Source organism: Rhinopithecus roxellana, chromosome 12, assembly GCF_007565055.1.
Source record: "Rhinopithecus roxellana isolate Shanxi Qingling chromosome 12, ASM756505v1, whole genome shotgun sequence".
NCBI lineage: Eukaryota > Metazoa > Chordata > Mammalia > Primates > Cercopithecidae > Rhinopithecus > Rhinopithecus roxellana.
Genome location: NC_044560.1, coordinates 48,934,294 through 48,993,332, shown reverse-complemented (window position 1 = coordinate 48,993,332; position 59,039 = coordinate 48,934,294). Strand labels below are relative to the sequence as shown.

General features: G+C 39.3%; 1 protein-coding gene across 1 annotated transcript; it reads right to left on the bottom strand.

Moving 5' to 3' along the window:
* Positions 1 to 592: 592 nt before the first annotated feature.
* On the bottom strand, positions 593 to 33,053 carry LOC104668045 (cytochrome P450 2J2). The gene is made up of 9 exons (XM_010370663.2): positions 32,792 to 33,053; positions 22,289 to 22,451; positions 19,561 to 19,710; positions 18,996 to 19,156; positions 17,199 to 17,375; positions 15,202 to 15,343; positions 12,552 to 12,739; positions 8,105 to 8,243; positions 593 to 841 (listed from the first exon to the last, which is right to left on the bottom strand). The coding sequence occupies exons 1-9, from the start codon at positions 32,999 to 33,001 to the stop codon at positions 663 to 665; spliced, it is 1,509 nt and encodes a 502-aa protein (XP_010368965.2). The 5' UTR covers positions 33,002 to 33,053; the 3' UTR covers positions 593 to 662.
* Between the last annotated feature and the right edge of the window lie 25,986 nt (positions 33,054 to 59,039).

The window sequence follows — 59,039 nt, the reverse complement described above, 5'->3', positions numbered from 1 at the left end:
TCTACAGCCATCTGATCTTTGACAAACCTGACAAAAACAAGAAATGGGGAAAGGATTCCCTATTTAATAAATGGTGCTGGGAAAACTGGCTAGCCATATGTAGAAAGCTGAAACTGGATCCCTTCCTTACAACTTATACAAAAATTAATTAAAGATAGATTAGAGACTTAAATGTTAGACCGAAAACTATAAAAACTCTAGAAGAAAACCTAGGCAATGCCATTCAGAACATTGGCATGGGCAAGGACTTCATGTCTAAAACACCAAAAGCAACGGCAACAAAAGCCAAAATTGACAATGGGATCCAATTAAACTAAAGAGCTTCTGCACAGCAAAAGAAACTACCATCAGAGTGAACAGGCAACCTACAGAATGGGAGAAAATTTTTGCAATCTACTCATCTGACAAAGGGCTACTATCCAGATCCTACAAAGAGCTCAAACAAATTTGCAAGAAAAAAGCAAATGACCCCATCAAAATGTGGGCAAAGCGTATGAACAGACACTTCTCAAAAGAAGACATTTATGCAGCCAGTAGACACATGAAAAAAATGCTCATTATCACTTGCCATCAGAGAAATGCAAATCAAAACCACAATGAGATACCATCTCACACCAGTTAGAATGGCAATCATTAAAAAGCCCCTTTCTTTCTTAGCAAAATCACACCCGAGGAACAGCGCAGAGATGGTGACTGACTGGGGAAACAGTGATGCCCATTCTAAACTTCAGGCTCAGCTTCTCATTGTTTGGGGGCCTGAAGGTAAATTTTTGCACAAGGGAAGTGAAGAAAATAAACAGCTCAGTCCTGGCCAACTGTTCTCCGAGGCATGCCCGCTTTCCTGTAAGACAAAATCAAAAGATGGGTTATCTTCTCAGGTGGCATTTGTGCCTAGCAGAGATAGATGTTCTCAATCATATCCCAAAAACCTGGAGCAGAGGAAGGGTCTGTAGGCCCCAGGGTGTTATGGCCAGCAGCTTATTTAAGTCTGACAACCACTTGGGTTCATCAATGCATAGAAAGCAGAAGTCCAGGAACACAAAGTCAAATGCCGTCAAGGGTCTGGCATGTGAGCTTCCAGGGTGAAGTTGCAGGGTGTAGGACCATAGAAGTGGAAGGCGTGGGCTGACCTAGAAAGGGGGTGTTTAGCCTAAGAGCTTTAAAAAAAGAATTTAACAAACATGACAAAAAAAAAAAAGACAACAAAAACAACCAAATATGTTAACTTTTTCAACCCCTAAAAAAATTGTTGAAAATATAAGGAATTAAATGTCAGAGCAGAGTTCCTAAGGTATAAGTCATCTTTTCCCTGTGCCACTTTTCGTCCTTAATCATGGGGACCTACTGGCACGGGTGGCCCTCTATATTGTGACTGCTTTGGTCTTCGTCCTTCCATGGTTCTTTTTATGCACAGTGGCCCTTTCCCTTTGCAGGCATTTCTTCTACAGTGTGGCCCAAGGCTGAGTCCTGGTCTCCACAGCTGATACCTAACACCGTCCTGAAAATATAAGTTATGTGTGGATGAACTGGAGGCAGAAGGACAGAGATTCAATTCGGCTTCTCCTACCTCTTAGCCACGTGACTGGGGCAAATTAACCTCTCTAGGCATCAGTGAAAATGTACGTGTGCATATTAGTGAAAATGAATACGTGTTTAAGATGAGAACTTTATATACTGTGTGAGCTACATGCTGAATCCAAATAGGCCAAATAATTTAATAATGTATACCTCAAAACAAAGTATTTTAACATGTCACCTAGGTAATAATAAACATAGCTGTACAATTGCTTGTTGTTAACTAGATCAGGTTAATTCTCAACAAACAGAAGAATACAATTTAAAAGATGACCTTTAAAGAAAATCTTTTGGGTGGTAGCATTACTCAAACAGCTTTCTGTATATTACAATTCTTTACTGTGATACTTTCCATAATGTACCTTTTATTCTGAAATAATTTCAAATGTACAAAAAACGTGGAGAGATAAGACAAAGAACCTGGCTCTCCTGAATTGTTTGGGAGTACATTGCCTACATTACCCATGAAATCTTCAGTATGTATTTTCTAAAAAGAAGGACATTCTCCAACATAATCAAAATGCAACCATCCAAGCCAGGAAATTAACACTGATGAATGACCAACATCTTCTCCTGAGGTCCCATTCAGGGTTACCAGCTGTCCCAATGTCCTTCATTAGAAAAGGGTCCAGTACAGCCAGTACAGGATCACGGTCTACATTTAGCTGTCATGTCACCTTAGTCCTTCAGTCTGGAATAAGTCCTCACTCTTTATACAACTTTCATGGCACTGGCCTTTTTAAAGATTACAGACCAGTAGTTGTTTTGTAAATGCCTCTTATGCTGTCTCATGATTGGATTCAGGCTGTGAAGTTTTGCAGTTTTGGTAGGAATATCACCAAAGTGATACTGTGTTCTTCTCATTTTATCCTAGCAAGTGCTGTACAATTTTGATGTGTGACATTATTGGTAATCACTTGATTAAGGTGGTGTCTGCCAAGTTCTCTGGTAAAATTATTCTTTTTCTCTGTAACTAATAAGTACTTTGAAACTATGTCAACAAACCATTCTCATTAAACTGTGATCCACTCTTTTCCATTGCTATTTCTCGACCATATTATTAATTGCTGATAGCTACCAAATTGCGATTTTTAAAATTCTGTCATTTCTTCCACATTTATTAGTTAGCACTCTACTAAAGGAAATGCTTGTTCCCCTCCCCATTTATTTATTCACTCATTTATTGATATCAGTTGGATTCAAGGGATTCCTGTTTTTATTCAAAGGGTTATAATCTGTTACTATCATGACTTGTTCTGATGCTCAAAATATTCCAGATTTGACCATTAGACGCCCATTCAAGCTGTCATTTCCTGACTTTTGGCACAGCAATCTATTCCAGGTTGATCTTATACTTTCCCTTCCCCAGCCCTGGAATCAGCCATTTTTTCCAAAAGTCCTGGTTTCTTTTAGTGGATAATAACATGTAGAAATCAAGATCTGGGCATTAGGCACGCTCATTGCGCTCCAGATGTTGTTGCCCCTCGCTCATATCAGTGGCCAGAGCTAAGGAATATATGTATGTATATAATGTGGGTATGTGTCCAAAACTGTGTGTGTATACATTATATATATGTGTGTGTGTATATATATACACACACACACACCCATATTTACATCTACATTTCTATATTTATTGACTCATCTATTGAAAATCTGAGTTCATTATAGATTACATCAGATTCCAATCCAACACCACAAAGTTTGATTTTCTCCCTTTCTTTATTTGCAACTTCCTCTCATTATCCTCAATATATTTATTTATTGGATCAGTATCCCTTGTATATAACTTACCCCTCATCACTGCCACAGCCACCCTGTGCAGATTCCACCTCATATCATTTGTGCTCTGAGACCAGCTCTCAGCTTCCACCACCCCCTCCCCTGTGTGAATGTCCTCCTTGCCCCACTTGGGCTACATTACCCCACACAAGTCACTACCGCCATCTCTATTGTGTGCATTTTTAATAGCTTACTTTCTCCCTAAGTAATACATATTCACAGCAATAATTTAAAAAAGCATGACAAAGAAAAGTATAAAGACAAAACCACAAAATGTTTGTAATCCCATAATCTAGACAAAACCATTGTCAACATTTTAACATATTTCCTCATTGTCCTTGTGGAGATTCTTTGTACATCATAACAAATATGATTCCCTGTAGTCAATTCTATATGCTGCTTTTACTGCTTTATATTTTCCCATGTAATTTAATATTCTTGGAAATGTATGCATGCCTAAGTTTTGTCCTCTGTCTGTAACAGGTTGTTAAGGAAATAAAGTTAGATCATATATGCAAAAGTGCTTAGTAAAGGCAAACGTGCTTCATGGTTATGTCATTATTATATTATTTGTGCCTGTGTTTCCCACCAATGTGTGTCTAACTCTGTTCCCCTCACCTTTATCTCTTTATCCATCACAACTAGTACAATTAGCAACAGGTTAAAATGATACCAAATCAGTTTGTTGTAAATATACCCAAGATTCTCGTAAAAGAATCCATATATCATGGCAAACTGGACCTAGCAAGTCAGGAACCAGGATTAAAGAACTGGCTTCATCAGTAACCAACTGTGTGACTATTAGTAAACCATTCATTCTCGCAAAGCTAAACTTATCTCATTTGTCAAATACATGAAATAAATTCTCTCCTAACTATGTTGCACGGCTAGGCAAGGATCCCAATGTAATGGCAAGTATGAATTTGCTTTTAAAAGCATGAAAACTAGGACTGTTAGGTGTCAAACTTTGGCCTGGAAGAAAGGAAACTTGGCTCCCATCCCTGCTGCTTCCACAAACTATCACTAACCAAACAGGCCAGTTACCTCAGTAGTAAAATGAGAGAATTGACCTACATTTTTGGCAAAGTTCTTTCCAGCCCTATCTCCTAGAATCTAAAGATTTTAACTGGAAAGAGAGGAACTGGGTTCATGTATTTCATGAAGTTGCTTCCTGCTTTGATGGATCAAACAGGAAGCATTTAAAAGAGGAAAAGTAAATATAAATTTGCAGTAAAACTTTGAAACCTGTCCTGATTATGCACACTTCAGAAGCTGTTACATCTTGTAAAGTGAGGACTTCGGAAGGGTCCTCTAGAGGACTCTTTACCAAGAGTAAAGGAACAGCAAGGAAAAGCAACTGTGTGCCAAGAGTGGGCATGTGATTAAAACAGACAGTTGTGTTGATGTTTTGTTAACCCTTTGGATTCTTCAGATTTATATCTCCTGATCCATTTAACTGGTCCTCATCCTATCACATCTTCTGTGGGACACCCCAGATACATTGCTTGCCTTCTATGAATTTCAGTCTTCTCAGAAAAAGAGAAGGTAAGAACAAAGCAGCCTCAATTTCCCCCTCTCCTTGGATCCACATCATTTGTAATGTGATGTCATAGCTCTTCCCATCAAAAATTGTAGTAATATCCCCTCCCCTTAAACTGGGGCTGGCCTTATGACTGGCATTGGCCAACATAATGCAGTGGAAGTGATGGTGTGTCAGTTCCCAGTCCGGACCTTAAGAGGCCTGTGTACTTCCATTCTCCCTCTTTTGACCTTATCACCACCATGTGACTAAGCCAGGGCAGCTTGCTGGAGGATGAGGGATAATGTAAAGGGCCTCAGTGTCTGAACTGAAGATATCCTGGATCAACCATCAGCCTGCTGACCTCTAGTCAAGATCAGAGAGACCAAGGGGGCCGAGCCAAGATTGGCAGAGCCACATATCTGACTTACAGACTTGTGAGCAATAATTCATGTTTACTGTTTTAAGCTGCAGAGTTTTGGACTGTTTGTTATGTAGCAATATGCTAACTGATGCATGTGTTATGAAATTAGTGAATCTTAAAGTAGAGAGGCCTTTAAATGGGGAAGTAAGCTACATTCTAGTCTTACTAGAGAGAATACTAGACTAGAAGTATAAAAACTTGAGTTTTGGCCAGGCGCGGTGGCTCAAGCCTGTAATCCCAGCACTTTGGGAGGCCGAGACGGGCGGATCACGAGGTCAGGAGATCGAGACCATCCTGGCTAACATGGTGAAACCCCGTCTCTACTAAAAATACAAAAAACTAGCTGGGCGAGGTGGTGGGCGCCTGTAGTCCCAGCTACTCGGGAGGCTGAGGCAGGAGAATGGCGTGAACCCAGGAGGCGGAGCTTGCAGTGAGCCGAGATTGCGCCACTGCACTCCAGTCTGGGCGACAGAGCGAGACTCCGCCTCAAAAAAAAAAAAAAAAAAAAAAAAAAAACTTGAGTTTTAGGTCCTATTCTGCAAATTCCTCAAGATCTTGGATAAGAAACAACTTATCCAAGATCTTGGATAAGAAACAACTCTCTCTTATTTTTAGTTATCTTAAATTAAAAAGAGATCCCAATCCATTTCCTGCCTATTGATAACTGGGCTATTGTAAGGATTAAATTAGACAATTTTCTTGCAAATGAAGTCTCTAAGAGGGTGCAATACAACTCTCAATAGCAAAGCAGCAGTGAGTCACTGCGTATAGTTTTTAAAAAGACTAATGCTAATTCAGATAAGATAACGTTTTAAAGACAGGAGACATGAAGCAACTCTGAGAAAGAGGCTTCTGTGATACGAAGAAAAGGTATCCAGGCATCGCTTAGCCCAGAGCATCCTTTTTCCTTTTAAAGCCATGGCCTTCTAATAAGATTCCTCTCATCACAGTTGCAGATGGCATTAGGTGAAGCATTTTTGTGGAATGCAGAGAAGGTCACATTTCTAGCATTTCCACATGGATGTTGTGCAAGAGTCAAAGAACAGGAATAATTAATTATAATAATTGGAACATAATAGCTGAAACTTTGTGCTATAATACAAAATTTGAAACTATCATAGACAGGAAGACTGGAAGATATTCCTACATCTTATATCAGCTTTCACATTCAAAGTGAATTGTCCAATGTGAGCGGAGGTGACAGGATCAGATGAAGAAAGACAAAGACAGCATTGATCATCAGAATCAGCCCAGAGACACCTAAGGCAAGACAACACAGGGGGAGAGCATGGGCTTCAGAGTCATACCAACATGGGTCATTCTGTTTCTGTCCTTTCTGAGCCTTAGGGTCATCCTCAGCAAAATGATCTTGTCTCAGAACATCAATACGTATTTTAAATAAACAATAAGAAAACTATCATGCGTTCCACAGAGTAAGTCTGTGTAGCATTTAGTTATTTTCAGTAGATAGTGTTAAGAAGAACACACATTTTAGTTTTTGATAAATCTGGTCTACACTGATCCTAGCTCTGCCACATGAGTTTTATGACTTCAGTTTCTATACTGGGTTAAGCCTCAGCTTCCTCATCACTGAAGTGGTTATAGTAATATAAACTTTATATGATTACACTAGAACATATGCACCATGGGAACAGTTTTGTTTTGTTTTCTGTTTCACTCATTCACTGTCATATCACCAGAGCTGAATGCTTGACACATAAAAGATGCTCAATAAATACTGATGGAACTAAAGAATTGTGAAATTATTTGAAATAAACTATGCAACATATCTAACTCAAAACCTGGAATATACTAAGAATTTTTGTTATTGATTTTTCAATGTCATGAGTTAAAAATATATTTTTGGACCTGGTTATCTTAAAAACAGGAGAAAAGAGAGAGTTTTCACTGCCTCTTCTTTCTTAATTTTCAAGTTACATATTATATAAATGTATTAATTAGATTTTAAAAAATGAATTAAAATTACAAAGGCCAAAGAACCATTTCAAGGGCATACTTAGAGAGTAGAATCCAATCTAGTGAAGCCACTGACTGATGCCCATGTGGCAAGTAAGTTTCTCCTTCCCCTTGTCCCCCTCTATCTCCTTATTATAGATCAGGGCAGTCCTTAAAAAGAACTGAGGACATCTTAAAATTTAGTAAAGATGGCAGCACTCCGCCAGGTGCAGTGGCTCACGCCTGTAATCCCACAACTTTGGGAGGCCGAGGTGGGTGGATCACCTGAGGTCAGGACTTCGAGACCAGCCTGGCCAACATGGTGAAACCTTGTCTCTACTACAAATACAAAAAATTAGCCTGGCATGGTGGCGCATGCCTGTAATCCCAGCTACTTGGGAGGCTGAGGCAGGAGAATCACTTGAACCTGAGAGACACAGTTGTAGTGAGCTGAGATCACGCCATTGCATTCCAGCCTTGAGCAACAAGAGTGAAACTACGTCTCAAAAAAACAAAAAACAAAAAGCAAACAAACAAAAAGCAGCACCCAATCCTCTTTGTGAGCTGGAAGTGGAGTCTGGGTCTCTGTCCCCAGTGTTTCAGAGGACAGAACACAGGAAAGCTGAAATCTCCAGCAGAGGCAATGGAGGGCTTAGGAAGTAAGGGCAGGCTGAAGCAACACCCAGCCCTGGAAATCCCAGGGCTGCCCCCTACAGGAAGATGGAGTGAGTTGCACTGGCCAGGCTGTCTGGAGACATTCCAATGAAAGCAAAGGAATACAGGGAGAGAGCAGGGGAGCATTGGGAGAGGGGCCCTGGACTCCCACATGCCTGTTTACTACAACTTACCTATTGAGAAAGGTATAAAGGCTTCCCTTTTCTTAAACTGTCCATTCTCCAGAAAATGCTCTGGATTGAACGTGTCAGGGGTGGCCCACTCTGTGGGGTCCCTGTGCAGCGCCGTCAAATTGGTCAGGATCATGGTCCCCTAGAGAAAGCAGCAGAGACTCAGGCAAGGCTTGACCCATGAAAAAGCACACCTATGCAGAGGGTGGTCATCCTCGGGCTTCCATGCCGGAGGCTGAACATACTCTGAACTACCCCACCCTCCCCAACTGCAGTACACAGTCTCCTGTGTCCCCCAACCCAGGACCCTCCTCTTTGTCTGGGACAGCCTACAAATTAGATTGGATTTCCCTGCTGGGAATTTTAACAGGGATGTTTGGCTACTCTTGAGTGCAGGATGGATCTTCCTTACAGGGACAGGTCAGTTTAGGTGCGTCTTGGAGGGAGGGGACATGAATACACTGATGAGAGAATAATAAAGCAGTCAGTCTGCAGTGTACCAAAACCAACCCAGCTGCTCAGTGAAGCTATAACGACGGCAGCTCTACAAAGGTAAAAGACATCTCATTCGTCTTGGCTTTGCCATTCTCTTTCCTCCAATGTCTAGTACACGGCACCCCACTCCCCACAGTAGGTTTAGTAATAGAATCAGGTAGACCCATGAAAGGAGCCCCTGTCCACCCAGGTATATACTAAGAAACACAGGAGTTCCCAGAGGGAGCTTTTCCTTTACTCTGCCTTTATCCAACCCATCAGCGAGACTGGTCAATGTACTTTCACCTCCATTCCATGTCCACCATGCCCACTTAGTCCAGACTTCTTCCTGGCTTGCCTGGACCCCTGTTACAGTTTCCTAACTATACCCCAAATCCTGTCGCCCCTTTCAATCTGCTTCACACTCTGGAAGAGAGTGAGCTTCTAGCATGATTTAGTCATGTCACTCCCCACCCCCACAGCCCCCACTGCTCATACCTAGGACTTGACACACTTCAGTAGTTACCCATTGCTCTCAGGGCAAAGACTCATCACCTGGTCCTAGTCTGGGCCACTCTCCCCCTCTGCCTGCACTCCCACTACAGAGCTCTTCTTTCAGTTTCTCAAACATGCCATGTTCCTACTTAGTTCAACACTCTTTTTAAATTCTACTTGCCTTGCCAGGAATGTTCTTCTCCCCACTTTGTCATCAAGCTAACTCTTAATGATCCATTAATCCTCAGCTCAAACATCACTTCCTTTTGGAAGCCTTCCCTGACCACTCTTGCTAGTCTGTGTTTTTAAAGACCACAGTGCGTTTTTTCCTTTGGGCAGTTATCATGTTTCTAAATATGTACTTGCACGATTAATTTTCTCAGGGTTGTTTTGCCAGACCTGAGCATTTCAGGTATGTAGTGTTTGTTGAATTCATTCAAATATTAACGTATTAATATAATATTAATTCAAGGAATTTACATCATTAATTTTCAATATTAGTATAACATTTCTTTCTTTCCTTCTTTCTTTCTTTCCTTCTTTCCTTCTTTCCTTCTTTCCTTCTTTCCTTCTTTCCTTCTTTCCTTCTTTCCTTCTTTCCTTCTTTCCTTCTTTCCTTCTTTCCTTCTTTCCTTCTTTCCTTCTTTCCTTCTTTCCTTCTTTCCTTCTTTCCTTCCTTCCTTCCTTCCTTCCTTCCTTCCTTCCTTCCTTCCTTCCTTCCTTCCTTCCTTTCTTTCGACGGAGTCTAGCTCTGTCACCGAGGCTGGAGTGCCGTGGCGCAATCTCGGCTCACTCACTGCAAGCTCCATCTCCCGGGTTCAGGTCATTCTCTGCCTCAGCCTCCTGAGTAGCTGGGACTACAGGCATCTACCACCACACCCAGCTATTTTGTTTGTATTTTTAGTAGAGATGGGGTTTCACTGTGTTAGCCAGGATAGTCTCGGTCTCCTGACCTCGTGATCCGCCTGCCTCAGATTACAGGCATGAGCCACCGCGCCCAGCCTTTTTTTTTTGAGACAGAATCTCACTCTGTCACCGAGGCTGGAGTACAGTGGCACTGTGTCGGCTCACTGCAACCTCCATCTCCTGGGTTCAAGCAATTCTCCTGCCTCAGCCTCCCAAGTAGCTGGGATTACAGGCACCCACCACCACACCTGGCTAGTTTTTATATTTTTAGTAGAGATAAGTTTCACCATGTTGGCCAGGCTGGTCTTGAACTCCTGACCTCAGGTGATTTACCCGCCTCAGCCTCCCAAAGTGCTGGGATTATAGGCGTGAGCCACCACGCCCAGCCAATAACTGCTATTTTAAGTACTTTCTGTACTAAGTACTAGGTTAAATGCCCTACATGCATGATCTTATTTTACCTCCACGTGGATCTTGTAAAGTAGGTTTAAATGCATTTTTTTCGGATGAAGAAATTGAAGCTATGAGAGGTAAAATAACGGGCCCAGAGTCAGACAGTGGGAGGAGGCAGAGCCATGATTTGACCTAGGTCTATTTGACGTCAAAGTCATAGCTTGTAGACTGTGTAACACATGTTTATTTCAATTTGTCAGTTCCCAAGATTATTATTAAAGCTGACAAAAATCAGTGGCAGAAGTCTGTTGAGCCAAGCTGCTTTCCTTGAGTTAAATAAATTGCTAGAAAAATGCAAACAGCACCTGTGGAATTTAGACCTCAGCCTTTATCCACTAGATGGTCAATCAGTAACGAAATAGTAAATGTAACAGCTGCTTTTCCTGGCTCTGCAGGGATAGTAACCAAGCAATGTCCAATGGGTAAGCTCTTCTGCTTCTACTTCTTGAGATTTTCCACAGGTATGACACACTCAGAGGTACTTAGACAAACTGGAATAGATCCATAGAGGCTGACCAAAGTGGTTAGAAAGCAAGGAAAGGAACTGAAAACGTGCAATGTGGGGAGACGGCACTAGAGGGCACATGATAGCTGTCTGCAGAGATCCTAAGCGTGGTGAGTGGAGTGACATCAGAATTCTGTTTGTTGCAGAAGCAGAAAATGAAATACTGCATGTTCTTACTTATAAGGGGAGCTAAACATTGGATAGACATGGACATAAAGAGTAACAATAGACACTGGAGATTACTGGAGGAGAGACCGGGGCAAGGGTTGAAAAACTACCAATTGGATACTATGCCATTCACCTGGGTAATGGTTCAATCATACTCCAAACTTCAGCATCATGCAATGTATCCTTGTAACAAACCTACACATATACTGCCTGAATCTAATACAAAAGTTGAAAGAAAAAGAAAGAAAGATTTCCACTTGTGAGTACAGGGAATCTAACCAAGAACAACTGAAAAAATAGCAGGGAGATGATTTAAAGTGGAAGTAAAGCACTTCCTGTGAAGGGAGAATGGTGTCATACAAAAAAAACAAAACAAATTTGCTTCCAGATCCCAACTCTTCATAGTTGAGAGATCTCATGCAAACCTAATTTTTCTGAGCCTCTACTTCTCAAGCCATAACATGGAAATAACAAGCTTCTTCTGAATAAACTTACTCTGAGAATTGAGTAAGGCATTTTGAAAGAGGCCACATTGTTCACAACACATAATCATTGCTTAATACATGTTCGCTCCTTTCTTTCCCTTTCCAGTAATGAATATTGCACATGCTTAGAGTGGCTTCCTTATAAGATAATAAATTATACATCTGCTGGACGTGGTGGCTAACACCTGTAGTCCCAGCACTTTGGGAGGCCGAGGCAGGTGGATCATGAGGTCAAGAGATCGAGACCATCCTAACCAACCAACATGGTGAAACTCTGTCACTACTAAAAATATAAAAATTTGCTGGGCATAGTGGTGCATGCCTCTAGTCCCAGCTACTTGGGAGCAACAGAGCGAGACTTCATGTCAAATAAATAAATAAATAAATAAATAAATAAATAAATAAATAAATAATACATCACAGGACTATAAGAAAAAGCTGGAAAAATGCCTGTGGGGATATTATGCTAAAAACACCAGCATTAATGTGGTGTTGTCCCAGGTTGTTTTAAACATCCTTTCACATTTCAGCTCTCTAGAACCCCAGGATCATGAAGCAGAATTTCTCAGAGTTTGGCAGATCCCTAGTCTGATGAGATATTCTACCAAAACAAAGAAAACTGTTCTGTGATAAAGTCTGACCTAGAACTGCTGCCTGTCGCGTGCCCGCAGACTCACAATGCACATTAGCATAGTAAAAACACTGAGAATACCCACAGGAAAGAAACGCCAGTCTTTATCTAAACATATTTAACGTAGGAATCCTTCCTGCTCCCCTCCCCACAATACCTATTTTTATCTAGTTGACACATGGAGAAAATCTAGTATCATATCAGGTATAAGATATCTTTCTCTTCCATTGAAATGACTCCTTAGGACAAGAATAAATGTCACTTCTCAAGTTCAGGTTTTCACCCCATCTAAAAGATGGGCTTGAAGGTGTGGGGCTAAGCATGCTTAGTTACCTTGGGCAGGTGGTACCCAGCCAAAGTGGTATCAACTGTCACTTCCCTGGGAACGTTCAGGGGGATGATGTTGCCCATTCTCTGCACCTCATGGATGACGGCATTGGTGTAGGGCATGGACTCCCGGGCGGCTGTGCTCGGCTGCTGCCCCTGGCCGATCACTCTGTCAATCTCAGCTTGTACTTTTTCTGGTAGAGAGGGAAGGGTTCTATTATTTTTTAAGCTTTTATGCTTTATTATACAGAGGTACGAGTGGTCTCCAAGATCTCATCTGTTGTATTTAAATTACTGACCAGGTTGCAAGAAATAAAATGGTTCTTAACTTTTTGAAAGGCTTATTCAGAAAACTACCAACTCTGTAAATCTCCTTGAGCCTGGTTAGGCTATGGGATGGAATGACCAGGATTAACATGGCTAAACTCTATCATATCAGACCCCAGCAGACTTGGTATCTGGTAGAGACCCACTTTCTGGTATACAAATGGCACTTTCTCACTGTGTCCTTACATAGTAGAAGGAGTGAGGCAGCTCTCTGGAGTCTCTTTTATAACAGTATTACTCCCATTCCTGAAGGCTAATCACCTCCCAAAGGCCCCACCTCCTAATATCATCACACTGCAAATGAGCTTTCAACATACACATTAGGGCTGGGGTGGGCCCAAATATTCAACCCATAGCAGATCTACAGACTCTAATTTCTCAGGTAGACACGTAAGAGTGGAAAGTGGGCCCTGAGGTAAGACCCATCGGATTGCAAACTTGCTCTACAACATTGATGCCTCAAGTTACTTACATTCTTTAAATCTCAGTTTCCTTATTTGATTAGGGAGGATAAATCTACCTTCATCTTAAGGATGTTTTGAGATTTACATAAACTGATGTTTTGAGATTTGTGTGACCAGATAGGACTGCTACCAGTTTCTTTCACTGGTTGAGTGCTCACCTAGCCAGTGAGAGAAACGGTAGCAGTCTTACCTCTTTTCTCTTTTTCTAGAGTAAAAGAGATTTTAGCTGGAGACCTGACTGCCCAGCTAAATAATATATTTTCCAGGTCCTATTGTAACTGAGTGTGACCATATTACTAAATTCTGGCTAATAGAATGTAAGCAGAAGTGATGTTTAATCCTTGGAACAAGTTCTTAAAGAAATGATATGCGTTTCCTTCCCCCCTTTCGCTTCCTACTGGTGGAAAGCCTATTGGTAAGCTATCTTACAGAGTGCTAACAAGAGCATCATTCTAATCACAACAAAGCAACAAGTTGGAAGGAGTTGGGAACCCTAATGACTTTGCAAAGCCTAGTTTGGATTTTTTTTTTTTTTTTTTTTTTTTTTTTTTTACCTGAAAGCAAAATAATTATAATTTTTGAAAAACATTTTATTCGGGGGTAAAATACACATAACATAAAATTTACTATGTTGGCATTTTTAAATGAACAGTTCAGTAGTATTAAATATATTCACATTGTCGAGCAATCACTCTCCAGAACTTTTTCATCATGCAGAACTAAAGCTCTATATCCCCTCCCTCAGCCTCTGACCACCACCATTCTACTTTGTGTCTCTAGGCATTTCACTATTCTTGATAACTCATGTAAGTGGAATCATACAGTGCTTGTGTGTTGGTTACTAGCCTTTTTAACTGAGCATGACCCTGGATGCATATACCTAAATATACACATATAAAATATACACATTATGCAGATACAGATGAAAAAATAAAGTTCTGTAAACAAACTTACCTTAGTACATGGGAAGCACTCTGATCTTTTCTATTCGTATCTTAAGAAAAAAAGTTGGTCTTGATCCACTAAATTAATTTTATGACTCATTAATAAATGGTTACCCACAATTGGAAAAACTGTATTGTTAAGCGTGTCCATCCCCCATATGTTCAAACTGTTCTGGAAGCTGGAGGAAGAAAAGTGATGTGAACATCATTCTTGAGCGGACTATAGTCTGTGGGGAAGCTATAGAAATAATACATGATAAGCCTAGTAATAAAGGCACATTACATCATCTCTGGAGAAAATGTTAATAATTTCCTAGGGGAGTGCAGAAACATCTTAGAGAGGTAGTATTTGAACAGATTCTTCAAGAAGAGCTAGGAGTTTACTATGTAGGAAAACTGGGCAAGTAGAGGGAAAAGCATATATCACGACATAGAGCCATAAATACAGACTACAAAGAAAATGACGTGTCACTTAGTGAGGCCACCATGGAGGGTAGGTGGGGCCAAGGCTAGACATGCAGAAGGCATATCGGAGGGTGACATATACCAGACTAAGGTGTTTGAACATTATCCAGGAGGAAATGGGAAGGCATCACTTAAAAGAAGGGAAAGACACAACTAGACTTTCACATCAGAAAGTAACTGTTTCCTGGAACTATCTCAATGTCGATTGACTTCATTGATTTCCCTCTTGCCTCTGAGCTTCTTGAGGACAGGGATTCTCTCTCACGTTTGTATTACCTGGGCCCATCACAGTTCAGACAGAAAATGTGAAGAATGTGCAGTTTCCAAGACCTCATCACTCATGACTGTTCTGCCTCTTTACATCCTACAATGAGATCTTCTGGCTCTGACTGCAGGCAGCACATCCCAGGAGGCACTATTCTGTCCTGGTCCAGGCTCACTCACTGACATGCTCACCTTGGATTTCTGGGTAGAGGGCCATATAAAGCAGAGCCCATCGCAGAGTCGTAGAAGTTGTCTCGGTTCCGGCAAAGAAGAGGTCCAGAGTGCTGCAGATGAGGTTTTCTTCATGGAAACTTGAAGTAGAATTGCCTGTGTGCTAGAAAAGACAATGTTTAATGTTATTTATTGGTTTATTCAGAGGATTCCTGATTGCTGTAACACACAGGGGCTTCATCCTAGGAGGAAATTTGGACGAAAAGGTCCCCAAAAGACACAATTTTCCCTTTGGCCTCTTCAGAAGGCAGACTTTTATTGCAGCAATATCATTAGCACTGTCCTGCCCCAAGTGCTGGACACCTTTGTATGGATGAAAATCAAGACAATTGTTTTCTTTTGCCTGTAATTTGGAGGAAGCTTTTAGTACAGTGAAAGGAGAATGGGATGTGAATAAGACAGATTTGGCTTCCAATATTAACCACTTCAATTAGCAGATGTATGACCTAGGGCAAGTTACTTAACCTCTCTGTTCTTCAGTTTCCCGTTTAATACACTGGAAATAGGAGTGCACACCCCTTAAGAGGGCATTATGATTTATATGAATGCAAGGACACATAGCAAATACTTGACAAATGTTTGTACTGATAACAGAAAAGACAAATGGAATTCCTCTTATGAACAACAATTCTCGTATGTCCTCATTCATCTTTTCCTTTCCAATTTGAACCTCACTGATTCTAACAAGCATTCCTCATGATACTGTCATCTTTAACATCAGTTTCTGGAAACTTCAATTTGTCCAATGTTGCTCTTGATGTTAATGGTCCCTTCCTTACCTGCACAACATATAGCGAGTCTCCTCCTCTGAGGAGAAAACAATACTTCTATAAATGTCATGTCAATAAGGTTAAATAAGAGGGAAAGAAATCCACCATTCTTTCCAATCCAGAAGGAGGACCCAATTCCTGATGTGTAAAGATGACAGTATTGACACAGAGATACATGTTAACCAGAGGGGTAACTGTGTTAAAGGTCATGCATCCATTTTGGTTTCCTCTTTACTTCTGGCCTGTAATGTTGGAAAGTGAAAGGTACAAGACAGAAGGGAAGGCAAAAGCCCAACTCAGGCCTTAATAAAGTTGGCCTTTAAACTCTGGCATCCAACTCAGCTTTACTTGTGTTCTCTATGGGGGCTGAGAAAAGGGTATAGGTTATTGGGTCCAGGCCCAACTAATGATAGAACAGAGCTTTGAGGATTAACTGCTATGTTCCCCCTTTGTGTATACCTCCATATAACAGTAGAGAGTAGGGGATGGGGGATGAAAGGGCAGTATTTGGGCATTCACAGGACCTCAAACCAAATGCCATTAACCCCCATCTTTATCTCTAATTGCATCATCAATCCTGCATTAATGTTACCCTACATTTTCTGAAATATTGCCCTTATTTTTACTCCTGTAGCAGGCTGAATAATGACCCACAAAGATGCCCATCTATAGCCTAATGTCTGGAATCTAGGGATGCTACTTTATAGGGAAAAAGGAACTTTGTAGATGTGGTTAAGGATTTTGAGATGGGCAGATTATCCTGGAACATCCCAGTGGGCCCAGTGTTATCATAATAGTCTTTACTAGAGGGAAATAAGAGGGTCAAAGTCAGAGAAAGGATATCAGGATTGAAGCAGATACCAGAGAGAAGAGAAGATGCTGTGCTTCTGGCTTTGAAGATGAAGGAGGTGGCCACAAGCAAAGGGATATAGGCGGCTCCTAGAAGCTGGGAAAGTAATAGAAACAGATTCTCCTCCAGCACCTCCAAAGAGAGCTAGCCTAGCCAAAACCTTACCTGTAACTCAGTGAAGCTGATTTCATACTTCTGACATCTAAAACTGTGAGAGAATGAATCTGTGCTATTTTAGGCACCAAGTTTGTGATCCTTTGTTACAGCAGCAGCTGGAAACTAATACACCCCTATTTGTGCTGTAAGAAAAAAATACAAAATGACTTTGGTTTCCTCACCTTTGACATTTCTTTGAGGTAAGCATCAATAAAGTCTCTTGTTTCTGCAGGATTCCAATCCTTCCTGTGTTTTTCAATCATATGAGAAACAAACAATTTCAGTTTTTCCCAGTTGCTGAAAAGAGTTTGGTGGGGTCCAGGCAGGAATTTCATTAGCCATGGAAAGACATTGTAGAGCTAATTGAGAAAAACAAAACAATCATGCAGATAACATGGTGCCTTTTTTCACTTTTTAAGACAACAGAAACCATCTTCTCTTTCTATCACTTTTATTTGCTCACACTTAAATCTTGGTTATCCTTGACCCCTCTTTTCTCTCTCACCCCTCTGGTGAAACAGTTCAGCTCTCTGTCAGAAATATATCCAGCCTAAGACCACTTGTCACCACTCCAACAGCTTGCCACCAAAAAAATACTTATGAGACATCTGGGGACATCTGAGCACTGGCTGAGTGTTTGAAGGCATTAAATAACTATTCATATTTTTCAGGCACGATGGTATTTTATTTTTGTTAAAATGGATCTTTTTAGAAATATATGCTGAAATATTTATGTATCAAATAATTGAGGTCTATAATTTCCTCCAAAATAATTCAGGGACAGTGGGAACGTGTTAGTAGGGCACAGATGCAGACACAGTGAAAATGGCCATGTGTTGATAATTGTTAGAGCTCATTGAGGAGTACACAGTGATTCATGATTGTATTCTTTTATGCACATTTGTAATTTTCAAAAATAGAGTCATTTTTTTAAACAAAGGAAATTTTAAAAAATTTTGATAACGGCAGACTGTATAATTCAAGGGCACTCTTTCTACTGAGAACACCAAGAAAAGATACATGTGTATGCATTTAAGCACACATATATACAAACCAAGATAGTGAGGAAGTTTCCAGGATAAGGCTTAGGGGAAGAAGAAAGCCCAGGGTATGAATTCAATACTTGGGGTCAACTTCTTCCCCCGCCCCCCAGCTCCCAGAAATGTCTTCCAAATTCAGAAAAGCGACTGAGGAACCAAGAAACTGAGCAGAGTTTTTGACAAAGACTCAAAGGCTTAGATGGACAAAAATTGGGGTGCAGGGCCCACCAAGGGAGGAGTGAGTTTGAACCCCAAACAGCTACATTCTATGGAATTAGAAGATTGATGATATGAAGTGCTGATGGGCAGACAAATAATGCAATGAGCTTGGCAATCTTTAAACATCTTTTATTTCCAGATACATATATAAAAAATGAGTGGATGTAACCACAAGAACACTTGTACAAGAATGTTCATGGCAGGCTTTTTCATAGCATCCAAAACTTGGAAACAACTTAAATGTCCGTCAGTACAGAACAGATTGACAAAAAGTGGCACATTCATACAATGAAATACTAATCTGCATTAAAAAAGAGCAACCAACACAGATGAATCTCAAAGCAACTTGTTGAGGAAGAAAGCGGATACAGAAGAGAACCTTTGAGGGAGGAGGGAAATGGACAAGTTGGGGAAGGACACAGCGAGGAGAGACTCAAGGGCAATGGCAATATTGTTGTTCTTTTTAAAAAGAACAACAGGTGGATAGGCGTATGTCATATAACATGTTGTACCTTACATGCATGTTAGACATGGTTTTTGCATATAAATATTTCATATTATTTAAAAAACTAAAGTCAACAGACTGATTTCAAATAAGTTTGTGTTGAAATCAGTTTTGAAAGGTTATATTTTAGCTTCAAAAACCCACAAAAAACTAAAAGGAAAAACCCATATGTGTCTGACATTGTCCCCAATTTGCTGAACCAAGATATGCCTTACCTGGCATGTTTTTGAAGGCTCCAAGTATGTGACTTCATCCAATAACTTCAGCAGCTCCTGAAACTGACTATTCTGGTACTCAAAGCGTTCTCCAAAGGTGATGGAGCAAATGATATTGGAAACTGCATTGTTTATCTTGAAGTGAGGGTCAAAAGGCTGTCCTGAAGGTGGAGGAAGGGCAAGATGGATCCTTCTGATAGATTTGTCTCCATTTCCTACTGAGAATCTACTCTATATGGCATAAGACATCCCTAGTGCAGAACCATATATGTGGCTCTGGCCACATGACCTTACACTGCGTCTGACATACAACTAGTATTCAGTCAACTCCAGGGAAGTCAAACTGTGGACCAGGGCTTAAATTCAGTAATGTGTTTAGTGCCCATCTTTGCGTATTTACTTCTAAAACTCTTTGAGGACGGAGTCGTGGTTAAGTTGTTCACTGTTCTATCTTCCATTCCTAGCACACTGCTGGGCATACAACAAGCACTTACTCACTTAGTAAGTATCTGTTCAATGAACAAATGGGCCACAGTCTCTCACATTTGTTGTATGCAATGCTCACCGTTCTCCTCTTTTATTGCTTCAGTGAGGTGTTGGGCCTCCTCCTGAATGCATTCCTCTAAGCTCTTCTTTCCTAAACCAAAGTTCCTTAGTGCTGTCAAAGTGAACCTTCTTTGCTCCTTCCAGACCTGGCCACTTGACATAATCAATCCTGGGACAAAGAAAGTCAACATCACAGTATTCTGATTCCATAATGTGAATATTCAGCAAATGATACGGGGATGTGTATCAGATGAAGGACAGGAGAAGATCATTAAGGCACTTGAAAACTGCCCAGAGAAATAATCCCAAAGCAATGGATATAATGGCTAATATTTACTGATTGCTTGCAATGTCAGGCACTTTAATATGTATTTTGTTGTGCATTATATAATTTAGTACTCATAGAAACTCTTTGGGATAGGTACAATTATTACCACTCCTCACCCACTTATTTTGCTCATGAAAAAACTGAGGAAAAAGGGATAAAGGATAAAATACACTTTACAAGGTCTCACAGTAAGTAAGCAACTAAACAGGTGTTCAATTTCAGGTCTGCCTGATTCCAAACCCCATGCTTTGATTATTAGTTACATAAGTAAAGTATTTGTTATGCTAAAAACTAGGAATGCACTAATGGATAAGACAATATTTATACTCTTAAAGAGGCTAAGAAAGGCTTTATAGGAGAGGTCCTATCTAACCTGGACATTAAAAGATGACGTAAGGAATCAAGAGATCAAGGAGGAGTGAATGTTCCATGCAGAAAGAAAAGTATAAGCAAAGAAAAAAAATTTTAGTGAGCTTAACAGACCATCATTTGTTTTATAACACAGGTAACGCTACACGCCTTTCAGTTTCAATTCCAGAGCACTCCTCAACACCTTTTAATATCTGACTATGGCCTTCTCACCCACTGAATTGGTCTGCCTTATTGTCATATCCAGGGATACCTTTTGACCTCATCTTACTTGCAGCTGCAGTAGACGCTTCTTTCTTGAAATACTGCCTTCTAGTGGTGCTCAGGATACCATTGTCTCCAGATTTTCTTCCTAATTCTCTGCCAGCAATTTCCTATGTCTTTTGCTGGTTCATATTCTATTAAATCTTGAAATGGTGGAGTTCTTCAGGGACTTCTTCATCTAAAACTTCTTTTTCTCACCCTATACTCTATTTCTGGGAAATCTTATCAACTCCTAAAATTTTAAATAACATCTATTGATAGTGACCATCTATTTCTGTCCCTGAGCTCCAGAATCTTATATACAACACTGCCTGCTTGACTTTGCTGACTTAAAGGCATTTTGAATTCAGCATATCCATGACTGAACTCACAATTTTCTCCATACGACTTTTCGCCCATGCCCAACTAAACCAAATACCTTGTACTAACTGTTCCTTTTCTCCATCATCTACCTATCTGAGTGTCACCTCAACACCTCCTTCTCCCTGCACCTATGTCATCATGTCTTAAGAGGTGTACTTCCTGGATATCTCAAATTCCTGCTGCTACCTTGGTGTAACCTACTGTTATTTCCCTACTGCTATTGGACCTCCCTAGCCTGAGCTACCACTGTCTGTAACCTAAAATGCTACAAAAGTCTCTTGCTCCTTTTCTTCTATTCTCTGAATAGCAGCCTAAATAAAACCTAAAAATGTACAGTGTAAATATAGTTCCCTTCTCTACTTAAAGCCATTCAAGAGCTTCCATTAATGTTAGGATAAAAACTAATATCCTTAACAGGAACTTGCACGAACTATTCCTGGCCAAGCTCAGTAGTTTCATCTCCCTTTAATTATCTCCTTTTAATCCCCATCCTTGTCATGTTGGCCACCTTTCATTTCTTCAAGTTCCCTGTCCTTTTCACTCCAGGGACTTTTCATATTCTTTTCTGTCTGCCAGATTGTTTCACCAGTTTATTAAATGAATATTTGCTTACTTTTTCTGTATCCCAGGACTGCATTAATAAGTACATCCTGCACTCGACTTCATAACACTGTAGACTTCTAACTATTATAGTTAATTGATATTATTTTTTCTCTCTGCATAGGATATAAACTACATAGGATATGGATTTTATCTATTCTTCTCACTGCTACATCACTCATGCCTAGTACTGTGCTTCACAAGGCAGATAATACAGTAAATGGATATAGAATTAATTGAGGACCTATTTCAAAGAATTGAGAAGCAACTAAAAGTGGTGCTTTGATAGAATAATAGATTTGAGATTGTCATTTCAATTTTTAAATGTTTCAATATATTTAATGGTAATTTTAAGTGTTCATGCCAATCTGTTCTATCATAGACCAGAAGGCTCAAGATCCTCTGTGTGGTACAACCTTAATGAGAGAGAATAAGGAACTAGAGACAGGAAGAAGCAGCAGCAGAAGGAGGAAGATCCACATCCATTTTTCCTAAGGGGAGAGGGTTGGAAGAGGAAAATAGAGAGAACGCGTTCCTCTGCTATAAATGGGTAATGTGGTTACTTCATTAGAAAAGCATCCACAGTAGGTTTGGGCAGGGCATGTGGCTTCTCCCAAATCCCAGTGAGGAATGATCTTATCGAATCTTCTGAGGGAGGGACTTCAATTAGGAAATGTGAGTACCCAGCTTCCTTTAGTGGCAGGAAGTTTACTGTGGGGCTGATTTCTAGGAGTGTTGTAAAATTATAGTCACCAAGGTGCCTTTAACAGACTATAGGACTATCAACATCAAACACTCACCTTTCATTGGCCAAGAAACTTACCATTTTTCTTAAAGATACGTTCCCGCATAGGGGTCACGAGGCGGTTCCCAAAGTTTTGGTCCATGTGGATAAGGGCTTCTTTGATTAAGGGCAAGCCAGTAATAAGAACTGCAGATATATCACCAAGCTCCAAGCTAAAAAGGTTCCCATATTTCTTCACCAACTGAAAAATAGTTAAATAGTAACAGTTGAATATGCACATATCCATGTGTTCAGAGATGGCGGATGTGTGTAGCTGGAGGGGCTCATATTGAAAGGAGTGTGTGTGCGTGTGTATGTGTGTGTGTGTGTGAGAGAGTACATTGATCTCACGGGAATAGCTTTATTTCCTTTTCTCCTCCTCTCAACAAGGCTCAGATTCAATTCACTTCAGAATGTGAATGTTGCTTTATAAAGTATCTATTTATGTATTCAACCAACATGAATTGAGTGAGCATCTATCATGTGTCCCTAGGGCAAAGGCATGAGGATAAAACTGTAATAAAATAAATAAGTTCTGGCCATGTGGAGTGGCTCATACTTATAATCCCAACACTTTGGGGGCCAAGGTAGGCAGATTGCTTGAGCCCAGGAGTTCGAGACCAGTCTGGGCAACATAGTGAGACCCTGTCTTTACAAAAAAATGAAAAATTAGCTGGGTATGGTTGTACACGCCTGTGGTCCCAGCTACTCAGGAGGCTAAGGTGGGAAGGTCACTTGAGCCTGAGAAGTTGAGCCTGCAGTGAGCCATGATCATGCCACTGCACTCCAACCTGGGTGACAGAGTGAAAACCTGCCTCAATATATAGACGTAGTAAACAAGATTTCTAACCCCAAGCATCCTAGAGTGTAGTGAACAGAGAGAATTCAGCACATCTGCATTCTCAACACTAATCATGTCTCAGCCACTTAAGAAGGCTGAGACTTCTTAAGACTGGACTTCTTAGTAAATCGTAACTATCTGTTTAATCAAATGAGAATGCCCCCTTCCTAGACTGGGCATAGAATATAGAAACATATGCTAGATAATAGAAGGTGTGCAGGGGCCAGGCATGGAGGAAAGCCCTCAAGCTCTGGAGTTAGGTGACAATCTGGGGTGTACAGTTCAATCGTTTTGGGCTCTTGGGGAAGTTGCTTTATTTTTTGAGCCTCAGCTCAGCTCCCCAGCTATAAAAGGGAGAAAATTATTCCTCCCTCTTAAGGTTCTGTGAGGAAGAATGAGAGCAGCAATGTGAAAGGCACTTTGTTTTCTGGTTCCAGGCACACAGCCACCCGGCGAGTCTCCGCGGAATGAAAGAGCTCTGTGTGCAAAGGGCCGTGGATGCATTCTTATGGTGGCAAAGGGGACAATAACCCACTGGTGTGTGGGAAGAAGGCACTCATGGTCACAGGCAGCCATTGCTAAGCACCTTTCATATTTTATCTCATTAATCTCACAAGCACCCTACAGTAGTAATAATTTTTCTCCTCTTTCAAGAGGGAAAACCTGCGTGACAAAGTTTAGTGGAAGTGACAGAGTGAAAGTAAGAATGAGTGAGAGTGAGAGAGTTGGGGTGGGAGAGAGAGAGAGAATGGGGGTGTGTATGTTCATGAATATGCACAAGCGTGCAAATATCTGCAAATACAGATTGGAGGACAGTGTACAGTCCCGAATCAAAATCCTTCCTAATCTACCTGTTTAACAAAGGGTACCAGGTAGACCCTGCCTTTTGTCTGCCTGGGTTGTGTCTAGCTGCAGGCAGTGGTAACAATCCAAAGGACTTCATTTCCTTTAGGTGTTTGTGGCCTCTTCTCCACAATCCAGATGCTTTTGCACTTACGCTCCACCATGTTCCTCTCAGAGCCCTGTGCCCAACAGTCCCCATCAGAGCAAATAAAATGGGTTCAGTCTTATCCTACCACTTTGCTCCCACATTAAAGACCAAGCCTGAACTCAGTCCTTGTATTCTTTTGGCCCAGAGTCCTCCATCAATCTTTATCTCCTACACAGCATTTCCTGTCTTGCTAGGAAAAGCAGAGCTGAGATTCAATCTCAAGTCAGTTTGCTCCTAAAGTAAGCATCTTTGCTTCTATGAAATGGTAGTAATGGAACCATACACATTAAGCATTTTTTTAATGTACACTTGCTGAATTTCTGGATGAACTTCTTAGGCCTGACAAGAAGGATTTCTTGACTAATTTAGAACATTAAATAAGGATGTTTTTGGAAGAGCTGAAAAATATCAGGTTAAGTTAAATGACTTCTAACTAGCAAAGCATACAGCCTAGAATCTCAGCTTGTACTTGGGAGGGATTCAGAACTCCATTACTATTTACTGAAATAAACTTCCTAAGAATTTTATCTCCACCAACTCTCCGCCATTGCACATTTCTAGTTAAACAGAACTAGATCAACAACTTGTATGATATTATCAACTGTTTAAAGACGGAGTAGGAGCCCTGGGATGAGGATGGCGATGTCTAACAATTCTTACATGCACCCTGTCAGTCATTTTATCCATTGCTTTAGAAAGATTAAATGACCCAGAGAGCTTCTGAGAAGATTTTGTAAGGCAGGGCACACTTTTCAATTGTATATCATTAAATGAGCCACGAATAAAAAAAAAAAACCTCAACAGAATAAAACAAAAGGAGATAAAAATAAAATGCTTTGAAAGGCAAAAACAGTCTTAAAATCAGAAATGAAAATAGAAAAAGAAAAGAACTGAAACAGAATCTATAAAAGTCAAACAAAAGCAATAAGGGACAGGAAATGTAATGCTAGGAATAAAAATTCCAAATGTAGCATAAGCATTTAAAAAAGTGTGGAACAAAATAAAATAAATAAATAAACTTTACAGTAAAGAGGAAGAAGTAAAGGATTAGTGGGAGAACAGATTGAACTATTAAACCATGGCTACCAAGAGATATAAAGTTGACAGAGATTCCACTTAATCTGCGTTTTTAAATTTAATAACCAACAGAACAACGACACAAAAAGAGGAAAAGAAAAACAGGAAAAGAGTGTATTAATTCACACTCCTGCCAGCGGTAGGTCAGAGGGTCTGTTCCCGAGCTGTGCCTGTGTGTGTGTGTGTGTGCGTGTGTGCGTGCGTGCGTGCGTGCGCGTGCGCGTGTGTGTGTGAGAGAGAGAGAGAGAGAGACAGAGAGAGAGAAATCCTAATAGGCACAAAAATGCATGCTGTTTCTATATTTCTCTAAGGTGTAACATCTTTCCCTCAATCTGGATGTTCTATTTTTAAAGTCATATGTTTATGTCTTTCAAACATTTCCGTATCAAGGTATTCAACTTTTTTCTCATTGATACATGGAATTTCTAATAAAAAGTTGGAAATATAACTTTATTTTCATTTACATGCAAATCTGGAAAGATATCCACCATGGTCCTATAGAGGTACTGCTGAGTGTGTGTTTGTGTGTGTGTGTGTGTATGTATGTATGCACATGCGCACGTGTGCACGCATTCACAGTGTTGGCAGGATAGGCACAAGGACTCTCTCTTGTTAAACTGTATTTTAATATGCTGTCTCACTGTGTATGTATTGTTGCCTTTAGAGTCGAAAAGCTTTTTTATGCAATAAAGAAAAAAAAATAAACAAGGAAATGGGAAATAAAGCTTTAAAACAGTGGTTCTTTACTTTTTTGAGTTATAGAATCCTTTGAAAATATAATGTATATCATAGACCTGCTCTCCGGTAAACACATACACAGCTATACACATAAACAGCTTTGCATGCAGTTTCAGGAGTTACCGGTCCTCTGGGGCCCATGAACTCCTTCTAAGAATAATGGTCTCACAGGTAGTTCTTGGGGCTGTGCTGGTTTCTGAGAACAGGTTGTGGAGATCAAATTGATGTTCAATTTAACAGGCTTTTATGAGATGCTTAAGAGTTGCCAGGCACCTTCTGGCACTGATGTATTATAAATGGAGGTAATACAAAGATCAACATGATATGATGTTTTCCTAAAGTGTCAAAGTCTCTTGCGAGAGACTGACTGTGCAGAAAAAAATTGGAATGCACAGCAGGTGACATGTGTTATTATGCTGATAGAGAGGGACATAAAGCTCTCACAAGAAGAGATGGCTTTCCACCACAGATGTAAGAAAAATATCTCTTTAAAGAGTAGATGGTATCTGTGCCAGATTTTAAATGAAGGTCAGGATGTCACCAAAAAACAAACAGACAAAAACCAACAACCCCCAAACCACAACAATAATAAAAAAAACATGGTAAGAAATTAAAGGCATTCTAGGTTGTGGGAACATCATATACAGGTGTAAAGGGGAAATGCAGAAGGTGTTTGGGAGCAAGAGAACTAGCTTGTCTGACTGAAGGAGAGAGTTCATTATTTAAAGAGCACTGACCATGTGGCAGGTCAACACCAGGTGCTGGGGAGTGCAATAAGTCCTTCACTTCAAGAAGCTAACAATCTAATGGAGCATATAGATAAATAATCACTTCTCATTATTATCATTCTTTACAATAAAATATTTGATGGGAGGAAGTTAAGAACCACATAAGAGGACCAGGGTTGAGGCAGGCTCCTGGGAAAAGTATCTTCTCAGTCGATAAGGGAGATGGGAGACAAGGCTGACAAGTTAATCTGAGCTAGGCTGAGGAGAGTCTTAACATCAGGTATAATATTTTGGATCTTGTTTGGTTTTCAATCAGAATTCTAAGATGTTTAAGTAGGAGAGGTGATGTTAGGGAGTGCTTAAGAGTTTGGATTTTGAAGTTATACAAACTTGTTTGAATCCAGGTTCTGCTTCTTAGTTTCTGTGTGATTTGGGAGAAAGTTATTTAACTTTTCTCTGTCTTAGTTTCCAAGTCTATAAAATGGGGGGTGCTATTAGTTCCCATGTTTAGTATGGTTGTGATAAGTAATCACAATACTAAAATTAATAATAAAATTATTATGGCTCAGACCATTTTTCCCTATTAAAAATCTTCTGTCCCTTTACTCCATTTAGCCACTTGCCAAAAATCAAAATTTCCTTTAAAATTCAGCCCAATTTCTTCCAACATTCTACAAAAGGTTATCCCCAGGGTTTCCATTTAGTGATCCAATCTCCTTATATTCCATTTGGTTACCAAGTGTGTACACTATACATTTAGTCATACACAGCCTTGTACTTTGCCTGGCACATGATAAGCACTTAATAAATGTCTGTTGAATGAATAAACATGTGAGTAAATCAATTGTCCTGTAACTATGTCATGAAAAGTCAGGCAACATAAAGTAGATAATGGGTATACGTAGGGAGACCCCCTGAAACTATTGCTACAGAATAAAAGATGAAATGCTCCTGATTATTGTAAATGCAAAATTGCATGCCGGATTGTGTAAAGACAATGCCAGCTGGGCTGCCAGAATGAGCCAACAGCACGTGATGTGCTTCCCCCTGTAGAGAGCCTATAAATGGATGTGCAGTCAGGGAGGTTTCACATCACCAAGATTCCTATCCCAGAAAAACAGATGTTCAAAGCTCTGGGAATTGAATGCAACCTTTGTGGAGAGCCTATAAATGGACACATGAGGGGCACCTGTTCATATGGATAAGATAGGGCTATAAATGCCCTTATCTTGCCATGATTCTTCTAGGTCTCTTTAGGGTTAAGGCATACTCCGTTCTGAGAATTTTTGGTCTAACTGGTTGTCTAGCTTCACGTCCTGTTTCTATTGACTGTTTGTAACCAGCTTTTGCTGCAGCTATTACTGCTGATTAATATCTTGCTAATCATAGGTACGGCCTGTGTTTCTGTTTTAAGGCTCTGTTAGAAATTGCTGATGCACACACTATATTGTAAATTCTTATTTCTGTATACTATACTTCTGCATACCGATGTTACATTAAAGAATTACTTCATCCCCATGTGACCATCTCACCTCATAATCAAATGACCCCAAATCCCTCACTAATCTATCCCCGCCCTCACTAAACTTAATAGTAAATGCTGGTATATCCAGTGCATTGGCAGCATCACAGGACCAGAAGGCAGTGACCCCCTGGACCCAGCTTTCACTATCGTGTGTGTGTCTTCTCGACCTGCCAATCCGCCTGGGAACAAGGAAAAAGCCTCATCACATTGCGGGCTGCTGGCCAGATCCCGCAATAGGTATACAAATCAAATAGCCTCGGGTTCAAATCCTTATTTGTTATTATTTAGCCGAATAACCTGGGCAGTTCACTGTTTGTTTTCAGTCAGTTTGCTCCATGGTAAAATGGAAGCACCACCAGATCATACCTCACTTGTGTGCCTATCATGAAGATGAAATGAAAATTAACATAAAAATCCTTATGTAAGATCTATTAGTTAGTACTTAATGTTTTCCAATTGCAAGAATGTACATTTAATTATAACTAAATTACGCAATTTAACTCCATTTGTCTTACACCCAGAAATATAAAAATGCAAACCTATATAAAATAAAAATAAACAGTGACAGTGTGATAAAAAAAAAAAAATCACAGGGCCAAGGATGAGATCCTAGTCTCAGTTTTATCACTGGCTAGTTTTGTGACATTAGGCAAGTCATTTAACCTCTCTAGAAACACCTATCTTAGGAATACAACAAAAGTGCAGATCGAGCTTCTTATTCCAGACAAAGTTGAATGAAAGCTTTCCATTTTACTTCTATTAATCATGACACCAATTAACACAGTCAAAAATATCTTCAAGAAAAGTCTACTCTCTCTAGCCAAAGGACTAGGAAAAGGAAAGCCCAACAGGACAGAAACCATTCAGCCTTTTTACTTCTTTGTTGTGGAGGCAAATACCATGAAAAACATTTGACCCTTCCCAATTCTAAAAGGTCCTACAGAACTGGTGTACATGGACAGTACCTTGTCTTTCACCCTACTTTGCAATAATGAGGTAGTACCCTTCTCTGCTGAGGCTGTGAGCTGAATTGTGACTTCTATTCCTAAGCTGAAGTAAAGAAACTCCCTGCAAGAGTCAGAGGGCAAATTAGGACTTCCAGCCTTCTTCTATAGTAATAAGGAGGTGCACTTCCCCTTGGAGCAGATATGGGCAGATCTCTGACTGTCTTCCCTCTGTAGTAAAGAGTAAGCTACTACACCAGAGGGTTTCCTGTCTTCTGTTCCACCTTCCTTTTCCCAAGCTTGTACTGATGAGAATGTGAGATGGGCTCCTGTGGGAGTGGGTAATACAAAGTGGAGTAGACCAGAAAGCACTGCAGAAGCTTTATAACCTGCATTGGTATTTGAACTGCCGCCCACAAAAGTGAGCATTCAGAATCTAAGTAGGCTATATGCTAAAATAAAAGATCTGTATAGTATCCAGGGTAAGTCTTGCAACAAATATATAAAATGTCCAGGATATAGTCCATAATTACTCACCTTACCAAGAATCAAGAGAACATCAATTTGAGTGAGTTGACACCAACAGTGAGATGATACAGATGTTGGAAATATAGAATAATTAAATATTTAAAAGCAGCTGTTATAAAGCTTTTCCAATAACTATGAATAGTCTCAAAACAAACAAAAAATTAGGAAATTTTAACAAAGAAATAAAACATAAAGAAGACCAAGTGAAAATGTTAGAACTGAAAAATACAATAGAATAAATTTAAGAATTCAATACAATAGCTCAATAGCAGAATGGTAGTAATTGAAGAATCTGTGAAATTGAAGACAGATCAGAACATATTCAAACTAAACAACACAGAGAAACTACATTGGAAACAACAAAAACTGAGAGTTTCAGGAACTTGTGACACAACAAGAGATCTACCATTTGTGCTATCAGTATCCAAGAGTCCAAGAAAGAGAGGAAAAAGAATGTGTAGTTGAAGAATATTTGAAGAAAGAGTGGCTGAAACTCCTCCAAATTACTTGAACATATTAAAATAATTTTATTCTTATTTATCTGAGGTGATTTTAGCAGCTCAAAACAGGATAGTTTCAGAAACCCAAACAGGATAAACCCAAAAAAAGTGGCACCAAGATCTATCATAATTAAACCTCTAAAAATTAAACAAAAACAAAAACAAAGAAAATTTCTTGAAGGAAGGCAGTGAGAAAAGGTTCATTACATATGGGGTTAACAATTCAGATGACAGTAGATTTCTTAATAGAAACCACAGAGGCCAAAAAGAAGTAGCACAACCTTTTAAAATGTTGAATGAAAGGAATTGTCAACCTAGAATTCTATGTCCAGTGCAAATGCACTTCAGAAATGAAGGTGAAATGAAAACATTCTTAGATGAAGGAAAGCTAAGACAATTTCTTGCCAGTACACCTGCACTAAAAGAATGACTAAAGGTAGTTCTTCAGATCTGAAAAGACATGATAAGCTTGTAACATCAGAAATGAAAAAAGATAAATGGAAAGGGTAAATAAATGGGTAAATACAATAGACTATTATTTTCTTGAGTTTTCAAAATTGCATTTAACATTTAAAAGCAAAATTATAATATTATCTGATGCAGTTCTCAACGTATATAGAGATAACACTTATGACAATTATGAAGTAGAGAGGGTAAAGGAACCTAAATGGTTGCAAGATATCTGTATTTCACTTGAGGTGGTAAAATTTTTATACTAATAGACTGCAATCAGCTACATCTGCATATTGTAATCCTTAGAGCAATCACTTGTAAAACACAATACAAAAAGAGCTGCTAAAATCACCTCAGATAAATAAGAATAAAATTATTTTAATATGTTCAAGTAATTCACAGGAATATGGGAAAAGAAAAACAGAGGCATAAAAGCAGGAAAAATAATAAATAATAAATAAATAATAAAATGCTAGACAAATCTTAGTATGTCAATAATTACATTAAATATAAATAGTCTACATTCACTAATTAAAAGACAGAGATTGCCAGAATGAAAAAAAGACCCAAGTAGTATATGCTGTTTTCAAGAAACTAATTTCAAGCACAATGATACAAGAAGGTTAAAAGTTAAAGAATAGAAATGCATATACCGAGCACATACTAATCAGAAACAAAGTTGTTGTGGCTATATTAATCAGATAAAGTAAAGTTTAGGCAAATAGAATTTTGAAGAATTAAGAGGGACATTACAGGATAAAGGGATCAATTCACTAAGAAGACATGATAATCTTAAACGTGTATGTGCAGAACAACAGAGTTTCTAAATACATAAAGGAAAAACTACTAGAACTGGGGAGAAATAGATACTCTCAATCGTCCTTGGAAACTTCAACATTCCTCTTTCAGTAATTGATAGAATAAGTAGACAAAAAGTCAACAAGGACAGAGGCAAACCAAACAATATCATTACTCAGTAAAATCAAATTGATATTGATATCAATTACTTCACCCAATAATAATTTATATCAATTATTCCACCCAACAATAGTCAAATACATATTTTTTTCCAGACTGCATGGCACATTTATCAAGATAAACTATATCTTGTGTCATTTAATCAACCTTAACATATTTAAAAGAACTGAAATTGTACAAAGTATGATGTTTGACCACAATAGAATCAAACTGGAAATAATTAAGAGAATGATAACAAAAAAATCTCCACATACTTGGAAATTAAACAACATATTTATTAAACAAGGGCACAGGTTTGGGGGCTTAGCTTTAACCTTCTGTGACTAATTCTGTCAGTATTACCAATGGGGTATTTCTCCCATAAAGTGATAAAACTTTGTCTATCAATATTTGAGTACAATATACAGCCATGTGTTTAAAGCACTGCAGGTATGTGTAGGGAAAGGAGAACTAATATTTGTTATGTACCAACTATAAGCCATGTCAATATTGACCACTCACTATTTTAATCTTCATAATCACCTGTCTTGCTGTTCTCTCTCAGCAAGGTACCTGTGCTGAGTGGCAGGAAAACCGGCACTTGTTTCTTGAGAGAGAGTTTGATGTCTGAGAGAACTTGAAAGAATTCGGTCACCAGAGCTGGAGAGCCCTGATAGGAGATTATTGCATAGAGGCAGAAAGGCTGCATCAAGAAGGGTCCCAGGTGGTTCAGTCAGGAGTCTGAACACCGTTTGGCAAAAATTTAAGCAGAGGAGGAACATTTTAAAATTATTACTTAGTGAGAGTGCACTGCAAGGGAAGGAGACTGAAGGTGGAGGGCTCAATTAGTGTAGTGGGAATAACTCAATTGAGAAGTGATGAAGATTGAGGTAGTATTATCACCACTTTATGTATGGGAAATGAAGTTTCTCAGAAAGAAAGTATAGCATTTTTGAGGACAATCATATAAAAGAGGACAAGGTAATCACATTACAAATAAGGTGTTCCAATAATGTTTAACATGATGACATGCAAATTAGTAAACATTTAATAATATTCCATCCCTAGAAAGTGTAGGTGGAATCATGCCTGTTAATGGGTTAGGAAACGAAACCCAAAGTGGGTTTTGCCAGGTTACTAGCGTTAGCCACCCCACTTCCTGCCCTTCAACCCCCACTCCACCCACGTTCCCAGAACGTCCCTTGTGCTCCAGAACAGGGTTAGGGTGAGGACACGCCAGGCACCTTCTCCCGCTCCTACCGACTCAACCTCCAGGTGCAACTGCTCGAAGTTCACAAGGAAGAAGTTGCCAAAGAAGGGCAGGGGCCAGGGCCCCGGCGGGTAGTTCTTTGGGCGCCGTCTTTTGAGAAAGTCAGCAACGAGCAGAAAGGCGACAGTGCCCAGCAGGAGAGTCCGAGGATGGACCACTGCCCAGAGGGCAGCCGCCAGAGAGCCCATCGCTGCGAGCATGTCTCAGACGTCCTCCTGCTCTTCTGTGGTCCAAGCAGGCGCCGGTCCCCGCAGCGCCTCCCCGCCCCGCCTCGCTCCCAGCCGCGCCCCGCCTCCCAGCCCCGCCCCTTCGCAGCACCCCGCGAAGATGTCAGGCGCTGGATTCCCGGGAGAACACACACCAGTCTTACAAAAGACCAGGCTAGGAGCAGTTTCTTTTCTACTTAAGAAGCCCATGGGTTTACTGAGAGCATCACAGACATTTGAGCCTCTGTTCGGTTCAATCACCGTCTCTCCCATGATTGGAACCATGCCTGGTAAATAGTGATGACAACAGCTATTTCTTGGGCGCTTACTAAATGCCAGGCAGCACATCTGCCTCTTTACAAAGATTATTATTTCATTTTGACAAAATTATGCAGGAGAAGCTCTCGGTAGTCTCATCTTGCAGTTAAGGAAACAGAAAGGTTAAGTACTAAGTATGTGGTGAACAAATAAATCCACCCTCTGAAACACATCTAAACGAGCTCCTGTATTTGAAAGTGTTTGGAAGATTAAAAGGCACTACATTAAAGCTGCTAGCACTGAGTAGCATTCATAATAAGTGCTTAATTAACATTTGTTGAAGGAATGTCTTAGTCCTGGTCCTTGCTGGTTTGCTTTGAAAGGCTCCTCTCCGAAGCCCCAAGACTGTGGGACCGCCAGGTTCCGGTCTTTCATACCATCTGGTGAGTGCCTGCTTGGGTCTCACAAATGGTGAGACTCAAAACATGAAACATAGCTCGGGAATAGTATAGTATACACTCACGTACTCAACTTAGAGTCACATATTCTGCTTACAATATTTTATTTCTTTATTTTTGAGATGGAGTCTTGCTCTGTCACCCAGGCTGGAGTTCAGTGTCACCATCTCAGCTCACTGCAACCTCTGCCATATGACCCAGCCATCCCACTACTGGGTATATACCCAAAGGATTATAAATCATGCTGCTATAAAGACACATGCACACATATGTTTATTGCGGCACTATTCACAATAGCAAAGACTTGGAATCAACCCAAATGTCCATCTGTGACAGACTGGATTAAGAAAATGTGGCACATATACACCATGGAATACTATGCAGCCATAAAAAAGGATGAGTTCATGTCCTTTGTAGGGACATGGTTGCAGCTAGAAACCATCATTCTCAGCAAACTATCACAAGAACAGAAAACCAAACACTGCATGTTCTCACTCATAGGTGGGAATTGAACAATGAGAACACTTGGACACAGGAAGGGGAACATCACACACTGGGGCCTGTTGTGGGGTGTGGGGACGGGGGGAGAGCATTAGGAGATATACCTAATGTAAATGATGAGTTAATGGGTACAGCACACCAACATGGCACATGTATACATGTGTAACAAACCTGCACATTGTGCACATGTACCCTAGAACATAAAGTATAAAAAAAATAGTGCATAGTATACTTAAAATTTGCTAATAGAGTAGATCTTAAGGATTCTCACCACACACATGCACATGCATGTAAGTATGTGAGTTGATGAATATGTTAAGCAACTTGATATCAGTTATCACTTCATAATATATACATATATCAATGCATCACATTGTTCACCTTGAATATATACAAATTTTATTCATCAATTATATTTCAATAAAGCAGAAAAACATAAAAGATCACTCAAAAGAAAATAAAAAGAGAAATACTTAGGTATATATCTAGCAAAACATGTAAAAATGTATATGAAGTAAACTACAAAACTCTGATGAAAGAAATCATAGGAGGTGTAAATAAGTGAAGAGATATTCCACGTACATGCATAGAAAGACTCAATATTATTAAGATGTCAGTCTGAATAAGTGAAGAGATATTCCACGTACATACATAGAAAGACTCAGTATCATCAAGATGTCAGTCGGATGTCATCTTTTCAGCCTGGAAAAACTTCACTTCTTCTGAGTAGAATATACTCGTGCATCCGTGTGTGTGTATGTGTGTGTGTGTGTGTGTGTGTGACGGAGTTTTGCTCTTGTCACCCAGGCTGCAGTGCAATGGCGTGATCTTGGTTCACTGCAACTTACTCCCAGGTTCAAGCAATTCTCCTGCCTCAGCCTCCTGAGTAGCTAGGATTACTGGTGCCTGCCACTGTGCCCAGCTAATTTTTTTTTTTTTTTGATAGAGACAGGGGTTTCACCATGTGTGGCCAGGCTGGTCTTGAACTCCTGACTTCAGGTGATCCACCCACCTCGGCCTTCCAAAGTGCTGGATTACAGGTGTGAGCCACTGCATTCAGCCCAGAATATACTCTTACCCTTGAGATGTGAATATTAATCCTTCAGTTACCTATGTGCCAAATGTCATAATGGGACTTTTTATAGTTAATATTTCACTAAATTCTTAGAACAGACTTCAGATGTAGGTGCTCTTGTCCTAATTTTTCAGATTAAGGAACTGAAGTTTGTGCATTTGAAATCATTTGTTCAAGTTTAAAATGCCAGTGAGTGACAAAGCAAAAATTCAAACCCAGTTCTGCTTGAGAGCAGAATTTGTGTTGTTTTCCTAAACTATAAAATCAGGAGTGAATTCCTTTACCCTGCGTCACACGTGAACACCTCTGCTTAGTCTCCCAAAACTCCATAATCATGCCACCCTTCCTCTCCAGCCTCGCCCTCTGATTGAATCATCAATTAATTTGAAAGACGCACTTTAGCCCCAGTGACTCCACCTTTCCTCTGCATAAATTTTTTTACCTTTAAACACATGGACCTTGGACTTCCTTGGGATGCTGTCTCTAGTCCTTCTGTTCATCTAAATCCTGTTTATCTTCAGTTTAGGTCCTACTTTTGCCAGGACATTATGTATTTTTGTACCTTGCTCTATCTTGATTATTTACTTTTGTTTTTTTTCCCCCGCTGTCTCTGCCTAGAATAAATATTGAAATTCTGCACAAACATCAAGGGCCAGGTCAAAGGCTCACTGTCCCAGGACATGGGATCAGATATTCCCTGATGGAGTGATATCCAGAACCAGTTTTAAAGGAATTGTTATCTGGCCAGTGAGGTATCAATCAGATTACACATTAACTTTAGGAATAAATGTTCAGTTATTACGATCACATATCATAACCACAAATTGATTTCCACTCAGAGTAACTCAGGTTACTTATTGACTTATAAAAAGCTATGAGTGTCCTGAATATTAGCTCAGGCATAGGGTAAGCTGCTGTAGCAATGATCCCAAATGCAAGTGATTCAAACAGGATTAAAGTTTGTCTCTAACAGAACATTCCAGAGATCGGGAGCTGGTCTGGCCACCAGATAGGTGGTTCTGTTCCACGAGCCTTTCAGGGTTCCAGTTTCTTTACCTCTTGTTACCTCTCCATTTCCTATGATGTTAGTCTTTATCCCCAAATGCGTATCTGGTTCAACAGCACAGCAGCCATATTCTAGTCTATTGGAAGAAAAACGTTAAAATGGCAAGCATCTATTTTTTGAAAACCATGATCTGAAAATTGTCTTCATCACTTACACTCATATCCCTTTGCCCAGAATCTAGTAATAATGGCTACGCTAGTTGGCAAGGGAGACTGGCAAATGTAGTTTCCAGCTAGCAGTCATGTATCAAAAACCCAAGGCATTCTATTAGTAAATGAAAAAAAAAAAAAAAGGAAAATCAATATTTCAGAGTGTAATTAGTGTTAGCCATAGGCTGTGTGCCAAGCTCATTGGGAACTAACTTAGACACAGTTAGGAATCTTCTAGGTCACAGTCAGAATTCAAGTAGTTTGCCTTGGATCAAAGTTGCAAAACTATGTATTTCACATAACTTAGTTCCAGGATAGTGGCAGCAAGAAGTCGTCTCTTGCCTCATTTGTTTTTATTTTAATAATGAAGATTGATTAGCCTGTGTCTAAAGGTATGCATCAAAGATATGCGACTGATATGTACCTGTTTCTACCACAGTGCTTTAATCTCTCTGCCAATCTCACTGGCACTGAGGCCAGACATTGCAGCAGGACTCTCTTCCTTTGATCCTCTGCCTCCTACGTTCAGGTGACACCTTTAGCTTTATTTAACAAATGTTAATATCATGACCTTAATTAGGGGATTAAGGGCCATGGTTCTTTTAGCGTTTTAGTTTGATACTTCAATAAACTCAAAATATACTGGTAAGGATAGGGCATAGTTTACTCTCAGGGAGGTAAATGGCAGGAGGATTACATTGGCAGCAACAGTCTTCTGCTTGTCATCCAGTTTAGTTTGTTCCTCCTTGGCCTTTTTTCTCATTCTGGATAAGGGTTTGCAAATGTAGGTGGTAGGTCTCTGACCTTGCTTCCAGAATCAGCTCTGTACTCTATGTCTTAAGAACCCTGTGCCTTCACTCTTTAAAATCCAATGAGTATTGGGCCTAACTGAATCTATTCAGGAAGCTACAGAGGGAGAAGAACTTTGCAGCTTTCCTGCAATGAGTCGCCTGAGTAGCATAGACAGATATCTACAGTTCATGAATATTTGGTTAGCTAGCTGCTATAGTGGAAGTGCTTTTAACAGACATTGAGTGCCTACAGTGTGGCAGACCCCATCTGGGTAAAGGACATACAACAGTAAGCAGAAATAGATAAGTTCCTGTTCTCATGGAACTTACAGTCTAGCTGCTGTTCCCAAAAGAACATGAGTTTTCAGATCTAGGATTAGTCCTTGTATACTTCAAATGGTTCCTCTCTGTTGAAGTCCACTGGAGTGTCCATATTATTGTATCTCATACTCTGAGAGTCCCTGCAATCTTACGATTTTCATAGCTAGAAGTCTAGTTCAGATTGTACATTATTATTACTAACCCAATTTTGCTGTAATGTTGCTCATTATACTGATTTTCTGGTGGGGACTTCATTTTCACAATTATGCAGATATCTGTGTGGAAAAATAGTCACCAAAGTATCTCACTTTGTTCTAAAGCTAGTTAGAATCAAGTGGTCAGTGACGAATTTAAAAAGCATCCCAAACTCTTTTCTTCTTCTAATATACCAGTCTTCAAAAAAAAACTTTATTGAAGTATAATTGATATATGATAAACTGGCACACTTACAGTGTACAATTTGATATATTCTTGAGAGACATATAAAATATTTTGAAATAAATAAAAAGGAAAATGGAACATAAAGTTCATAGGATGCAGGAAAACAGTGCTTTGTGGGAAATTTGTAGCATTGAATGCATGTATTAGAAAAGAAAAAAGACATAAAATCAATGACCAAAATTCTTACCTTAAGAAACTAGAGAAAGAAGATCAATAAAAATCTAGGGCAAGGAGCAGAAGAAAAAGTAATAACAATTAGAGCATAAATCCATGAAATCGAAAATTTATAAGAGCAATAGAGAAAATACATGAAGTCACAAACTAGTAATTTGAAAAGATCAATAAAATTGATAGACAGGTTAACCATGAAAAAAAACACGACACAAATTACTGATATCATAAATGAATGAAGGACCATCACTACTGATTCCATGGACATTAAAAGTATAATAAAAATATATATGAACAACTCTGTGACCAACAATTTGATAACTTAGATAAAATGAACCAATTCCTTGGAAGACACAATCTGCTAAAACTCAAATGAGGAAAAATAGATAACATGAATAGTTTCATATCTATTAAAGAAATTGAGTCAAAAATTAATAACCTTCTAGAACAGAAAGTACTAGCCCCAGATAGTTTCACTGGTGAATTCTATCAGGCATTTAAGGAAGATAACATACCAATTCTCTCAATCTCTCCTGAAAAATAGAAGCAGAAAGAATATTTCCTAACTCATTCTGTGAGTTAATGGCATCAGATGACCATTTTCACCACTCCTATTCAGCATAGTATTGGAAGTTCTAGCCTGAGCAATCAGGCAAGAAAAATAAATAAAAGACATCCAAATTCAAAAATAAGAAGTCAAATTGTTCCTCTTTGTAGATGACATAATCTTATATCTAGAAAAACCTAAACACTCCGCCCAAAACTTCTATCTGATAAATAAATTCAGTATATTTGCAGGATTCAAAATTAACACACAAAAATCAGTAGTGCTTCTGTAAACTAATAATAAACTAGCTAAGAAAGAAATCAAGAAGGCAATCCCATTTACAATAGCTACAAAAAATACCTAAGAAAAAATTTAACCGAGGGGATAAAAGACCTCTACAAAACCCCCTACAAAACACTGATGAACTAAAGAGAAAACACAAACAAATTAAAAGACCGCTCATGTTCATGAATCAAAAGAATTAATATTTTTTAAATGATCATACTACTGAAAACAATGTACAAATTCAATGGAATCCCTATCAAAAAACCAATCTTCTTTCTCACAGAAACAGAAAAATCAATACTGAGATTTGTATGGAACCACAAAAGACCTTGAATAGCCAATGCCACCCTGAGCAAATGAACCTGGCAGCATCACACTATCTGACTTGAAAATAAATTACAGGGCAATGGTAACCAAAAAAGCATGCTATTGGTATAAAAACAGTCTCATAGACTGATGTAACAGACATGGCCAGCTGACTAAAAAAATAATTTCATGTATTTGCAGCCAAGTGATTTTTGATACAGGTGCTAAGAATAAACACTGGGAAAAGGACACCATATTCAATAACTGGTGCTGGGAAAATTGTATATCCACATGCAGAATAGAACTACCCCAAAGTTCTTACCATATACAAAATGAACTCAAGATGGACTAAAGACTTAAATGTGAAACCTGAAACTATAAAACTACTAGAAGAAAACATAAGTGGAACACTTCAAGACATTGGTCCAGACAAAGACTTTATGGCTAAGACCTCAAAAGCACAGGGAGTATGTAGACATATAGGAGTATATTAAACTAAAAAACTTCAGCACAGCAAAGGAAACAATCAACAGTAAATAGACAACCTACAGAATGGGAAAAAGATTTGCAAACTATACATCCGACACAGGGCTGATATCTAGAACTGACAAGGAACTCAAACAACTCAACAATAAAAAACCCCAAATAGCCTCATTAAAAAGTGGGCAAAAGACACGAACAGTGTTCTTTTTAAAATTTTTGTTGGTACATAGTAGGTGTATGTATTCATGGGTTACATGAGATATTTTGACACAGGCATGCCATATGTAAAAATCATTTAAGGGTAAATAGGTTATCCATCACCTCAAACATTTATCCTTTCTATTTCAAACAATCTAATTACACTATTTTAGTTATTTCAAAAGGAACACTTACATTATTTAATTTTACTATTGTCACCCTGTTGTGCTAGTAAATACTAGGTCTTATTTATTTTTTCTAACTTGTTTTTATACTCATTAACAATTACCCCTTCCACCTTTCCCCCAACTACTCTTCCCAGCTTCTGGTAACCATCCTACTCTCTGTCTCTATGAGTTCAATTGTTTTAATTGTTACCTCCTACAGATAAATGAGAACATATGATGTTTGTCTTTCTGCACCTGGTTTATTTCACTTAACATAATGACCTCCAGTTCCATGAAGGTTATTGCAAATGACAGGATCTCATTCTTTTTCTTAATAACTGAATAGTACTTCATTGTCCGTATGTCCACATTTCCTTTATCCATTGGTCTGTTGATAGATACTTATGTTGCTTCCAAATTTTGGTTATTGTGAATAGTGCTGGAATAAACATGGGAGTGCAGATATCTCCTCAGTACACTGATTTACTTTTTTGGGGGGGTATATACCTAGGAGTGAAATTGCTGGATTGTATGGTAGTTCTTTTTTTAGTTTATTGATAAACCTTCAAACTGTTCTCCACAATGGTTGTACTAGTTTACATTCCCACCAACAGTGTATGAGTGTCTTCTTTTCTTTATGTCCTTGCCAGCATTTGTTATTGCCAGTCTTTTGAATAAAAGCCATTTTAATTGAGGTGAGATGATATCTTATTGTAGTTTTGATTTGCATTTGTCTGATGATCAATAATGTTAGGCATCTTTTCGTATGCCTGTTTGGCTTTTGGACGTCTTCATTTGAGAAATGTGTATTCAAACCTTATGCCAATTTTTCCATTGGATTATTAGAATTTTTACCTAAAGAGTTTTTTGAATTCCTTCTATATCCTGGTTATTGATCCCTTGTCAGATGGGTAGTTTGCAAATATTTCATCTGATAAAAGTTGAGCGACTCCTGCTCTTTTCTGGTTTCCATTGACATCCCCTTATTTTTAGTCCATGTGTCTTCATGGGTGAAGTGTGTTTCTTGAAAGCAACAGATCATTTAATTCAGTCTTGTTTTTTTTCTTTTTCTTTTCTATTTAGACACTCTTTGTCTTTTGATTGGAGAGTTTAGTCCAATTATATTCAATGTTATTATTGGTAAGAGAGGACTTACTCCTGCCATTTTGTTGTTTGTTTTCTGGTTGTTCTGTGGTCTTCTCTTTCTTCTTTTCTTTCACCCTATATTCTCTTTAGTGAAGGCGATTTTTCTCTTGTGATATAATGTAATTTATTACTTCTTGTGTGTGTGTATCTACTGTTTTTTTTTTTTTTGCAAACATAATTTCTTTTTTTTTATTTTTTTTTCATTTTTTTATTATACTTTAAGTTCTAGGGTACATGTGCATAACGTGCAGGTTTGTTACATATGTATATTTGTGCCATGTTGGTGTGCTGCACCCATCAACTCGTCAGCACCCATCAATTCATCATTTATATCATGTATAACTCCCCAATGCACTCCCTCCTCCCCCTCCCCCCTCCCCATGATAGGCCCCAGTGTGTGATGTTCCCCTTCCCGAATCCAAGTGATCTCATTGTTCAGTTCCCACCTATGAGTGAGAACATGCGGTGTTTGGTTTTCTGTTCTTGTGATAGTTTGCTAAGAATGATGGTTTCCAGCTGCATCCATGTCCCTACAAAGGACGCAAACTCATCCTTTTTTATGGCTGCATAGTATTCCATGGTGTATGTGTGCCACATTTTCTTAATCCAGTCTTTCACAGATGGACATTTGGGTTGATTCCAAGTCTTTGCTATTGTGAATAGTGCTGTACTGTTTTTTTTTTTATTTGAGGTGACCATGAGGCTTGAAAATACTATCTTATAACCCGTTATTTTAAACTGATAACAACTTAACACTGTTTATATAAGCAAACAAATGAAGAAACAAAAATAAAACTAGTAAAAACTCAACATCTTAACTTTATCCTCCACTTTTTAACTTTTTGTACCTTTCATTTATATCTTATTGTACTTATTGTATTTATGTCTTGAAAAGTTGTTATATTACTGTTTTTTATTGGTTTCTTTAGTCTTTTTACTTAAGAATAGTTTACACACCACAGTTATGGTGTTATAGTATTCTGTGTATTTCTGTGTACTTACTATTACTGGTGAGTTTTGTACCTTCGGACGATTTCTTATTGCTCATTAGCATCCTTTTCTTTCTGGTTAAAGTACTGCTTTTAGCATTTCTTGTAGGACAGGTCTGGTGTTGATGAACTCCCTCAGCTTTTATTTGTCTGGAAAAGTCTTTATTTTTCCTTCATGTTTGAAGGATATTTTTGCTAGATATAAGATTCTAACACTTTAAATATGTCATGTCACTGTCTTCTGACTGAAAAGCCTGCTGCCAGACACATTGGAGATCCATTGTGTGTTATTTGTCTCTTTTTTTCTTGCTCCTTTCAGGATGTACTCTTTATTTTGATTTTTGAAAGTTTGATTATTAACTGCCTCGAAGTAGTCTTCTTTGGGTTAAATCTGCTTAGTGTTCTATAATTTTCTTGTTCTATATAACCTTTTTGGATATCGATATCTTTCTCTAGGTTTGGGGAGCTCTCCATTATTACCCCTTTGAATAAACTTTCTAACCCTATCTCTTTCTCTATCTCATCTTTCAGGCCAATAACTCTTAGATTTGCTCTTTTGATGCTATTTTCTAGATTCTGTAGGCATGCTTTATTGTGTCTTATTCTTCATTCTTTTGTCTCTTCTGATGTGTATTGTCATATAGCCCATTTTGAGCTCACTAATTTTTTCTTCACTTATCAACTCTGCTATTAAAAGACTCTGAGGTATTCTTCAGTATGTCAATTACATTTTTCAGCTCCAGAATTTCTGCTTGATTCTTTTTAATTATCTCAATCTTTTTGTTACATTTATCTGATGCAATTCTGAATTCCTTCTCTCTGTTATCTTGAATTTCTTTGAGTTTCCTCAAAAGAACTATTTTGAATTCTCTGCGTAAAATGTCACATATCTTCGTTTCTCTAGGATTGGTCCCTGGTGCCTATTTAGTTCATTTGGTGAAGGCATGTTTTCCTGGATTGTCTTCATACTTGTGGATGGTTATCTGTCTCTGGACATTGAATGAAGGGGGCCAGCCCCTCCACACCTGTGGATATTTCTCGTCAGGTGGGACAAGAGACTGAGAAAAGAAAAAAGACACAGAGACAAAGTAAAGAGAAAGAACAGTGGGCCCAGGGGACCGGTGCTCAGCATGTGGGGGACTGACGCTCAGCATGCAGAGGACCTGCACTGGCACTGGTCTCTGAGTTCCCTCAGTATTTATTAATTACTATTTTCACTATCTCAGCAAGAGGAATGCGGTAGGAGAGCAAGGTGATAGTGGGGAGAAGCTCAGCAAGAAAACATGTGAGCAAAGGAATCTGTGTCACAAATAAGTTCAAGGGAAGGTACTATGACTGGATGTGCATGTAGGCCAGATTTATGCTCTCCACCCAAACATCTCAGTGGAGTAAATACTAACAAAGCAGCATTGCTGCCAACATGTCTCACCTCCCACCATAGGACGTTTTTTCTCCTATCTCAGAATTGAACAAATGTATAATCGGGTTTTATACCAAGACATTCCATTCCCAGGGGCAGGCAGGAGAAAGAGGGCTTCCTCTATCTCAACTGCAAGAGGCTTTCCTCTTTTACTAATCCTCCTCAGCACAGACCCTTCATGGATGTCGGGCTGGGGGACAGTCAGGTCTTTCCCATCCCCCGAGGCCATATTTCAGACTATCACATGGGGAGAAATCTTGGACAATACCTGGCTTTCCAGGGCAGAGGTCCCTGTGGCTTTCCACAGTGCGTTGTGCCCCTGGTTTATCGAGACTAGAGAATGGCGATGACTTTTACCAAGCATACTGCTTGTAAACATTTTGTTAACAAGGCACATCCTGCACAGCCCTAGATCCCTTCAACCTTGATTTCATACAACACATGTTTTTGCAAGCTCAAGGTTGGGGCAAAGAGGTTGGGGCAAAGTTACAGATTAACAGCATTTCAGGCCAAAGCAATTATTTAGGGTACAGGTCAAAATGGAATTTCTTATGTCTTCTCTTTCTACGTATACACAGTAACGGTCTGATTTCTCTTTCTTTTCCCTACAATTGAATGATTAGGTATTTACTGTAGTCTTCACAGTCTGGGCTTGTTTGTATTCATTCTTCTTGGGAAGAATTTCCAGGTATCTGAAAAAACTTAGATGTTGTGATCTAAGCTGTATCTGTATTATGGGACACCCCAAGCCCAGTAACACTGTGGTTCTTACAGACTCATAGAGGTAATGCCTTGATGGTCTTAGACAAGATCTGGAAGAATTCTCAGCTTATAAGTAAAAGACTCTTGTTCTCTCCTCTTAGTTTCTCTCAAACAAATAGAGTCTCTCTCTCTCTGTTCCAAACTGCCTAGAGTTGGGGGTGGAGTGACAAAAACACCCCTGTGGCCACCACCACTAGGATTGCACTGGTTCAGAACTAATCCAGCCCAGCACTGGATCTCACCTAAGGTCTGCTATAACCACTCCCTGGCTACCACCTATGTTTACGCAAGGCTCTGGGGCTGTAGATGGCAAAGCCAGCCAGGCGTGTTCTTCCCTTCAGGGGTCAAGTTCCTGTAAGCCCAGGGCAGGTCCAGAGGTACTGTTCAGGAGCCAGGGACTAGAGTCAAAAGCCTTAGAAGTCTACCTGATGTTCTATTGTACTGCACCTGAGCCGGAACTAAAACCACAAGACATAGCTCTTCCCATTTTTCCCTCCTATTTTCAAAGGCAGAAGAGCCTTCTCCCATGGCCACCACCACCACAAGCCCATAGGGAGTACTGCTGGGCTACCACCAATGTTTCCTTAAGGCCTGAGGGCTTTTCAGTCAGCTTGTGGTGAATGCTGCCTCGCCTGGGACTCACCTTTTAGGGCAGTGGGTTTCCCCCTGGCCCAAGGAAGGTCCAGAAGTGCCATCCAAGAGCCAAGGCCTGGAATCGCAGACTCCCAAGAGCCCACTTTGTGCTCTACCCCCTGTGGCAGAGCTGGAACTTAAGGTGCCAAAGTGCCCTTTATTTTTCCCTCACTTTTCTCAAGAAGGAGTTTCTTACCATAGGCACCACCCCTGGGAATGTACTAAGTCTCTCCTAAAGCCAGCAAGTCTCAGAGTCTCACCCAAGGCCCACAATTTACTACCTGGGTATTGCTGCTCACTATAAGGGCCCAAGGACTCTTCAGTTAGCAATTGATGAATCCTGGACTGGATCTTTCCTTTCAAGGCAGCAAGTTCCCCTCTTATGCGGGTCTCATGACTCTGACTGGTGCCCTGTCCTACTGTCTTGCATCTTGGATACCAATCAAACTTTTAATGGCCATTGAAATAATGGTCATTATTTTTAATGGCCATTGAAATAATGGCCATTATTTTTAATGGCAAAACTGCAATTACTTTTGCACCAAACTAATAGTACAACCTTTAGGGAAAACAGTATGGAGATTTTGCAAAGAACTAAAAATAGAACTACCCTTCAATCCAGCAGTCCAACTACTGAGTGCATACCCAAAGGGAAATAAATCATTATATCAAAAAGATTTGTATGTTTACCACAACACTATTCATAATAGCAAACATATGAAATCAACATATCTATTGATCTGTTAGTACGACTGGACAAGTGTCCATCAATATATTAATACATAAAGAAAATGTAGTATATATACACAGTGGAATACTATTTGCCCATAAAAAATGAAATCATGTTATTTTTAGCAATATGGATGGAACTGGAAGTTATTATATTAAGTGAAATAAGCCAGGCACAGAAAGACAAATATATTCCCACTCATATGTGGCAGCTTAAAAAGTTGACTTTATGGAAGTAGAGAGTAGATTAATAGTTACCAGAGTCTTGGAATGGTGTGTGTTTGGGTAAAAAGGATGAAGGAGAAAGAGAGGTAGCTTAATGGATACAAATATACAGTTCAGTAGAAGGAATACATTCTAATGTTGGATAGCAGAGTAAGATAACTATAGTTAACAACAATGTACTCTGTGACAGATTGAACTCTAACACATCTTTTCCTGATTTTTGAGCACTTCAAAGTTTGAAGAGATTGACTTCTGCTGACCTGGTTTAGGTTATGTGCAGTCATACACTGCAAAATGATGTTTCAGTCAATGATGGCTTGCCTATATGACAGTGGTCTCATAAAATTATAATGGAGCTGAAAAATTCCTGTCTCCTAGTGATGTTGTAGTTATTGTAATGCTATAGGGCAACACATTACTCCCACGTTTGTGATAATGCTGGTGTGAACAGACCTATTGTGCTGTTAGTCATATAAAACTGTAGTACAAATAATTATGTATAGTACCTAATACTTGCTAATGATAAACAGCTATGTTACTGGTTTATGTACTTACTATACTTTTAAATCATCATTTTAGAGCATACTCATTCTACTTATTAAAAAAAAAAGTTAACTGTAAAACAGCCTCAGGCAGGTCTTTCAGAAGGTGTTCCAGAAGAAGGCATTGTCATCACAGGAGGTGCATATTATTGCCCTGAAGATTTTCCAATGGGAGAAGACGTTGAGGTGGAAGACAGTGATATTGATGATTCCGACCCTGTGTAGGCCTAGGCTAATGTGTGTGCTGGTGTCTTAGTTTTTAATAAAAAGATTTTAAAAGTTAAAAAAAAAATAAAAAAATTAAAAAATAGAAAAACATGTATAGAATAATGACATAAAGAAAGAAAACATTTTTGTACAGCTGCACAATGTGTTTTAAGCTGTGCTATTGAATCAAAAGTTAAACAAATTTAAAAGTTTATAAAGTAAAAAACTTACATTAAGCTAAGACTAATTTAGTATTGAAGGAAAAAATTATCTAGTTTATAAAGCCTATAGTCAAGTATAGTAATGTCCTAGGCCTTCACATTCACTCTCCACTCACACACTGACTCACCCAAAACAACTTTCAGTGTTGCAAGCACCATTCATGATAAGTGCCTTATACAGCAGTAACTTTTTAAATTTTTTTGTATTTTGTACCACATTTTTGGTGAAACTTATGTTCTGGTTGGAGGCAGCTGATAATAAACAAATAAACCAAAAATTAAAAATCAGATAATTCAGAGAATTGTCCAGAAAAATAAAATAAAGCTATGTGAAAGAAAGTGACTGGTGTCTGCATGAGGTTTGGTGACCTCGGAGGGTCTCCATGATCAGGAATAGCAATCTACCCCTGAATGCCAAGAAGGAGCCAGAAAAGAACTAGTTATAGTTGAGGGGAGGGGGAAGCATTCCATAAAGAAGGACTAGATAGTGTAAAGATTCGACTAAAAGTTTCTCCTCCTGAAATGGGAAGACTCTTGGCATATTCCTGTGGCTGAGGCAGAGTGGGTGAAGGAGAGGGAGGAGTGGGGCAATGTTTGAGGGTTGGAGGACAGACATCAGGTAGGGCAAGGAATGTGTAAGCAAGGACCAGTTAGGTTTATATTTTAAGTATGATTAGAAGCCATTGAAGCTTTTTAATCAAGGAGTGACATGATCTGATTTTTTTTTCCTGCTAAACTTCCATGCCTTCCTTAAAGATTGTGGACTGTAAGTGTGAGAGCAGAATAGGAGAGATAGGTTAGGAGATCATTGTAGTGAACAGGCTGGTGGATGGCATTGGCTTAGATTAGCAGTAGCAGAGGGAGTGAAGAAAAGGAGATGGAATTCAACACGTGTTTTTGGAAGCAGAGTTAAAATGAGCTTGTTGATGAGAAGAGAGTAATACAAATAATGATAATAATGATAACATCTTTTAAGAACCTACTATATGCTGGGCACAGAGTAACACACTTAATCTGCATAACCATACTCTGAAGTAGGTACTTTTATAAACCCTGTTTTACAAATGAAGAAACTAAAGGTAAAGTATCTAATTTTTAACAACTAAGCAAAAATAGTTAATGTTTCAATTTTGGGTGGTGGTACTATTTGTTGATATGAGAAAAAAATGAAAGGAGAATAGGTTTAAGTGGAACAATAAAGAATTATCTTCTGGCCATGTTAAACTTGATGTATTTATTAGTTATCCAAGTGGAAGTGTCAAGTAGAAAGCTGATTATTCAGGTCTGACGATTTGGGAAGAAGTAGTTTTAGGTCACGGGACTAGATGAAATCACCTAGGAAGAATATATAGAGAGAATCAAGAGGTACTGAAAGAGTCTTGGATCTGCCAAAGCTTAGAAATAGAAGAGAGGAGAAGGAGCCAACAAGAGGTCTGAAATAAAGACCAGTCAAATGGAGAAAGAGAGAGGAAACTTTTCATAACTGCTAGCAGGAAGGAGGGTCTCGAAATACAACTCGTCTTCACCCCTGGTGACTAACTGATGTTTTCTGGGCACATAGATTTCTTGTGAGAAAATACGGATGGAGGGAGACGAATATGTGATTGGGGCAATGCAGAGGTTAGCAAGAGTGGTCAAAATTAGACAGGCTACAGGTAAACAAGTCCAGGAAAGTATGGTCTGCAGTTGAAGTTTAGCAAGGAAACAGTCAATTTTAGCAAGTTCTGATGAGTATATGCCATGATTTTGGGTTTAGCAAGATAACTGAGTTCAAGAGCTTGCAAAAGTATTACAGAAAATATCTCAAGCAGTTTTTTTCCCCCCACAAAGGGTTGTAGGGAAAGAAGAGAAAGTCTGACATCATCACCAAGAATGTAAAAGAGATTTTCAAAAAGAAGGGATTGGTCACTGTGTTGACTTTGCGGAGAAAAAATGAGATAAGAACGGAGAGGTGGTACTCGGAGTTGTCAGTGTGTAGGTCACTGGGATCTCACAGTATCTCAGTTGAGTGGCTAGAAAGGAAGCTTGATTATGGTATGCTGAAGAAATGGGAGTTGAAGTGGAGATAGCAACTAAAGGAAATTCCTTCAAAATGTAGCTTCATATATATATATATGCATTTGTATACTTACTGGCGCCTTTAATGTACAAATTGTTGCTTACTTGCTAGAGATATGATCCTAAACCTTGCAATTTTCATTTAATAAAATATCTTAGCCATTTTTTAAGTGTGTATAGATTTCTACTGTTTAAAAAATGACTATATATAATGTCTCATACAGTGAGCACTGGTATTGTGTCTAGCTGTCTAATGTTATAAACAATGCTTCAGAGAAGGTGTTTGTAGTCATATTTATTTATTTATTTTGAGACAGGGTCTCGTTTTGTCACCCAGGCGGAGTGCAATGGTGATCTCGGCTTACTGCAGCCTGAACTTCCCAGGCTCAAGAGATCCTCCCACCTCAGCTCCCCAAGTAGCTGGGACTACAGGCATGCGCCACCATGGCTGGTTAATTTTTGTATTTTTAGTAGAGCCAGGGTTTCACCATGTTGAACAGGCTGGTCTTGAACTGCTGGACTCAAGTGATCCACCCATCTTGGCCTCCCAAATTACTGGGATTACAAGCATGAGTCACCGTGCCTGGCCTAAAAATTCTTGAGTATGTCTGTAGGACAAATTCATAAAAGGAGAACTATTGGGCAAAAGGGTATTTTCATTTAAATACCGATAAACATGACTGGATTTCCTTGCCAAGAGTCTCTATTTCCTATGTACAAGAATATCTGTTTCTTCCCTGCTTGCCAATTCAGAGCTTGTGGTTATTTGCCAGTTGGATTAGTAAAAAATGACTACATTTAGTTTCAATTTTATTGTTTATTATTTTTAATTACATTGTCGTAAAGCTCAAAAATCTTTGAATTTCAAAAATTGCATTATTTTAATCACGTTAGTTTAAATGCCACTTTTAAAAAAGCCATTTGCATTTTTTTTTTCCCTGAAATCATGACCTTCACCCAGATTTCTTCTATTAGGTAGTTGATCCTTTTCTTGTTGGCTTGTGTATACTACAATACACTAAGGGAACTAGATATTTATCTATTACTTATGTTGCTAGTATTTTCTTTACATTTTTTCTGGTCTTTGACCTTGACTATGGTATTTTTACCACATATAAATTTTGTTTTTAAAATGTAGCCAGAATTATCAAACTTTTTGGGGGAGTGGGGCTTCACAGTTCTGTGTCATGCTTAGAAATACCATTTTTACTGCAATAATATCATGCTGCCAAAGTTTCTTTGAATTCTTTTGTGGTTTAATTTTTGCTGTAGCATTTTTGACCCATCCGACACTTATTTTGTTATGAGATGTAGACAGAGATCTTACTTCATTTTTTTTTCTACCATGGCTATTCAATTTGCTAACTAATCTATCTTCTTCCTACTGATTTAAAATGCTATCTTAATCAGAAAGTAAAATTCTCTCTATCTCTTTCTGTCATCTATCTATCTATCTATCTATCTATCTATCTATCTATCTATCTATTATCTATCTATCTATCTATCTATCTATCTATCTATCTATCTACTTATCTATCCAGTTAAAACTAGTTGGAGCCTCCACTGGCTCTATTGAGCTTTCTATCTACCTATATGCTAACATGAGCCTTTTTTAAATTATAGAAGCTTAATTATTATTGTCCATAAATTTTAGACTTAGTCCCCATACTTCCCAATTTCCTTTTCTTCAGAATTTTTTGGCTATTCTTTAAATTTCGATTTTCATTATAAACTTGAGAATCAGCTGCTCTAGCCAATTACAAGAAAAGTCCTGTTGACAACTTGAATAGGTTCCTATCAAACCTGCTCCTCTCTGTCTTCTACATCTTAGAAATGAAAACTCCATCCTTCTGGCTTCTCAGGCTAAGAATTTTGGAATCATCCTATTTTTTCTCATTCTTATACTTCAAGTGTTAATTGGCAAATCTACTTCAGTCTGCCTTGTGAATCTATCCAGAAGCCAATCATGTTTCACTACCTCCACTGCTCGCATCTTTTCACAAATCATCCTTATCTCTCATCTCCATTATTGCAAAAGCCTGCTTTAACAGTCTTCCTGCTTTTATGGCTGCCCTGTGAACATTCAGGCACAATCATGCTTTAGTTTAAAAACAAAATCAGATCATGTCATTCCATTGCTTAAGTACCTGTCTAATGCCTTCCCATAAACCACTGTCCTCATGATGTTCTGAAAGGCCCTATATGGCCTGGCTTTTGTGATCTCTCTGACTTGATCTAGGATTCTCATCCTCTTTTAGTCTACTGCTGGCACACTGCCCTCCTCAAATGTGCCCGGTACGCTCCTCACTCAGAACCTCTGCCCCTATTCTTTCCTCTGCCTGCAAAGCTGCTTCCCAAGATAGCTGTATGTCCTTTTTCCTAATCTCTTTCTAGTCTTTGCTCAGGAATTATTATCTCAATAAGAATTTTTTTCTGACTACTCGATGTAAATCTGCAACTCCTTTCTTTCCTACTTTATTTTTTTCTTACACCATTAATCTTCATTTAGCATATGACTTGCACTGACAGTTTATTCTCCCTCTGCTCCTCACACTAGAATGTGAGCTTCATGAGGGGAGAGGTTTTTGTCTGTTTTGTTCACTGCTATGTCACCAATGATCTGTACATAGTAAATATTCAGCAAACATTTGTTGACTGAGTAAGAGATACAAAACAAAAGGAAAAAATTCACACTCTAAGAAGTACAGAAAATAAAGCAATCTGAAAGAGACATTAAGGTATGTCAAATGTCTTAAAAGACGATAAAGAGATTAGATTTCGTAAGGTAAAAATGGAAGCGTTTACACATAACAAAATAACTTATATTTACAATAGCACCAATACAATTTCTAAATGTGAAAATATAATCTTTGAATTTATAATAATGCCTAATGCATATAGTTATTATTAATTCCTGGCAACTTTTGAAGCATTTTAAAAGCATTTTGTAAAAAAAACTAATTTAATTTGAGGAAGATAAGACGGGAAAATGAAGACATAGGAGTGAAGTGAAGGATAGCTCCAAACTACTCATCCATTAAGTGATGAAGACAGGATTCAGACCCACGCAGTCTCCTGACCACTATGCTGTTCTCTCTAGCTACTTTTATTTCTCCACTGTACTATGCTCCTCCTTGAGACTTTTTTTTTGTCTACAACATGGAGGGTATGAGGTTAGGCTACACGATGTGCTAAATTTTGTAAAGCAAAGCGGTGTTTGCACGGTCTCTCAGTGTCTGCACTGCCAAATCTCATGCAATGTCATCTGTGTAGTTTGTGTAGTTTGAAAACGAAAACACCAAAACAACAGAATAGAATTTTACCTGGAAAATCCCAAGGACTATTTGGTGAAAACCCATAAAGCATCATTAACTGCAGAAAAAATGCATTCCCCTGAAGGCAGGCAATATAGAACAGCACCCAAGAGTGCAGTGAACTGGAGAGCTTAGGTAAAATCTGGTTGACGTTCTGAGCTGAGCCAGAGAGCTTCTGGGATGCGATGGGTTGAATCCGCCCCCATGTGGTCTTAAGGTGCAACTACAGAAGCAAACCAACTCCCAGAGTTGCTGGGAGAACTTGGCTGTTTTCATGTTTCCTTCCAACCACTATGTCTCCAGATCTAAAGTCATCGATGAGAGTGATCACGCCCGTAAACTTCTAGGGAATATTCGTTGTCTAAACTGACTGTATGATAAGGTATGAATTCCTGAGAAAGCACAGCATTCCTAGCCGTTCATAATCTGGGCCAGCTTAACTTCCCATCCTTGGCTCCATCTATGGGCATCTTTATTTCCTCCATATGTGAGGCACACTCATTGCTCTGTGCTTCTGCATGTATAATCTTGTGGGTTGGAATGCCCTATGCATCCCTTTCTACTGAAAGAAGTCTCCATAATATTTGAAAACCTAGCTTAAAAATTATCTGTAACCTTTGTGTCTCTGCCACCAAGAGCCTGAGTTATTTTGGGAAGAATGCGATGGTTCTTTTGGCTTTGCATCACCCAGACCCCTAAGATTAGGTGGATTTGCATTTGTGCCAGGGGTTGCACAGCATTCTCTGTCAGGATGAAGATGGAGAATCTTCACTTTTCTAGTGAAAGTTGGTGCCCGCTAGAAAGTTGATGCCCTTTGCTTATTGCATTTTATTTCAAGAGTTTTAAGTAATCAAAATCACCTAATCTGGCATCCCTATTTCCCACCTTGACTACTCTTAAGTGGTCTCCTTGCATCCATTCTCTTCTCCCTCAATTATTCTCTAAACAGTTATGAGAGTGGTATGTCCAAAAATTCACAGTAAGAGGCCACTGTTTTATTTATTTATTTATTTATTTATTTATTTATTTATTTATTTATTTATTTATTTTTTTTTGAGACGGAGTCTCGCTCTGTCGCCCGGGCTGGAGTGCAGTGGCCAGATCTCAGCTCACTGCAAGCTCTGCCTCCCTAGGTTCACGCCATTCTCCTGCCTCAGCCTCCCGAGTAGCTGGGACTACAGGCGCCCGCCATCTCGCCCGGCTAGTTTTTTTGTATTTTTTTTAGTAGAGACGGGGTTTCACAGCGTTAGCCAGGATGGTCTCGATCTCCTGACCTTGTGATCCGCCCGTCTCGGCCTCCCAAAGTGCTGGGATTACAGGCTTGAGCCACCGCGCCCGGCCAGAAGCCACTGTTTTATACGTCCATCACTTGCCAGAGTGGCCTTCAGATGTTTTGATTATGCACATCTATTAGTAAAATACTTTGCAGCATGCACTCACAACATACATTTATTTAGGCATTTATAAATCACATACCTGTACTACTATGGTCATAAATTATATATGTTATAAAACATATAAAAATAAAAATAAAAAACAAAGATAGAAAAATATTAATACTCATATTGTTATTAGATTGGTGCAAAAGGTTTTGTCGTAATGGCAAAAACCACAATTACTTTTGCATCAACCTGATATTAGCAGTATATACTACCTTATTGCACTAATAATCATATTTTTGATGATAGCAATGCAATTGGATACATTTGATTATTTTGAAAACCTCAGTTAAATCCTGTGTTGTTCTACTTTCAGTTTATTGGGGTATTTCATTTAAAGGACTGCTGTAGCGATATTATTATCACAATTTTTTTCAGCATCCTGATGGAGAATGTAGTGCAACCCTGGGTGCAAGTGCAAATCCATTTTGGAAAACACTGACTTAAAGAAGAAAATCCAAGCTGGGTGAAGTGACTCACACCCGTAGTCCCAGCTTCTCAAGAGGCTGAGGCAGGAGGATGGCTTGAGCCTAGCAGTTAGAGGCTGTAGTGTGCTATGATTGTGCCTGTGAATGGTCACTGAACTGCAGCTTGGGCAACATAGTGAGACCACATCTCTGAAAAAAAAATGAAAGAAAAAGAACAGAATTCGAACTCTCCTGATAGCATTCAGAAGTCTTCACAGGCTGGTCCAACTCCTCCTTCTACCCTGTCTCTGTTGTTGCCTATATTCCTGCCATACTGGATCTCAGACCCTATTGCACAACTTATGGGTCTATAGAGTACCACGTAATGTTCTATTTCTATGTTTTCACGTGTGCATGGAACGTCCTTGATCGTCTTCGTCTGCTTTGGATTTCTAGTCATTTTTCAAAAGTATGAATATAAAAGCTATCTGTCTTTGAGCTTTTCCAAATCCTACCCCTGACTCCTAGATTCGACTGCTTCCTCATTTGGTGTTTGGATAACATCCTTATGTTTCCTTTGACTAAATATACATTTTTTTAGTGTGTTGTATATTTTTGGCTTATTTGTATCAATTTATTGCTAGATTTGAGGGAAGAAACTGTATATCCTTGACAACTTTCCAAGTTCATGGAGTTCAAGAAATGTTTGTAGAGTAAATAAGTGAACACCAATATCTTCCATAAAGTCTGCAGACTAAGTACATCTCTCAGACAATTCCATCAAGAGTAAACCCCGGTAGCCCCCAATCACTAGAAGGAGCAGGTCCTAATTTCTCTAGTGGGATACCTTGATCTGTGTCTGGACGCTTCTGTTTTTTTTTTTTTTTTTTTTTTTTTGAACGAGTGCAAGGTTTTATTGAGTGGAGGTAGCTCTCAGCAGATATTTATTTTTCACTTCCTTTACAGAAGTCTTCTTGCCGGGGACTTTTTTTTTTTTTTAATGGCTCCGGTCACCTGGAGTATTCTGCTCCACACTCTCAGTTCCACCCCAGGACTGCAGCTATTGTTTGCCTTACTACTTTCAAGGGAGAAGGAGGGGAATATTCTGTTGGCATTCTTGGATACTCAGTTCTTTTTCCTCCTGTTGTTCTGTATCATCTGACCTAATTAAACTTTTGGGAATGGGGAAGAAGCATAGTCCATTTCAAAGACCTGAACAGGTCAAGACTCTCTAATAACTAATGAATTGCACTTTGAACTCAATGGTCTGTTGTCAACTCGGTATTATCAGCACTCCAGCTAAAGACTCTAAGAAGCCATGGACTCCATTTCCCAGAGTCTCCTTCCCATACAGTTTGGGTTAGAGTTTACCAATGAGCAGCAGAAACAGGAGATTTGGTAGGTATAAGGGAAGGAGATGCTGCTCTTCTCCAGTCGGTTGCACCCTAAGTAGGTACAGGTACAAAATTCAGAGAGGTTCTTCTGTGAGCTCTCGAGACCATTTGCTTTGCTGCAACAGAATGGCACAATGAAGAGCTTCCCAGAGCTCTTCATATTTCATCGACTTGAAGGCAAACTCTTTAGAGCCCATTTCAGATCCTCAGGCTGAATCTTCAGTGTTGGCCTCCCTGACATTTACTTCCCAGTTTTCCAAGTGGATGAGTAAGTTCTTTACACCTGGAATACTTGGAGATTTTTCTGCATTGCTAACCAAACTCTGCCATCTCTTGTGGTAATGAGGTAGTGAACAAAGAAGATAGTTGGGCTGTTTGCAATGAAGAGGGTAATTTAAATCACCCCTGACCATAGTGGCTTGACCAAAAGCCATTTCTTTGCTCCCAGTTCTATGGGCCAGGACTTTGGGCAGAGCTCAGCAAGACTTCATCTCAGTCCTGTGTGCACAGCCTGCTGTGGCTCTACTAAAATGAGGAGGTCCAAGACGGTCTCATTTGACGTCTGAGGCATTGATGCTGGCTGTCCGCTGGGCACCTCAATTCTCCTCCACATGTCCCTTCTGTCCACGTGGTCTCTGACTGTTCAGTGGTCTAGCTGGAATTTTTTTCCATGCTGGCTGGCTTCCAAGAGGGTGAAAGCAGAAGCTGCCAGGCTTCTTAAGGCCTGAGCCTGGACCAGCACAGCACCACTTCTGCCAGATTCTATTCCTCAAAGCAAGTAACCAGCCCAAATGGAAAGGAGGGGAACTAGATTCCCCTCTTGAAGGAAAGAATGGCAACGTACCTTTATAAGGAGTATGGGAGGAATTGTGGCCGCTTTTGAAAACAACTTCCACACTAGCTAAGGAAACTGAGACATAGAAATGGTTAAGTTACTTGCCCAAGGTCACTCAGCAGTTAAGTAGCTGGACCAAGGTTTGAGCTTGATCAGTTCAATACCCGTGTTCATGTTCTTTACCACTATATTCTGTTGCTTTACAACTTCCTTTTTATTTATCTCTGATGCTTCTCCTGACTATATGGTTTTATGTTCAATTCTCAAATGGCTTTCAAAGCCCAGAAAAATGTCACTCTCCCTATTTTTCTAAGCTTGAAATAAATAGTCCTCCAGCTTCAACTTTCATAGCATTTTTTGTAAGGTTCTTCACATTTAAAAAAATAATACAGCAAAAAATCAGAAAACTGAAGCAGATCCTTCTTTGAGTGTTTTAATATTTTAAGCAATATATGTGGTCCTTATCTTCCCCATGAGCCTGTTAAGAACCCTGTAACTAGGCTTGGGCTTTATTTATCTGTCTATCTCTTGGATCATATAGTATAAGACTAGTACATAGTAGTAATTAACAAATACTAAATGACTGGTCATGGAATGAGCCTGCCTTATTTCTGAAAACCCCTTCTGACCTCTTAGTGCACCAAGAAGTGTAGAAGTGTATGGTGACTGAAAGTAAGCTCTGAGGGTCTTAATCCCATCCTTATTAGTTACCAAGGACCCTCCTGCCTTCTCTCCTGACCTTGCTCTTTCCACATTGCATGTCCAACTAGCTTCTGGCTCTTGAGTTAACACTATATCTTTGGCTCAGCTTTTAACTGTTGCTTTTGATATTCTTATTTTTGACCCTATTGCCCTCTGAGCAGCACTTTTGATCAAATCTCCTACCCAACTTCCCATCTCTGTCATCTAAACTATAGCTTTGACCACTCTCCTAGTCTTCATAAGATCAGGGGTAGTGTCTTTTGTTCTTTTTCTGGCTACCCAAATACAAAGTTCACTAAATACTGTAAGGGTAGCACCAAATCTATGCACTTAACCAGGCCCACCCTGGTCCCAAATGAGACTGTGTTTCAGATAGAGTGAATGACAGAAGCATCTAATGAAGTGCTGGAGGCTGCCTTTGTGCTAGGGAGGAGCATGAGGGCAGGCGTCACCAGAAGGGCTTCCCATGAGCCAGTAAGCTGAGTAATCTTGAGGGACGCATGCCTAACATAGCCACAATGAACATTGTGTCACAGGGGTCAACCAGTTGCCAATTCTCTATGCATATGCTCTTCTTTTTTTTTTTTTTTTTTCCCAAATTTCTCTGGAGCATCTTTGCTTATTTAACTTTCCTTAATAATCAGCAGATGGCTTCGGTCTGGGCAATCATCAGCTGGTGCTTAGCAATGGCAGATTCAAGAGGAGGCATGGGACTTGTTAGGGGTGGGGAATCCAGATGCCAACATACAGAATGCCAGGTGAAGTTATCAGGCATTGTCTAATTGGTGTTGGAGGCAGTGAGGACAGCTGAAAAGGGTATTAGGAAGAACCCTTCCCAGAAGGGGGAGACTGCTGCTCAGCGAGCCAGGCAGAACCAGAGAAGACAAGGACAACTCTAGAATAAAGACTAGTTATTTTCTGAGTCCTCAGTAGCTGGCACAGGATATCAGAAATACAAGTACTCAATCAATGTATAGAAAATATAAACTGGGACTCATCATTTATTCATGTGTTCATCCAACAAATTTATGTTGAGTCCTGCTGTGCACCAGGACACATCCAATGCAAAGAGGCACTGGAGATATAGCAGCCAACAAGACATGGTCCCTCCTCTACCTATCTTTCGTTTGCACGAAAATGATTAAGTGCATTCATCCAGTAGAATAAGCAAAATGAATGGTTCACTTTGCTTTAGGGAAAGAGGATCAGGTACACAGTAAGTAAGGCATGGAAAGGATATTCAGCAACTGGAAGAGAGTGAAATGCAAACATATGTAGTCAGAGAATTAAGTAAGACCATAGAGTTAGAGAAAACCTAGGAAGGTCAAGGAAAAGCTCTCCTCTGGCCTGCCTAGTACCTCTTCCAAGTGTGGGGATACACATGATGCAAAAGGTCATAGGTGAGGAAGGTCAAACCACTTATGGCCACATGGGTGGCCACAATGGGTGGCTGCCTTTTGTGTCAGAGTCCAGGGAAGTTCTCTACTTGAATGCTTACTAAGCCCTCAGCACCGGTCTAAATGAGGCTTGTGATGGGGCTTAGTCTAATGATTAGTGTGGGAAGCATTTAATCATGCCTTCAATAAATGTTTATTGGGCAGCCCCTCTGTGCTCGGTACTGTTCTAGGTCCTAGAACTAAGGTGATAATGTATATAAACCCCGTGAAAACAGTCTGCCTTTATTCTAGAGAAAAAGAGCAAATGAAAAAAGAAAAAAAATGAATATATGATAATATATTGGGCAGTGATAATTGGTATGAAGGATGTTAAGTAGCATAAGTGGATAGAGAGA

Coding starts and splice junctions, on each gene's coding strand:
- LOC104668045 (XM_010370663.2), bottom strand. CDS start 33,001: ATGCTCGCAGCGATGGGCTCTCTGGCGGCTGCCCTCTGGGCAGTGGTC. Junction 22,452..32,791: donor TGCACCTGGAGGTTGAGTCG/GTAGGAGCGGGA, acceptor ACTATTTTTCAG/TTGGTGAAGAAATATGGGAA. Junction 17,376..18,995: donor AGCCTTCAAAAACATGCCAG/GTAAGGCATATC, acceptor TTTCTCAATTAG/CTCTACAATGTCTTTCCATG.